The 72,089-nt window shown below is 33.9% G+C and overlaps 3 protein-coding genes across 3 annotated transcripts; 2 read left to right on the forward strand and 1 right to left on the reverse strand.

Annotated features, from left to right (window-relative positions):
- Positions 1-18,860: 18,860 nt before the first annotated feature.
- Positions 18,861-25,014, forward strand: LOC132047379 (sugar transport protein 13-like). Its single transcript, XM_059438432.1, has 5 exons — positions 18,861-19,115; positions 19,797-20,119; positions 22,212-22,336; positions 23,352-23,643; positions 24,312-25,014. Exons 1-5 carry the CDS (start codon positions 18,980-18,982, stop codon positions 25,005-25,007), a joined length of 1,572 nt encoding a protein of 523 aa, XP_059294415.1. The 5' UTR covers positions 18,861-18,979; the 3' UTR covers positions 25,008-25,014.
- An 11,297-nt stretch (positions 25,015-36,311) lies between these two features.
- LOC132047386 (mavicyanin-like) lies at positions 36,312-39,261 on the forward strand. The gene is made up of 2 exons (XM_059438439.1): positions 36,312-36,613; positions 38,697-39,261. The coding sequence occupies exons 1-2, from the start codon at positions 36,430-36,432 to the stop codon at positions 39,059-39,061; spliced, it is 549 nt and encodes a 182-aa protein (XP_059294422.1). The 5' UTR covers positions 36,312-36,429; the 3' UTR covers positions 39,062-39,261.
- A 715-nt stretch (positions 39,262-39,976) lies between these two features.
- Positions 39,977-56,542, reverse strand: LOC132047391 (chloride channel protein CLC-d). Its single transcript, XM_059438443.1, has 23 exons — positions 55,956-56,542; positions 54,682-54,754; positions 52,505-52,726; positions 52,368-52,414; positions 52,190-52,288; positions 51,761-51,835; positions 47,014-47,102; positions 46,479-46,619; positions 46,309-46,379; positions 46,147-46,226; positions 45,880-46,029; positions 45,108-45,167; positions 44,938-45,012; positions 44,203-44,354; positions 43,117-43,252; positions 42,897-43,028; positions 42,417-42,494; positions 42,271-42,326; positions 42,063-42,149; positions 41,819-41,975; positions 41,499-41,600; positions 41,302-41,348; positions 39,977-40,353 (listed from the first exon to the last, which is right to left on the reverse strand). Exons 1-23 carry the CDS (start codon positions 56,133-56,135, stop codon positions 40,278-40,280), a joined length of 2,385 nt encoding a protein of 794 aa, XP_059294426.1. The 5' UTR covers positions 56,136-56,542; the 3' UTR covers positions 39,977-40,277.
- Between the last annotated feature and the right edge of the window lie 15,547 nt (positions 56,543-72,089).

Raw genomic sequence — 72,089 nt, forward strand, 5'->3', positions numbered from 1 at the left:
AATTCTATGGTTGTAGCCTTTTAATTCACCATTAAAGAACCTTAGATGATGTAGGGACTTAAGATGGTCATGGAATGAATGAAGTTAAAGGTAAAGACTTACCTTGATGAAGAGTGGTGCCCTAACCTTAGAAAATCACCTTAGTATTTCTTGGGAACTGTTTTTAGTGTTATATGGGGAATGAGTTCGAGATATGGAATATAAAACAATGAGTTTGAGATATGGAATATAAAACACTGTTTCTTCCTCCCGTCGACCGCTGCAGCGGTCGATGTTCGCTGCAGCTGTTTCGCTATAGTGGGAGTAGTCCCGCTATGGCGGACTCGCTACAGCGGTCCAAATGGACCAGTGAGCCTGGTTTTCTCACCAGATTTTCACCCAAAAACTCAACATCAATCCGAGGCCCTATAGACACAAACCAAACATGCATATTAATGTAAAAACGTGTTATGGACCCACCCGTGTCCTCGAAATTCTCAACGGAGGTCAAATTCACCACGTCACCCCTAAATTGGACATACAAAGTTTCAAACAATGTACAACAACAAACAACACAAGTTTCAGTTTTTTGACTTTTAACTTCTTGAGTTCTCATTAGCTCATTTCAATTCTTGGGAGCGTACTAGCAAGGGTAAAATGGTCAAAGCCCCCATAACGACCTAGCGGGTCGTTACAATCCGCTTCGAACCTGGACCGATCACACAACGTTCATCTTTCATTAATGACCCGAAAAAATTGACTTGGCAAGTTTGCTCCGGGGTTATCCGGGGTCTCTCATTCGGATCAAGTTATGACTAAGCAGCATTTCACCTTCAACTGCCACGGGTTCCTTTCTCGTCATGCCATGTGTCAAGCTATATTTTACCATGTATACACTCCTTCCACCTATTAGACTCAAATTGCCCTTTACAGTTAAAAATATCCCTCATTTTAATGGAATTATAAGATGTCATACGTATGACTTTAATTGAATAAGTGGTACGGATTTATTGGTCTACGTAGATATTAGACCAAGACATAAGTAACTCGATGCATTCGAATTTATTGTGTAGCTTAATTCTGTAATACTATGTTGTTAGTTAATTAGGAGTTCAAAGCCCTAGTTATTGGATAAAATTTTCAAAATTATAATTTTGTTCAAAATTGTTATATTCATTTTACTCGTTGTCTTGAAATAAATACTTTAGTTTAATGACTCTTATTTTATATTTAACATCAAACATAAGAGGGAAAAGGTAAAATAAGAACACCTAAGCTTATTAAAATATGGTCTAATAATTATTACCTACTCATGTGCAAAGGAGTATATATTTTAATTAATAGACATGATTTTCTAACTTAAATAAATAAGTTCATATTTAATGAAGTAGTTAGTTCCTACTTCCTAGTAGTAATAGGATTGTCCCTAGAGTATTACTAACGTGCTTTAAGGTTTATAGTTTCAGGTTTTTTTTTTTGTGTGTGTGTGTGTAAGATGTATGTTCAAAAGAAATAGGATTAGAGCTCATTAAGTGTATAAATGTCGTTAAATATTTAAAAAATATTTTGGTAAACCAACATTTATATTCATGTTTTTAAAATAACAGTCTCTATGTTCGTGCTTTGCACAAATATATCTTGTGTCAAATAATATGAAATGTGTATTTAAATAATAAACTTTCAGCTTATATTTATTCTAAAAAAATAATTATCAAGTATTCCAATTTTATCAAATATGAAATAATTTTCTTATAAAAATAATATAATTTTTAAGGGCATAAAATCGATTAATATCATCAAATCAACATTTCACACATTTTTTACCTATGTGAATGACTTTAAATGTGAAATGAAAATGGTTAAAAACGTCCCTAACGATTGAAAGTGGCTTAAATTTGCCCTCTTTCCATCTATTGGACCCAAAGATGACTTTAATTAAATAGATGGTACTGATTTATCGGTCCACATAAATAACCTGACCCATCCGAATTTACTATGGAGCTTAATTTAGTAATATTTTGATATTAGTTAATCAGTAATTCAAAGTCCTAGATATTGGATTAAATTTTTAAGATTACAAATTTTATTCAGCATTGTTGTATTTGATTTACTCGTTGTCTTAAAATAAATATTTTAGTTTAAACTCTTTTTATTTTTGAGATCAAACAGAAGGGTTAGAAGGTAAAATAAAAACACCTATGCCTAATTACGGTCTATGTTGGATTTAAAATTTTACATGCCTAAGAGTCTTCAATTAATAATTAGATTAGGATTGAAATTGAGAATCAATATATGTTTCAAACTCTATTTTCACCGTGATATCTTTTATTACTAAAATAGCCAATAAAAATATACTAAACTTAGACTAAAATAGAGAATTTAAGTTGATCAATGTTTTAGGGATAATTTTGTTGTTCAATGTTGTTAATCGTGTTTTAATAAATAAAAGATATAAATAGATAGATATTGATCTCTATAAACATGTTTTGCACGTTATTCCTAGTCATTCTCTTTTCGTGGTAATTAGTACAAAGAGTCTTTGACTAATTTTTTTTTTTTTTTTAAAAAAACTGAGCCAAATATGTTTAGTTAGGGGTGTGCATGGACAGGGTTGATTCGGATTTTTTAAACACCAAACCAAACCAATTGTGTCGGATTTTTTAATTTATATACTAAACCAAACCAATAAAATTCGGGTTTTTCAACTTCGGATTTTCTCGGGTTATTTGGTTTTCTCTGTTTTTTTCTTTTCTTTTCGGAATAGTCTTGATACAAAACTTATAACTTTTACTTCAAATATTTCTTTAGTCCTAGTAAGATACAACTATATAATTAAGGTGTTTTATAAGAAAATAACACAAAATGTGAGAAGAGTGATGACATCGTATTAAAATATTTAACAAAAGATAATAAAATCGGTTAAAATAAATATTGCTAATTAATAAGCCATAAAGAAAATGACCATAATCTAAAACTACTAAGTCATGCTAAAATAAGTACGGATAATAAGTATTAATTACATGACAAGAGAAAAACTAAAGTTATGTATTTTCACTCTCTAAACCAATTATGCAAAACTAAATAATAGATATTCAACATTATTGTCATTCCTAGTGGTAAATTGAATTTCTTTTGTTAGTATTAGTGTTGAGTTTGTTTTGGTTTGGACTTTATATGAGTTACTAACATCCATAGGATATAAAACTTATTGACATTCAAAATTCTAAGTTCAAGCTTGAATAATATGATAATAGATAAAAAAAACTACGAAAAAATTTAAGAAATATTTATAAATTTCATGACAAATAAATATTTTTGTGTATAAAATATTTTAAAAATTGAATACATGTAATGTCGGGTTGGTTTGGTTCGGTTTGACTTTTTTTAGCTAAAATCAAATCAAACCAAACCAAACCAAACCAAACCAATTATGGTCGGTTTGTTTTTTTTCAACACCAAACCAAGTCAAACCAAATCACTAGTCGAGTTTTTTCTCGGTTTGACTCGATTTATCTGTTTGATGCGGTTTGTCAGTTTACTTTGTACACCCTTATATTTAGTTTTAGGATTCTTCCACAATTTTAATCACGACGTTAAAATTAATAAATAAATTTGATCCTTTAGCTAATCTTCATTGATGCCGGTGTTTTAGTTTACATGTGTGCCGATAATCATAATCAAAATACGAGGCTTTCGACCAATAGACGATTAAATTTACCGTGATAACCACAAAGGGTTGAAACTGAATTAATAAAATCACTGCCTTACAATCACAGATTTGTCGTTGTGATTGTCCTCAAGATATGACAAACCTTATACTATAGTGTTTGACACATAATATAATCACGTTAATATTTGTTATAGGATGCAAAGGTGGTTAGTGCATGCCTCCGATTCAATGTACCCAAACTTCCCCAATGCTTATGTGTTTTTCCTAAAATTATGGTTAACAGATGGAATAACAATCAAAGTAACATATTAATATCGATAGCAGTCAATGGATGCTCTAATGAAATGTGTTTTCCTAATCTAACCGAGATTATTGTGCCGAACATATCTTATCAAATAAGGTTTGGTCGTCCAAGCATGATTCAAACTTGTCTCAGAAGAAGTTGAAATCCCACGTAAGATTAGCGCACCAAAATTACAATGCAAGATAGCTCCCAACTTTTGACAAATACATACGGGCTTTACAAAGAGATAACGACGAACACATGATTAGGATCAAGAAAAAAGAAGAGAGAAAATTCTGCATCAATAGAAAATTAAACCATAATAGGAAAAAAAAACATTGGATCGACTTACAATCTTCTCGATTTGGTAATGGTGAGAAGAACACATTAAATGCAACTTATAAGATCGAGTGGCATACTGGATTGATCCATGTTATTTCAGACATGAGGTGTAAAGTGGAGAACCAGGAAGACTTGTAATATGGTGATAGCTCTCTTACTTTTTATGTGATTGGACCTTTAATTGAGATCCCTTAGTACATATGCTTCTCCCACAATTACATATTTTGATTGGGATAGGACTCATGCAATTCTCTTGCAACTCAGGATTTCCACTTTAATTATAACTATATTCAATTACCTTAATTATCCAACATGGAATTATATAGGTAAAGTTGTAATTGTTTAGACGTGTGCAACTTATGGCATTGAATGTAGACTCAAACTTGGAGTCTTAACTCTTTGTATTTGTGTAGGTTGCACAACACTGTCCGTATATGTAAATATAGTTTACCACAAACTCTTCATCCCAATGCATATTTCCAATTGTGTCCTTTTTTATTAGTTCTTGTGAAAATTAATGTACATAATTAAGGGCATAAAAGTCGATCAACATTTAGAAGATATTTTCGTCGTTCAACATTTAGCGAAAATTATTCGTGCTTTTAATATATGTAGAAAAAAACTAAAATGTTTTTTTAATCAAAAGTAGGAGATCACATGGAACCTCTTGAGTAACAATCATCCTGCTAATCATAAAATAAAACTCTTTAAAGTAAAGAAATTATACAAAAAGCGACCAAAGGCATGAGACGATAGTCCTCATCATTGATTTGAGATGACAAATAAGAGGAGAAGATGACTGTCATGCCCCGAACCATGGCCTGGGCGAAACACGGCACTCGGTGCCTTACGGCATGTGACCGAGCGAACCACATGGCTTGCTGAATCATCATGAGGCATACATAAGCGGAAATATAGCATGAACGTGATGAGCTTTCATAAACATGAGATGTCATAATAATTTAATGAAAATACTTGTTTAAATCACAAATGAGGAAATAACATGGGTTGAGCCAAAGATGACTAAACACCTTGCATGTCTAACATAACTAAGCTGACTAGTCTATGAAACCTCTAATCGTGAATTCTGACTAGAAAACATACTTATTGGACAAGGCCCCAAAGATACCTTTAGATGCAAAACTAGTTAAAGAATGACAATGTCTAAACCCCGAATGAGATGGGGCTCACCAATAAGGCTGAGTACATACGGATCTGCGAGCGAGGCGTCGTCCGTAAATCCATACCTACGTCGTGAAATGCGAGGCCCCCGGCAATAAAAGGGGACGTCGGACATTGAATGTCTTGGTATGTAAAGCAACCGAAAGAAATAACATGGGACATGGAATAACATGATAAGAACTGAAACTGAAAACCTGGACATGAACATGAGTATGAGCATGAGCATGAATACATATATATATATATATATATATATATATAAAGATACGTAAAACATGATAAGTAGGGAGAGCATTTCATAAATCGACCATGTGATATCACCACGTGGGTACGTGGAGTCACGGTACCTCGCCGACCGGCCAGAGTCCCCATACCTTGCCGGGGTATAAGGTGTAACGTGCCTGATGGATCCATTCAGTGGAAAATTAAGCAATTGTCCTAACTGGGCGGAGCGATACTTGTTCTACTGTGGCTTCGTAGTTTCGAGCTATCTGAGCCTTCTCGGTAATTCGTGCAACTCCCAAAACATGAACATAATATAGTTGGCTAAGAAGCCCATGATTTTCGTGAATTAACTTGTACTTGTCTTGTAATCATGATTTCACGAAATAACTTGTAAACATGGTTTCATGAAATAACTTGTAAATATGGTTTCATGAAATAACTTGTATTTAGCATGTGTGTATCTTGAGTCATGGCATGAACATAGTTATAAAATACAATTGCATGAAAACTTGTAGACATGTAGGATATTCATGAAATAAGCATTTTTATTTAAAAACATGCATGCAAGAACCCATGGAATGCAAGATATGGGTTTTTATGGATTACGGATCGGATTCTCAATAATCATAAAGAAATATTAAGAACTCAATGATGGAATTATAACAATTCATACATAACATAATCATGGACATGGACCTAGGGTTATCATGAGCATGGTATAGAAACCCTAGTTTTAGTAGAGAATCATAATTTATGGATTATGAGGCGTGGGGAAGAAACAATGATGTTCCCACACGTAGATAGTAACTCTACATACCTTAGTCGCTCCAAAACTTGAATTAAAGACTTGAGCTTTGAAGAAGATTTCCAAAATCTTGAATTCTTGAACCTTGAGATGGTTTTCTTAAAAACCCTAGTTTTAGGAATGATGATTTCTCGTTTAGATCATTAGAGCATACGTTAGAATTGAGTTGGAATAATTAGAGTAGGCTTACCTTGGTGTTCTTGATGATGGGAGAGGGTAGGAGGTCGTTCTAGGGCTTAAAGGAATGAAAAATAATGATTTGAACTGATATGGACGAATATATACGTTCGGGAAATTGCGTTTACGTCCAGCACAAGATCTTGGCCATATTTTGAAATATCGGCCATATTTTGAAATACGGTCCGTATTCGAAAGGACCGCACCGCGTCTCTTCATAAAATGGCCATAACTCTTTGCCGATGTCCGTTTGACCCCCATAATATACCGTTCGAAAGGTATTTCAAAGCTCTACAACTTTTATCAAGGAAGTTTTCCCAAATTCCAAATACGTTTTGAAATACGGGCCATATTTTGAAATACGGGCCGTATTTTGAAATACGGTCCGTATTTAACAATGTAACATCCAAGTGTCAAATTCCAGAATGCTCAGAAATCCTTGATACCAGTTTACGTTTTGAAATATGGGTCGTATACTGAAATACGATCCGTATTTAACAACGTAACGTCCAAATGCCAAATTCCAGAATATTCAGAAATCCTTGGTAACGGTTTACGACTTGATTTACAACCCGTAAACTGAAATACGGTCACTGTTCATGGGCGTAAACCCCCATCTTACAACTGAATAGGGAAATTTCAATTCTCACATCCTTTATCTGATTTTCTAAGTCTAGGATCATGGTCAAAGCTTAGGTCAAAGATACGAGGTGTTACAATGACCTATTTAGCTTTGCATCAACACCAACATGTTGATAAAACGAAAATTAATATAGTAGTCATTAGCTCGAGAATGTAAGCATATTAATATAAAAAAAAGGACAGCTCGGTGCAGTAAGCTCCTACTATGCGCGGGATGTAAGAATATTAATATAACCCAACAAATTTAGAGCCACTTCAATGGAAGAACAACAATCACTTACTCATACCCTTACCCCCTTAGGCACCCGTAACTCCAACTGCTCATCCACATAGTTGGTCGCTAGCTCGCGCCGAATGAATAAGTGATAACTAAACCTGAAAATATTAATTTGCCTGAAGATTACCTATAGACAATATCCTTATGGAGAATGAGTGCTTCTTGTATGATTTGAATTTGAATATTCCTAAGCTATTATATTTGAGTTTTATTTATCTCCAAATTATAATTAAGTTCAATTAGATCTTATTAACGTAAGAGAAACAGGTCAGATCAATATTCGGAACCAAATTTTGCACTCAGAAAAAACCTATCATTGTAACTTAAAACTTGGGCACATAGGGGAAAAAGAATACAGTCAACAGCAAAACAAATAGTCACCTATTTGAGAATTATAAGTTCAAATCTTACCAGATGTATTGTAAAATTAGCATGGATCACGTATGAGATTATCATATGGTAATGATAAAGCAGAGTAATGAACTTTATCAATTTGTTTTATTATAGGATTTTAGCTTTCAGTTGAATTCATAGTCCTAAATTTTAGGAAAAACGTAATATTACAATTTTATCCAATATGAAATAATTGTTTAGAGAAATTTCAACTTAAAAGGGTATAAAAATCGTTCAGTATTGGAAGAATATTTTGGTCAACCAACATTTATATTCATGCTCTTAAAATAATATAGATAGATAGATACAGATAAATATAGATAGATATAGATAATCATCAGCTGTAAATCTAGCCTAATACTGGGTAATAATGGACCATAAATGCTACTTTAATTCTAAAGTGTAATGTTTGCTACGAATCTGGATTGGTCATGTAACGTTCATCTTTTTATGAATAACCCGAACCAATTAGTCCGGAAGAGTTGCTCCGGGATTATTCGGGACTTCTTGTTCCGACCAAACAAAATGACTAAGCAACGCTTTAACTCCAATTGCCAGGTGTTCCATTCCCATCATGCCACTTGTTGAGCTTTATTTTATCATGTATACAAAGTGGTTGCGTCAACTCTCCACTAGTTGTAGAATTAGAAATAACTGAAAGTTTCATGATTAAATTCATGTTTTCAAACCATATATAAGTTATGGTGAGTTCTTAACGTGCCTTTGGAGTAATTAAGCAACGTCAACGATTAACACTATGATGTCACGTCATAGTGTTTACTAATTTAACCTCTAGCACCCTTAATTAAGCAAAGGTTTCATGAAAAACACATTAAGATTTTAGTAACATCCTTCAAGGAATAATTAAGACGCATCATAAGTCATAACTAGTGGTGTACAAAGGAAACCGACAAACCGTACCAAACCGACAATCTGAATCAAATCGAAAAAAAAAAACCCGACTAGCTGTGATTTGGTTTTAGAAAGAAAAACCCAACCGCCATTGGTTTGGTTTGGTTTTAACTAAAAAAAAAAAGTCAAACCAAACCAAACCAACCCTACATTACATATATAAAATTTCAAAAATATTTTATACACAAAAATATTTATTTATAATATAATTTATAAATATTTCTTAAACTTTTTCATAGTTTTTTGTCTTTTAATATATTATTTCAAGCTTGGATTTAGAATTCTGAATAGTCCAATAAGATTTATAGCTCATAGATGTTAGTAACTCAACAAAAATCAAATTCATACTAATGTTAAAATAAAAATACTAGGAATGACAAAAAAAAAAAAAAAAAAAAAAAAAAACTAATGCTAACAAAAGAAATCAATTCTAAAATAGTGAAAAAACATAACTTTATGTTATTTTTTTCTTTAATATCTAGTCATGTAATTAATACTTATTAGTCTTACTTAATTATTTTAGCATGATTTAGTACTTTTAGATTATGATCATTTTCTATATGCCTTACAAATTAGCCGTACTTATTATAGCATGACTTAGTACTTTTAGATTATGATCATTTTATTTTATGCTATTTTCTAGTTACTTTTTTGTTGTTGAATATTTTAGCACAATATCATCTCTCATATCACATTTTGTGTTATTTTCTTAAATTATATCTTAATTAGATATTCGTATCTTACTACGACGAAAGAAGTATTTGAAGTACAATTTATATGTTTTGTATAAAGACTTTGCGGAAAAAAACCCGAAAAGCCCGAGCAACCCGAAAAAACCGAGAAAATCCGAGGTCGAAAAACCCGACTTTTGTTGGTTTGGTTTGGTTTATACATTTAAAAACCCGATGCAACTGGTTTGGTTTGATATTTAAAAAATCCGAACTAACCCGATCCATGTACACCCCTAATATTCATAACACTTACGTGCTTAAACTCTTTTGACTTGATCAAACGAAAGAAAAAAAAAAAAAAAAAAAAAGAGAGGCAAAAAAATGAAAAACATCACAGAAAAAGAAGGTAAAGTTATTTTCAAATTTAGTCTACGCACGAGGTTTAAAAATATTGGCTTGCAAAGTCTAGATAGATAATTGGCTCAAAATAAAGATACATTTATGTTAGGTAAAGTATTTGCAAGTTTAGGGATTTTAGTGATGATATTAGCAAATTAATCACCTACGTACTTCCTTTTTTTTTTTTTTTTTTTTGGTAAAACACCTACGTACTACCTATTCACGTTTAAGTTGCTTTGTCTAATTCTTGTTTATTTATGTCCAATTTGATCACATCAATCAATTTAGCTTTGAATTTTTCGTTAAACCTGAACTCGTGGTTTATATATTGGAGTAGTGCTTTGTACCTTTGTTTTCACACGTTTGATTAAACTTGTTGCTTTCTTGCTTTTAGTATTAAAGTTTGGTATAAAAACTCGTACCTTATTTTTTATGATTATATATCCTTTTCGAACGCAAAAACTAAAACATCCATTATCTATATGTTTTAACATTTCCATTTTTACTCGAAAATAAATGAAAAGATGGAAATAAATTAGATTTTATTTTTCCTTTATTTCTTCTTCTCGAGATACAATACAATAGATAAAGGCCAGAAGGGGTAGCACATAGTGGCAATAACAATTAGTTTTTCTTTTTAGACGAATAACTAAAAGCATGAATAGTAAAAGTGAAAGGTTTATATTTTCTCCATACCAAAATTCCGAAACCCAAAGATTATAGTTGTATGATAATAAGGAATATAGTTCGTTGATTTTCTTTTAATCCCTCCAATTAGGACGATTAAATAATACTCTACTACCAACAAAGAAGAAAAAGAATGACTATGTGGGTAATATTTTGATGATCAAGAGTTTTCATCCAATTAACTCTACACAAATAAATATAAAAATAAAAAGACGCTAATATATTTATTTTTCCCAGTTCCTTCATAGAGAGTTTAACTCATATATGTCATTATTGTTGCAATATAAATTGCTTCCATCTCTTGCAACAAGTATCATTTTCTTTCCAAGATTATGTATTTCACTTTATATGAAGGATTACTTATAAATAGTTTTTGGAAAATTCTTTACATTATCTATTTGTATAAGCTAACTCACTAGTAAGAAACCCCAACATGATCCAACAAGGATTCCACATAGGGTTGTTGTATAATTACTTTCCAAATAAAATCTTGATGAAGGATTTAGGATAAGATAAGATCTTCATTACTACTCCAATATATGATTTTCCAAGGTTCATACACATTCTGATGTGTTCTCCAATATGATTCATGGTGCCCAACGTGTTATTTGTAATTGCCCGCCCTTTTGTCAAAGTTTATGAGCAAATCTGAATTATTTAGTATAGTTTAAGCGTGAATTTATCTTTTTTTAATTGTAAAAACAGTCATATGTTGAAAAACTTTCTCCCTAAGTGAATATGTACATATTTGGACCAATCTTATAACAATAAGAGTATATTTATCCTCAATTGTCAAATTAGGCATTGAGCCCGGCTCACACCCCAAAAGCTAGCTCAAAGGGAGGAGGATTGCCCGGACTTTTTTTTTTTTTTTTTTTTTTTTTTTAAATTGTTTTTTTATTACATAGGAGGTAGGAGAAGGGGAAATGGGGGAGGGGATTACAATGTAGGATTCGAACCCTCACAAACAGGGTTCTCGTCCGTCACCTATGTGATATATTCTTTTCACCCCTCACGCCTAGATCGGGGTTCTATTATCCGGTTTGGAGCGTGCACATTCATGGACCGGGGCATTTTCACCCCCATAGGTCGGGATCGATTAATTGATCCAGGGGCATTCTGCACCTCTTTTTTTCGGGGCCCCACATTTGATCGGGCATGAGCCTGGCTCTGATACCATGTTAAATTGGGCATTGAGTCTAACTCACACCCCAAAAACTAGCTCACAGGGAGGAGGATTACCCAAGCCTTATAAGGAGCTCAAGATTCTTGTCCGTCACTGATGTGGTTTATTCTCTTCATCTATCATTATCGGAGGTCAATTTAAATCCTTTCGAAGAATTCAAAAGCAAATTTAGATCATTTCTCGAATATGTTGGGCAGGGTGTGGGAGGTTTTTTAATTTGTGTGTGTGTGTGTTGTGGGGGTGGGGGGTGGGGGGGGGGGAGGGACCTGTAGCTATATATAGATGGTGTCCACTTTATATGTATGGAAGTTTCCATGCGCATACTCTAGGTCTTTTTACACTTTTTTGTTTGTGTTTTTCCTTCTTTGTCAACAGTTAACACTTTGCAAAATAGAAAAAGAAAAAAGAAAGAAAAACTAAAAGACGAACAAGAAAATACAGGTATCTTATTTCAACAGTCAGCCCTCAAACTTTTTTTTTTGGGGGTCAACCTTTAAACTTGATACCGACCTCCAGCACTCTTTTGTTGAAAAATCAAATTTCTTGAGGCTACTTGTTTTCACACTTCTATAATAGTTTGAAGCAATGCATCTGTAATTCACTATTTTTAACATTTTACATAAAATTGACTTACATTACTTACTACTTAATAATCATGCATGTACCTTGTAATAAGGCTTTTGGATAAAACTTCATATATCAGCTATGTTGGGAACTAAAATTCCGGACTTGACATTAAAGAATTCATGGGCCATTATGTTGCTACCCATTGTAGGACGTAATTCATTCAAAATTCACAAAGTCAAAACCGAAATTCAAGTTTAAAAATACTTACATTTTCACAAGAAATATTTTGGAGGTACAAACATTTATTTTTTCCCTATAAACATGTGTTGGAAATCATTGTCATTTTCTTGTGAACATTAGCTCGTAGAATGAGGCATCAATGGGAAAATGGGTATTATTTATTTATCGTAAATTAGATGATCTTAAAATGACCAAAAAAAAAAAAAATATTAGTGACTTCTTATAGGAAACTTCACTCCTATTATTACCATGGGCAGAGCTAGAGTGTATGAAGGGGATTCGAGAAGTCAGTAAATTTGTTTTAGATCTTGGTATTTATCTTTTAAAAAAAAAAAAAAATCTAATATGTACAAATTATTAATTTAGAACTTAATATTCCATCCGGTTCATATTAGCTAGGTGGGGCTTTACCTTTTAATTTTGGTCCAAAATAAGTGGTGTTTCACATAATCAAGAAGAGACATTAATTATTTTCTTCCGAATTTATTCAACCAGGAAACTATATTAAGTAGGCACTTCCTCTGTCTTAAAATAGTTGTTGTGTTTTTCATTTACATGCCCCTTAAGAAAGCATTGATAATGATACATTTTGACTGTTTCACCCTCTTAAAATGTTTCATCATGGTATCTTCTCTCAATAAATATCTACATATATCTATGCCAACTCCATCAATGATGCACTCTCTCTTAAATGTTGTAATTAATACGAAGGTTAAAATGGAAAAAAGCTACTTAATTTTATCTTGATTTTTTAAAATGACAAATATTTTGAGACATATATTTTTAGTAAGAATGACAAGTATTTTGAGACGGAGAGACTAATATTTAATTAAGTGTAAGTTAGTAAAAATACATGAGAAAAAATGGGAATGACAAATGTATTTTCCCAATTTTCAGGAACATGCATTAAATGGTTATAAATTTAAGAAAAGGCACTCATAAATGACTATATATCTTGTTTTCCCCCATAAATGATTATAGGAGTATATCAACATCACTAGTATTTCTGTGAAGCAAGTAGTACATGTTGGAATTAACATATTCCCACACACTTTTTGCGATTTTTTTTTTCTCGTGTGAATATGTAAATATGCCCCAAAAAGCTACTCTCTCTGGATAAAAAAAAGTGTCTACTTAGTCTTCTTTTTTTTTGGATAAAAAAAAGTATTCACTTATTAAATCAAGAAACAATTAACCTTATCTTTCTAGATTTACCCCTATTAAGCGTTATGTGATCAAATCTCAATACCTATTTAATTAGGGGTAGTTTAGTCAATTTATATATTTTTTTCTTGGAGTGAGTAGTTTCTTAAGGGGTGTGTTAATGGCTAAGTGGACTTTTTTTTTTTTTTTTATATCCGGAGGAAGTAACTTATAAATTAACAACTTTTGCACCTCTACTAGCGTATTCCTTCTTATCCAAATTCATTTAATTTCCAGCAATTCCTAATATCCTACTGCTATTTTTGACTTCAAATATTTATCTATATCTCTGCCGTGGTCAATATTGGTGTTCCACGCAAAATATAGACCTACAACTAGTGATATATGACTTTGTTTCTTATTTCTTTTCTCATTGGAAATTTATCGTTATTGTGATGAAGTCACTCTAACATCATCAACGTCTATTCAATCAAATCGTTATAAAAAAAAAAAAATCTTAATGTAGAATTAATGGTTGTTTTCTTAAATTAAAGCCCGTAAATGAATTAAGTATTGATACATACTATAATTTCAATCAGAATTCAGAGTTTCATATATAATACAAGGTGGATGATGCCTGTGTAACACTGGATAGACTTAAATATGGTGAATTAACTGATGATGGTCTTGTGAAGGATAGGGGAGTAATAGAAATCTTAGCAAAATTTTCGCAAAATTTAAGTATGGTAAAAACTTATCCACATTCGGTGTTTACACCAAACTAATGTAATATACTATGGTCAAGTGATTTAATAAAGTGAATATATGCATTAGTTAATCATGATTAAGTGCTAGTTGTGTATATTCAAACACATGTCATACATCTATTGGTTTGGTGTAAACACCCGGTGTGGATAAATTTTTATCAGTTAGGTAAGTATTTAGTTGAATAAAGGAGACAAGTTGAGGTTTTTCTTCTTCTTTTGCTATGTATTTATCCTTTTTAAATCTATATATGCGATATCCAACTTTAAAAATGAAGAATCTATTGAGAAGGAGCAAGTTTTTCAAAATATCAACAACTTTGAATCCTAAAAATAAATATTCTTTACGCAACGAGCGTTTTACTCTATTAATTATACTTTTCAACCACATATAACTTCTGATTCAGGGGATTAAACTGAAAAAAGAAAATTCAAACACCTGCTACAACATAAGCTAGTAGTCAATTTTAGCAGAATTTGAAGTTAACTGCCTAAATAAGTAAGCAGAGGTCGAGGTAATTGACTAACTTGTTCAATTAAAACTGAAAATTTGACTTGTTTTGTAGAATCCTTTATACCAAAAAAAATTCAAAAACAAAAATGAATATGAAGGAGAGACTGAAATCCAAACAATCCCTTTGATTGAGACGTGATTATTGTTTGTTAGGAGAAACCAGAATTGACAAACTTTACCATCCTTTCCTTTTTTTTCATTTTTTAAATTCTTACTATTCAAGGGCATACCTAAATTCATAAATATTAAGGGAGACTGTAAAAACAAGATTTTTTTTTGTTTCTTGGATGGCTGCCCACTCAAAATACACGTGAGGAGGAAATATAGAAAGTAAATGCAAGATCAATATATATATCCTAATCAAGATGTTGTCACTAAAAATCCAGCTGTTAAAGAAAGTTAAACGTGGCCAGAAATTTTGATTTTTATTTTTTTGTTTTTGCTATCTCGTATCCTTATTTTAAGGATCTTGACTAAGGGTGTCCCAACAACGTACATTAGACTAACAATTATACTCTGTCTTCATATTTTTAGAGAATCTTTTTCCTTGTTTGTTTATATAACAGTATTTTGCTTAACTATAAAATTTTATTGATTGATTGATTGATTTCTCTGTGAACTAATTGTTAAGCCCTTATTGGTATGTTACATGTGATCGCTAAACAAATTTGGTTGACACGACGTCTCCATATGAATATGAATTTAAAAGAACAATTTGCAATTTTGATTCTTTAATTATTGCAAATTTTGTTTTAGCACACGTAATATCGTAGTAAACATATTTAACTTTTTAATTGGTAGAGGGTCGTGTGCTTTTACTTCTTCCACTGACAAATTTTCACAAATTTAACCAGTTTTGGTATAAAACAAGAAGAAGAAGTATGAATATTTAAAACCCGAGCATTTACATGGTTTTATATTTGAAAGTTCATTAAATTCACAAAACATTGTTAGTAGAGGATCAAAAACATATTTTTTTCGGAAATTAAATGATCTCATTACCAACTAAAAACATTTACAACTCAAAAAAGAGATAAATCACATATCATTAATCTGGCATATGCCCCAGATTTAGTGCATCACAGACATTATCAAAGCTATTAAACTTCTATTACATTAAAGCCTCAAAATCATGTTAACTAGGATAAGAGTTCAAATCCTGTATGAATACCGCAAGCTTAGAATTCTGAAATAAACTTCCTGTATAATCTTTCTGGCAATGCATTCTCTTGATAAAAGTTCCTTTTGTCATGTCAAAACACTTGTCAATGCCCTGCCAAAAAACTAGATTCATTGAAGGTTAAGCGTGTTTGTGCCTCTGATAAGGCACATCTAACCTTTAATTAATTAATACGTGCGCATTGTTGATTTAATCGTGAATCTTCACTAATTAAACAAATTATTGAGTACTAAACCAAATATGCAAGGACTAAAATTAAAATTTATCAATTACTGAAGAATGGGTGTGCAATTATCCCCAATTACAAAAAGAAAAGGAAAAAGAAAATAAAGAGGTGTCTTTTGACCCTCTAAAGATTCTTTTTCTTAGAATGAGGACAAATGTTACTTCCATTTTCCAGGGACGGTATAGGATCATTTCTTTACGTAATTCTTTGTTTATTTTTTAACAACATCCACTTGAACTTTTCGAACAACATCTAGGTATTTGTGTAAGGAAAAAATCTGAGTTTGTTTTATCCTCTTTTAGTTAATCCTCTCAAAATCCCAGGAGTTTGTTTATTTTATTTGCCATAGTTAGGGGAAAACTTCATCGCTGTTATGGCCTAATTATTGCTTGTTTGGTGTATACTTACGAAATTTTCATGTGAGCATGTGAGGTCTAATAATTCCTAATATTCTAAGAAACCAAGAAAGAACCACTCAAAATTGACATTAATGTTTATTAATAATTAGGCCCGGTGATGCGCTGTATATCATGTGGGGTCTAATAATTCCTACTCCCTCCGGATAAAAAAAAGAGTCCACTTAGTCATTTGCAGACCCCTTAAGAAACTACTCACTCCAAGAAAAAAAAAATATGTAAATTAACTAAACTACCCCTAATTAAATAGGCATTGGGATTTGATCACATAACACTTAATAGGGGCAAATCTGGAAAGATAAGTTTAATTGTTTCTTGATTGAATAAGTGGACACTTTTTTAACTGAAAAAAAAAATGACACTGGGCCATTTTTTATCCGGAGGGAGTACTATTCTAAGAAAGCACGAAATGAACTTTTTAGAATTGACGTTAGTTTGGATTAGGCTAATTACATGGTACATTAATTCTTGTGACAAAAACCGGTTTGTTTATTGAAACAAAATAAAATTCTCAAAACACAAATTTCTCACAACAATTCTTAATTGATTATTCAAAAATCAAATCCAAAAGCACGGAATTAATAGATAATGTAGTCATGTACTTTTCTAACTCATTAACAATCAATTGTTCATCTAAAAAGACTTGCATATGTAATTATGTATAGCCTAGATCTTGACATCAAAGCTCCTTTAAGGCATTTTGAATGTAAAGTTTCATGTACAAAAATACAAGCTCCTACATATAATCCTATTATATAAGTTGTCAATATGAAGTGAAAAATATGGGAACCTAAATATGTAATTTTCAAATATATAACTATATTTTCAAAAGGTGAATTAATTTGGGCATGATATAAGACGGAAAGACAAATAAATTGGCTCTTGAACACTGAAATGGACTACAATTTATGGAACAAAGGAACAATTAATTGTTGGTCAAATGCACATTTTTTTTCTATAAATACACACTTGTTTGGTCTTTCTACCTCGTTTTTTCTTGCAGTGACGTAAGATATATTCTTTAAGTTCAATTTTTTTTAGGGTCAATTGATTTCTTTAGTTTTATATCAAATTTTCCAAATGATTTTTATTTTACACTAAAACATCTAAAGATAAAAACAAAAACATCTAAAGATAAAACACAAGATTTTTTTTTTGAAAGAAATATAAAACATGCAGCTGCTTTGGTGTACAGTACAGACCGCTACCCCCTTTTTTCGTTTTTGGGGGTATTATTAAGACCATTAGCAATTTGATGAGAAAAGTCTAAAACAATCGGATATTCTATAAAACTGTATAAAAATAGCACACAATTCGTGCCACCCAACAGGGTAACCTAATTATCCACTTGTATAATTTCTTTCCTTTTTTATTCTCCACATATCAGTGTTCTACGAAAAGTGTATTTTTCCTTTTAGACTTTTAGTATTCTTTAAATCTAAGGTAAGTACTTTTCTTAAACACTAATACAAAGCTCTAAAAAAACCAATTTACTGTCGACCGACTAATCCAAATTTATTGTCCACCGACTAATTATCCAAATTTATTTGCATAATAAGATTAAATAAAAAAGAAAAAACGCTCTCTACCAGAATTGAAAACTTAATCTACGGAACTGACATATACTTATTCCAAACGCATGCGTCACCAGAAATAACTCACAAAATACTTATTTATATTTATATCACTTAGAAAATAACCCGAGATATCCGATTAAATGAAGATAAATTTCATCAATGAGATCATTTCAATAGTCCAAAAGCCAAAAGTCACCAACCATGTGTACATTATTTCTGAAAACTAAGAACGTTTGAGTTGACTAGTACATAGCCGTCGAGCAAGAAACTATAGAATATACAACTAAGATAGTCAACTCAAATATAATCCACGTGTAAAGATACTGGTGGCGTGGGGCTCCATCCATATTAATCCTCCTCATTATTTCCCCATTGCTCTATATATAGCCCCCTATGCTTCTCCCATTATTTCGATCACACAAAATATCAACCATCTCTCATTACAATTTTCTCATATAAACCATCTTCTTCTTGAGTTACTTACAACTGCATTATTTTGAAGTCGAAAAACTTAGATACACGATGGCTGGTGGAGGATTTTCAACCTCCGGTGGTGGAGGAACACATTTTGAGGCTAAAATTACACCTATTGTTATCATCTCTTGTATTATGGCTGCTACTGGAGGTCTTATGTTTGGTTATGATGTTGGAGTTTCTGGTAAATCATAATACTCCATATTTTCATTTTTATCTTTTTCTAAACTTATTTTTAGTTACCTTTTTATTATGATGATCATGACGTTGCAAAATCTTGAAAACTTTTGAGCATTTCTTTGTTTATTTGTTTTCTTATGATTCTTAAAATTTGTTATCCTTTCTTTGTTTCTGAATTATGCTAAAGAGTGATGAAATCAAGATTTTACTAAATGGATTTAAAATGTTAAGAAATTAATACGAATAAATGAAGAGGATTAACATCTATTACTCCATATATATATAAAATTAACCTGATAGTGTAATTTCCAGCAAAAGGATTCAGATGAAAACAAATATAGTTCGAATATATTTAAAAGCCAAATTTTTTGGCTTTGTTTTTTTTTTTTTAACCCTAATATAATAAGTAATGGGTTAAATTAAACATGCAATTTTATATTGTTATATTTAAAAAAAAAAAAAAAATTTAAAAACAAAGTTACCTTTTCGTACAAAAAGAAAAGAGAAGAAAGTTCAACTTTTCCAGCCAAGTGGGATTTTCCCAACTCTCTGGAAAGCCTAAAAATTATGATGACCAAAAATAGAAAAAAAGAAAGAAAATGAATATCTAAATTAACTTACAACTCTTTTGAAAAATTTGATTAATACTATAGTAATGGTTTCTAATATTTGTGAAAAATTACAGGCGGCGTTACATCAATGGATCCATTTTTGAAAAAATTCTTTCCAGTAGTTTACAAGAGAACAAAGGATCCAGGGATTAACAGTAATTACTGCAAGTACGATAATCAAGGGCTGCAATTATTTACTTCATCTTTGTATCTGGCTGGTTTAACGTCAACGTTTTTTGCGTCTTACACGACAAGAAAGCTTGGTCGGAGATTAACTATGTTGATCGCCGGTTGTTTTTTCATTGTTGGAGTTGTACTAAATGCTGCAGCTCAAGATTTGGCTATGCTTATTATTGGAAGGATTCTTCTTGGTTGTGGGGTTGGTTTTGCTAATCAGGTACGGTTCTTAATCTCACTTAAAAAAAAAATATATATATATATATATACACTGATATTATATAGTATATTTTTTATTAGTACAATTTACCCAGTTTTTTGTTATTACATTATTTTCTAGCTGAATTGTGATGAAAACTTAATTGTTATCGGTTAATTTTATCTGATGGTGTAAAAATAATAACTCCACGCGTACGTAAATGTTTTGAACTACTTAAAGTTAAGTACTGATCACAAGGTAAGTGTTAAATTCAATTTAAAGTGGATTCACCAGAAATGGATGAGCTTATCTTTGTAAAGAACTAGATAAACTTTTTGATGATGAAATGATGAAACAGTAGTAATAAGTGTAGAGGAAATTTTTCACTTATCGTCTAGATAAGTGGAGTGCTGGATAAAGTTTCGTGATAATCCAAAATTATTAATACTGGTCAAAGAGTAGATAATAGTACGATTTTTGAGAAGTTTTGTCATTGATGTGAGACTTTTAGAAATGTAAAGAGTATTAATTTCTTTTGTAAATGAGTATGGAGTATGGACTACGCTAGTTATAACTTTAATCCACCTAGCCCTCAATGCTAATGGTTCAAAATAAAAAAAAAATAAAAAATAAAAAAAAAAGAGAAAAGGGGACGATAGTTTAGATGGTTATACTTACTGGTTTCAAATATAATTTACGTGGCATAAAGACTCATTATACTCAATCTGCATTGCATGTGCACAGGGATCACGTAAGTATTTTGAAATTTTTATATGTTTTCCTCTTAGTTTGGTTGGATTAGACTACTCCCAGCTCCCATTATGTTGAGGGCCACGATAAACTGAAAACTGTCCCTATTTCTTTAGTGACATGTTATGGCCTTTATCGGCATTAAAGTATTACATAATTATTACACAATTATTAAAGATTATGATGGCGTAGTATATATGGTCCTAAAATTAAATTTTTCGGCATGACTTCGAATTAATCATATTAAGAACAACACTAAATATCGGGAAAAAAATAAAAAAAATATAATTATCACACATGAATCTTCTATATGATTGTCGATCTTAAGAATATTTTTATTTTACTAATTTGTTGTCAAATTGGAAAATATGGTCGGCCATGGACCACGGTGCCACATTTGGTCGAAAATGGGATCCACAAACTGAGGAGGGGTGGGTGGCGTGGGGTTGTGGGGGATGAGAAAAAGATGTTTGTTATCTTTTGTTATAATAGTAAGTTCAAATCTCACTAAGCTTTTCCTAATTTTTTGTTTTCTTGCTTTACAAAATTTGGGTCATGGACTTTGTTTACACATGTGAGGAAGACCCCTTCAGTATTAAAAAAGCATAAATAAAGTTTAAATGGAGACTCAAAGGTTTGTCTTTGTCCAGAAAAGACCTCCATAGAAAGCTTCCTTGTATCTTTCCCACTTTGAAAAGCTAATTCCTTTGAATTACTACTTTATTGTTGGCTATGATTACACCTTTTCTTTGAATTTTGATTCTTTGTTTTTGGTAGAGGACTAACTTTAAGTTCTTTTTATCCTTATCCTTTCACCTTTTGGTTGGTGAGAGACATAAGTGGTTTACTGTTTTGAAACGCTTGAGGGTATTTCAGTAATTAAAAGATTTACAGTTTGAACTTTAGTGTCACGGCTTTGAATATCAAATATCATGTGGTCACAACTGTTTAACTGGAACTTTTTAGTCTTCCGTAAATCATGAAAGAAGCAAGTAGAATTGCAACTTCGGTACATTCATTCTTATCTTATCCATTCTATTAATCTAAAAAGTTAAAAGGAAACAAAAAAGAAGATACAATAACTGCAGTTTCGATAAGAATCTAAAGATTAACATGTTCCACGGGAGTGTCCTCTTAATTATCTGTTAAAAATTACGCAGAACTTTACGAAGAAAAGTTTGCAAGTCACTCGTGAATAAATATCCTTTTATAATACGGAGAATGTACGAGAAAGCTCTTTCAATATTTTTTTAAAATAATATTTGGAGTTTATTTATTTAATTTAGGAAAAAGTTTGTACTTTCCAATTCTTCTATATTCTGTATTTCTCAAAATTAAAATATTATGTGCATGTACTTTTCAGGCGGTTCCACTATTCTTATCAGAGATAGCACCTACCAGAATACGTGGAGGACTTAACATTTTGTTTCAACTTAATGTAACTATTGGCATTCTTTTCGCCGAACTCGTCAACTACGGAACAGAAAAGTAAGTTTCTCTCACCATTTAGAAAAAAATTTACTCGATATTTATTTTATTCTAAATTTGTTTTTCTTTATAAGGAGATTTTTATGATATAGTGTATGATTGAGTAATTAGGATGTTTATTTTACTAACAATCGAATACCAAGATTACACGTGCACCATGTTTCCATGTAGCTTTTACTGTGGAAGACTCAAAAAAGTCCAAAAGTCAAAGTTTTTGGCCCTAGTTTATAATATTGGTCACTCCCAATGTCCTACCAAACATAAGTGCAAGCGTCATGAATTTGATTTTAACGTAGAAGAAAATGCATGACTGGTCCACATATTTGAAAACTTGAGTCCTTGCTTGAAAGACTTTTGTGTAATTTTCCTCATTTTTTAAAGTGACTCTTCTTCGTAATAAATAAATAGGAAAGAAATTAAAAAGTTGGAGTCTGATATCGACCACTCATTTTTTGACACTTCCTTTACTCTCCTTTGATATTTTGTGTACTTGTCTTTATTACTACTTGTTTCATCCACTTGCCTGGAAATAGCTGGAGTTATTTTCAACGACCACACTACTGTACTTAAACGTGCTTGAGGAAGAATAAGAGTATATCTACACTTACTTTTTAAAAATTTCTCCTGTAATTAATTCAAGTTTCTCGATTTGAATCCTTTTTTGACTCGTCGGTCAAACAAGAACGTACCACTAAAAGATTAAAACATTGAAAAAATAGTATTACTCCCTATGTTTCAATAATATTACTTTTTATATTTAATAGTTTCTTAATTTCAATATTAACATTATTAAGATAATACGATTTTGATACATTACGCATATTTTTAATTTAAGACTGCAAGATTTAAAAGTATTCGTTACTCTAATAAACTCTATGCCTACTCCTAAATGAAAAAAGGGCGTAAAACATGAACTTTCTTTTATTAGAGTAGATCCTTTTATTAACTTTCTTCTTTATCCATTGAAATTGTACCTAACCATAACTTCCTCTTCTTAAAAAAATGGTAATTGCAGAATAAAAGGAGGATGGGGATGGAGATTATCATTGGGATTAGCAGGTTTCCCAGCATTGCTATTGACCTTGGGTGCACTATTTGTGGTAGAAACACCAAACAGTTTGATAGAAAGAGGTTATTTAGAAGAAGGCAAAAAAGTACTTAGAAAAATCCGAGGAACTGACAACATTGAACCTGAATTCTTGGAGCTTGTCGAGGCTAGCCGTATTGCTAAAGAAGTCAAACACCCTTTCAGAAATCTACTCAAAAGTAAAAATAGACCTCAATTGATCATCTCAGTTGCACTCCAGGTCAGTTTATTAATTATTTTTCAAGTTATTAGTTTGACTTAGTATGGACAATTAATTCTTTTACACGGGTATCGAAATTACACTTCTTCACATAATGCTTGGTTATGAAGTACTCAATTTTGTGCCTAGTAGCTTGGGTCACACAAATAAAATAAAAGAAAATATGTTAGAGAGTCATATGCCAAAGAAGTTTTGAGGGTCTATCTTAACAAACTGATAGCTTAATATTAGGTGTCTGTTTGATCTCAAAAAAGAAAGACTAGGAAAAATGATACTAAATAGTCATTCGTAGGGTTGTTAATTGGAATATATGGCCTATAGGCATGGTCCATAAAAGTAATTCAATAAAAAGTCATAACTTAAAAATGCGATAAAATAGTTAAAATTCACATGAACTTCAAAAAAATCTTTTCAGAACTCGAAGAACTACCACTGAAACTCCAGAACCATGTCCTAATGTTCAAAATTTATGTACATTCAAATTGCTGCAAGTGAAATTCTAGGATCGTCTCGTGGAGTTAGTTCGAACTCAATTATACATATGAAGCTATATCGCTTTATTCAAATCCATCTCAATCTAATATTAATTAAAAGAAAATTTCTCTAGTAGTATTAGAAGTTTTTCACATTCTTACTAATTTGGTTCATTTTCTTTGTTCATGCAACAGATATTCCAGCAATTCACAGGAATCAACGCCATTATGTTCTACGCACCCGTCTTATTTTCAACACTAGGGTTCGGAAGCAGTGCAGCCCTATACTCAGCCGTGATCACCGGAGCGGTCAACGTTCTCTCCACCGTAGTCTCTGTCTACTCTGTAGACAAGCTCGGACGACGATTCCTCCTCCTAGAAGCCGGGGTCCAAATGTTAATATCTCAAATAGTAATTGCGATAATCCTAGGTATCAAAGTAACGGACCATTCAGACAACCTTAGCCACGGTTGGGGTATCTTCGTAGTGATCATGATCTGCACGTACGTGTCTGCATTCGCGTGGTCATGGGGCCCGCTAGGATGGTTAATTCCTAGTGAAACATTCCCATTGGAAACACGTTCGGCTGGACAAAGTATTACTGTATGTGTCAACTTGTTATTTACGTTTGTTATGGCACAAGCATTTTTATCTATGCTTTGTCATTTCAAGTACGGGATATTCTTGTTCTTTTCGGGGTGGATTTTCGTGATGTCGTTGTTTGTTTTCTTCTTGTTGCCCGAGACGAAGAATGTTCCCATTGAGGAGATGACGGAGAAGGTATGGAAGCAGCATTGGCTGTGGAAGAGATTTATGGTGGATGATGATGATGATGTTGACGTTGTTAAGAAGAATGGACATGCTAATGGATTTGATAATGTTGCCTTGTAAAAAAATATATGTTATTGAGTTTTTTCTGTTAATCAATTACTACAAGAAATGCATAGAAATAAGTCAAAATAGCTATTTTAGTAGCTGGTAAAAGTTTTGAGCCAGCATGCACTTTAATGTTTACTGTAATGTATGTAAGATGGCTAGAAATTTGGCATAGCAATTCCTAAAAAAAAAAAAAAAAAAAAAAAAAAAAAAGGAGTTACACTGTTACTTTCTTGATGTCCATGGAAAAGGAAAAAGAATTGGGACTTTCTGAAGAAAGAAAGTGTTTGGCTGAGAACTGAATAGTGATGCTCTGACTGATCAAGTTAGTTTTGTAACTATTTTATTCAGATTATTGGTTGTGTAATTTTTATTTTTAAAGAAACAATGAGATTTGTCTAGTCCCTCGAATGATGTCTTTATGAATGTTAAATTCATGTGTTATGATATAATCCAACGTATAAATTAAATTGTGCGAGCACAATTCAAAATAGACATGGCCAAAGTTGTCCCCCACTCCCTAAAGTTAAGTATTTTAAATGTATGTTTTTCACTTCAAAAGATTGTGCTATTTATTCAACTAATTCGCTTTCTGTATAAAAAATGACTTGAACCTCTAGTTTAGTCTCAGTTCATATGATCATTACTTTGTTGATTAGATCTTTTAGATAAAATTACTACAGGCAAAAACCGGGCATCTGGTTATTTTTGTTAGGCCCACTAGAGGTTTGCAACTTTCCATTTTGGGCAGGTAGACAAATAGTCGCTTGGAGCCCCACCATTTAAAGAATAACGAAACTTACAAAGCATTTAATTTTTAGCCGCCTCATAATCAACTTCAGATTAGTGAGACTGAAGTTGAAAATCTCAGGTTGATATTTGAGTCTGAAGTTAAGCTTGTTAGTCCTCTACTGCAGACCCATATGTTTGAGTTTGAAAACTTTCGGACCGAAAGTTCTGATGTTGGGGACTGCAAAGCCCAAAATGTTGGGGACTGCAAAGCCCAACTTTATACCCAAGTCAAAGAATCTCATAAATCAAATGATCTGTCCCGGTTTAAAAGTTGAGCTCTGACTGTTAGTAGAGTAAATCAAATTTACATAATTTTAAAGTTCCTATACTTTGAAAGAAGCGCAGGAAGAGTAGCATCACATGTTTGAAGTTTTTCAATACTGGCTAAAAGTTAAATATTTTGAAAAAAGTGAACATAACTTAATAACACATGTAAAATAGACTACCTATTGCAAATCCTACTGCATTTTGAGAGTTGAGACTTGAGACCAAAAAGTTGGGATTTTATAGCCGAGAAAACCAGTTAATTTAAGGAGATTATCCACGTTTAATGAAGTTTTGCAAAGAGAACCTTGCGTTGTACAACTTAAAGAAATTAAAAAAGTACTCTTTTTCAATGTTTACAAGTTTTTACGGACGATCAAAATTGGTTCTATTAAATTGGTCACTGGATCTGTCAAATGGGATAACTTCTATGTGTTAGTTCAATTATTCACTAGTTTTTCCGGCGGCCACAACTTGTTACTATCATCAGTCTGCTTATCTTGTTAAGTTAATTACAAATTTTGCCGGATAGACAAATCTTTTCCTATGCTATTTAATCTTTTCTTTTTTGCGCGGATTGCCCTTCATTTGCGCCGGTCTTTAATTTTTGCCCTTCAAATTAGTGGTTTTTAAGTTTTACCCCTCGTCTAACACCCCGAGGTTGTGGGTTTGAACCCCAGCTCAATTAAAAAAAAATCACCAGGCAGAATTTCGCAAGGCAGACTTTGCAAAATTCTGCCTTTTGGGCCGTACAAGCAGAATTTCTGCCCGAAGGGCAAAATTTAAAGACCAACATTTTGAGGGGTAAAAATTAAAGACCACCCTTAGCGAAGGGCAATCCTGCAAATTGCCCTTATTTAATTGTTCAAAAGTTTTGCCAGGCAGCCACAATTTGGTGCTTTCTTCATTATAATTTATCTATCTTGTTAAATTGTACAAAAGTTTTGCTGGATGGGCAAATCTTGCTGGTGTTTTTCAATTGTTCATCAGTTTTGCAAGACGGAGTAAACTTGATATAATCTTTATTCTACTTGTCTTGTTAAATTGTTCACAAGTTATGTTATTAGATGAGCAAATTTGCTTATGTTGTTCAATTTTTCATTGTACACTTCTTTCAATATTTAGTTTCTTGTAAAGCTCTTGTTTATGATTTATGATAGTATTCAATTCAAGCCATAACAATAGTATGTTTTTAGTAACCAAATTACTATGGGCAATTTGCAGGAATGTCCCTTATTCGGGGTGGTCTTTAATTTTTGTCCCTCAAATTGGTGGTCTTTTAAGTTTTGGCCTTCGCTTGAAAAGGTGGCCGAAAATACCGAGGTTCTGGGTTCAAATCCCGGCTCAAGCATAAAAATAAATAAAAAATTTGCAAGGCAAGGCTAGGCTTTTGGAAAAGTATGCCTTATGCGGCATAGGTTGCCTTAAGGCCAGGGGCGGACCCATTTTGAAGGGTGGGGGGGACACGTGCCCCGTAACTTCGGAAAAAATCCTATATACATATATTTATATACCTTGAAAAACTATCATATATTTTAAAATGACCCCTCAAACATAATTGCTAAAGTAGTTCAGTTGTAGAGTGCGCCTGCGTTGATGCTCACACGTCGTAACTCGAGTTTGAATCTCAGCTCCTACAATTTTTTTTAAAAAAAATTTGTCCAATAAACTGCTGTACAAATCTGCGTTTAATGCAGATTTTTTTTTTTAAATCTTTTTATTATTTAGTCCTCTCCCATTTTACTTTTTCATTAAATCTCTCCCCCCAAAAGCCCCAAATTCCAAAAGATCTTTTCCCACTTCCCACTCATCTTTTCCCAACGTAATAAGCAAAAAGAAACTCCTTTGGCTCTTTCCATTCTCAAACCCTTCTTCTATTATCAAGTTTTCTCACAAATCACTAAGTTAGGAATGTCACCCATAGTCGAATCTATTATCGATATTCATTAATTTCTCCGGCAATCGAATTCAAGCCAACGATCGTACTTCTCTTACGGTAAAGCTTTCTCTTCTTTTTTAGTGATTAATATAGATTACTTATTATATATGTATATAATAGTATTTAATTACTAGACGTTGAGGAATACATAGCTTTATTGATTTAATTTAATTAAAAATTGTATTATCTTATACTAAGTCCTAAAATCTCATCATATTCTTAAATTTGGGATTTTGTACAATCAACTTAAGGTCTTGAAAAGTCAGGTTTGTTTTTATTTTTCAACGTGTTGAGTTCAAGTATGAGTTGATGATGTACTTTTGTTATATTAGTACCAAATTAATTATATTTGATAATATTGAAGTTTGTACTTTGCTATTGTAATCGGTAAATTTTTTAAGAGTCGCACGCCTAACTTTGTCGCTAGTAATTGACGTACTAGAGATAATGGTGCTCCCGTTGCGCTCAAATCCTAGGTCCGCCTCTGCTTAAGGCATAACTAAAGTGTTGCCTTATAAGGTAGACTTTTAGTTATGTCTTAAGGCAACCTATGCCATATAAGGCATATTTTTCCCAAAGCATCTCCTTGCGAAATTATTTTTATTTTTATGCCTAAGAGGGGATTCGAACCCAGAACCTCGCATATTTTCGGCCACCTTTTCAAGCGAAGGGCAAAACTTAAAGATGACCAATTTGAGGGGCAAAATTTAAAGACCACCCTAAAAGAAGGGCAATCTGCGCAAAAAAAAAAAAAAAAAAAAGAATTACTATCTAATTACCAGAGTCAAAATAATATGTTTTTTCTCATTGAAAAGGCCCATCACCAAAGACAAGGAAACATACTTTTAAGTGGTTGAGGTGTAATTAAAGGAAGATTAGAAGATAGTTCAATTTGTGTTATTTGGGCTAATAAATTCAAGAAGAGGGTGTTTGAGAGTAATGAGCTTACAAATACAATTATCAAAGGATCATAATCATATTTTAGATGAAGCAGCAACGAAATAATTGCAGTCATTTTTGTCTACTTCAGGATCATATGTTATTTTTACTTGATTTTAGCCATTTTTTGCTTGAACTTCAATCATATGTGCATGAATTTCGGACAAAAATAACTAAAGTCAGGAAAAAAATTATTGAACTTCTGGCATATATGCCTGAACTTCAGCCATATGAAATTGCAGATATTGCGTCTGAAGTTAGACTTTGTCAAGATTAACTTCATATACCGTACGTCTAAAGTTGTCTGTACACTTTACCCTGTGGTAGCTACTCTGGCCCCTCTTCTGGCCCATTAATAAGTTCTTACTTCTGTGTTGTGTGGTTGACTCGTTATTATTTTATGTCACTATATGTTTACTATAATGCTATGAAGCACCATGCTAAAACTACAAGCAACAAGTTGTATACACTACCATCTACAAAATGATGAATTTTATGTTAGGACATTTCTAAGCTGTTGATTTAGTGAAAAATAACAACAATAGCATGTGTGAGATTGATGCCAGCGGGTCCAGTTTTTTTTTTTCACTAAGAACTTATTCATTGTCTTTATATAAGCAAAGTCTTATATTATACTATGCCTTTCAATGATATTGTTCGCTAAAAATATTAAGATTGTTGTGTTCCTTTTTAGAATTTTCCCTTAATTTCTCGAGCCAAGACTTGAGGTACGTAGGGGCCAATTTATTGCAAAGTTTGGTGAGAACGAAACTTTGAATTGTTGTGTTAGCTTGTGATAGCCTTTATTTCTTCAGTCTTTGGCACAAGTTTATGTTCATTTAGCCCTTGCAAACAGACATGGTCAAGTGGAAATAAATGTGGACAACTAGCCAACAAGCTGATAGCTCAATGACAGTGATGGAAGCAATTCCACAAGAAGTGTTATTTTGACTAATTGTGATGCAGCCGCGATTTTCATTAAATGAATTCAAAATATAAAGATATAAATACACGAAGAAGTTAAGAGATTCAACATCTTTATCAATAGAATTTCAATGAGCCCCTAGCGCTCCTTAGCTCCGCCCCTATTTAGTAAGTATTTTTAATGATTTCATTAAATGGTACTACTATTTTTCACGGACATTGGCACCGGGTATAAGTCTACTAATTCCCTATAATAGCTTTGTATCTCGTACTTACCAAACTTTAAGGCTTACTCTTCATCTAGACATCATGACTTCCATAAGCAAATCTGTTGATCACACCAAACAAACAAACGCACAAACTTGACCTCTAAACTAAAAGCAACATACTTTAATTTGCGTGGTATGATCCAAGCTACCCACCAATACTCAAACATCCTTTCCTTTCAAGTCTTCCAACCGTAGTTCTAAATTAAGTCAGGTGCTTTCTTTTGATACTTCTCCCAAGTCTTCCAACTACGTATAATGTTTAGGGTATCCACGTTGCTTTCAAGAAGTAATCCAAACTTTATTATAACAACTATAACAAAAGTCTACTTTTTGAAAAGAAGCACTGAAATAACATTGAAATTATCTCCCGCGATCCGTAGGCCACAGCTTTAAATTGCTGAATATTTGTATCAGATAGCATCGCTTTAGATCATATTTCCTTAAGCGTGGCCTTTCCCAAAATCTACGTGAACTTTGAGATGCTTCATGCACCGGACACCCTTTTATAAAAGTCTACTTTTATATACGTAATTAAACTCTACCTTAATAAATTTAATTATTTGATTCTGACCTTAGTTCCATAAAAAAAGATAATTTTCATACGAGGAAAAACTTGCCTTTTAGTCTTTTACTAGGCATGATCAGGACCACCTCCCTTTTTTGGGGGCTAGGGTGTTGTCTTGACAAGGCATGAGGACTGCCTCCTACCCCTAGTAGTGGTCATTTTTTAAAGAGACATCATTATTATAAGCAGCACAAATGTAATTTTTGTTATAAAATGAAGCTAAAAGAGTCACAATATTAATGGACGAAACCATGTAAATAACGACAAAAGAGAGATTTTTTACTATTCTTCCAAAATGCTATGTCTTTCATATGAAAATTTATGTCTCTATTTATAGTGATACATATGTATTTAATATATGAAATGGTGAAGAAAATGGAAAGCCATTAACATGGTGGAAGAAAAAGGAAGAACCATTAACATGGTGGAAGGAGCATTATATTTGTGAAATGGACATCCATAATTTCATAACACTCTGATGTCCATAGATGATTTACGCATCGTTAAAAACCTTATTTTAAAAAACCCTCATGAAAAGCCTCAATGAAGGAGAAAGAAAGACACATATCTAGTAAGCTTTCGAGTTGCTCATTAAAAACCTTTACAAAAACCCAATGTGGACAAAACTTGGTTAAGGAAAAAAGAGTACAACGCGTATTTCACTCCCCGACGAAGACTAAGATTCGTACGTGTCGAGTTCTCGCATTCCAATCTTTGAATATCATCTTCTCAAGAGTTGAAGTTGCAAAAGATTTGGTGAACAAATCGTTGTGATTGTCACTTGAACGGATTTGTTGCACATCAATATCACCATTCTTTCCGGAGATCATGAAAAAAAATAACTTTCAAGTAAATGTGTGTTTCGCTTCATCTCCTTTTATAAATCCTCCTTTAATCGAGCTACGTACGCAAAGATTATCTTCATATAATACCCGGGTATTTTTGTATCACACTTCAAGCCACATCTTCTCTCGATGAAACGTATCACCGATCTCACACACACATTCTCTACTTGCTTCATGAATAGCTATTATCTCAAAGATGATTCGAAGAAGAGCAACAATGGATCGTCTGTGGATCACTCGTGATATAGCAAGATTTTCCGCATGTAAACGTATAGTCCGTTCGAGATCGAGCTGGCGTGGATCGATAAATAACCCGCATCCGCATAACTAACAAGATCCGTACTACCTTTCGTTAGGTATAAAAATGTACCCATATCGCTAGTTCCCTTCGTATATCGCAATATATGCTTAACTCCGTTCCAATGTCTTCGTGTAGTGAGAAGAGTTATATCTTGCGTTAATTAACAGAGAATGCTATGTCGTGTCCGTAGCATTAGCAAGATACATAAGTGCACCAATTGTACTAAGATATGGTACTTCAGTGACCAAGCTCTTCATTTTCTTTCGAGGTTGAACGGATCTTTACTCACTTCAAGTGAGCGAACAATCATCGTGAGTACTTAAAGGATGCGCATTGTCCATGTAAAACCGTTTAAAACTTTCTCTATATAGGCAAGTATCACGGATAAAGATCCCTTTGTGGAAATGTTCAATTTGCGTACTGGATGTAGTTTTGTCTTTCCTAGATCTTTCATCTCAAATTCTTCCTTCAAATATTCAATCGCCTTTTGGAGCTCTTCTGGAGTTCCAATGAGATTTATGTCATCAACATAACCAGCAAGTATAATGAACCCTGATTTTGTTTTCTTAATAAAAACATGGACAAATGGCATCATTTGTATATCCTTCATTTATCAAGTACTCACTTAAGCGATTATACCACATGCACCCGATTGTTTAAACCATATAATGATCTTTGTAACCGATTGAATACATTTCCCGAGACTTTAAACCAAATGCTTCAGGCATTTTATATCCTTCAGGAATTTTCATCTAAATTTCATCAAGTAAGCCACATAGGTTGTGACAGCATCCATCAGTATAAATAATGTGACATTTTCTGATGTTTGGACTGCTGGTCCAATAAACATTACGTTTACCAAGATGCATCATTTTACTTGGTAATTATTTCTACGTCAACATGCTTTAAGAGACGTAGTACTCAGATCCTCACAATCTTATACAATATTGCGCCATATTGTATCAAAGATATCGTCGACAAGATATCATTTTATACCTGTCGCAATTCGACATAACTCGAGATCTCATCACTTCATTATTTTCGTGCACTCGAACCTCTCATAAGGTTTATGAAATGTTATGTCGTAGCTCTTCAAGAAAGACTTTTGCCTCCTTATTATGATCATTTGCTCCTTCCTTTTCAAGGATTATTATATTTGGAACCGATTGGCTCACCATGCTCCACGCATGTTATAGACTCGTCCTTCCGTGACATTAGAAGCATTTGCGATGAAATATGAAATACAAAGAATGCTCCAAAGATTTGACTTGAATTATCTCGAGGATCATACCGATGATAATTCACAACATATTTCTTAGCCGCTATTATCTCCCTATTTTAGTGACATATGTCCCCATTTTCTTTCGGGAAAATCCATCTCGTGTGCATCATGGTATATCCATTAATCATGTACCGCACATCAAATGCTAAAAGATGTAAATATCTAGTTCCCGACCCGAACCAAATACGAGGGGAGAATTTATCAAAATTTATTGATCCGAAGCATACAAGTGGTTGTATGCAATATATCATATCTCGTACCAACATCCGAAACTCGTTCTCATAAGCAATGGTTTAGTCAGACATGGAGGCATCTAGTGCCAAACCAACTTAGATATAAAAACCAAGATTATCAAGATGATTGTCTTGATTACATATTCGAAATTGTGCTTCCAACTCAATCATTTTGAGCGAGCAACTTCTCAGAAATGTCAACCGGCCAATGACAATAAACATACATGTGACCGTCTTCATGTATCTATTTAAGACATCACATTACAAAAAAAGGGGCCCACATTCACCTTTTATATTTTTCGAATTTTGGGGATTCAAATCTAACATTAGCCCTGTAATCAACTTATCATGAGAACAAGCAACACAAACAAATTCTTGAAGAATCTTCTAGTTCTTCAATATGTTTTTAATACTCAATTAGCACAATCGATTTAAATCGTGACGTCAAAATGGTCTTGTCAATCGATAAAATTATCCGTACTCGTAAACTTCAAGTTTACTATGACGAAAAGTTATTTCTTTTAATAAACTTCTCCGGTTTACTATTGCATGAAATTATATATCAATAAACTTCTAGTTTATCGTGGTATGTGATCTCATCATGCTCGGGTAAAATTTCATATGTGTATTTCTTACCCGTAGTAACTTGAAGATATTTAATATTCCGATCATTTGTAGTCTCAATATGATAACCATTTTTATTGTTAGTAACTTCAAATCTACTACGTTGTTCCGATCGACAATTACGATCTACGATGAATGGTATTATCATATATAACATCTTTCAAGAGACTTCAATTTATTTATCATGATCGATATTATTTGGACAATCGCTAGTGTCATGATACTTGCAAATAAATAATTAGCTCTTCCGGAGCCTTTGATCATTAATTTCTATTACCAAATATTTCTTAAATACTTTTGGTACTATGAAAAAATTTCGACACTACTGGTGTCACGAAATAAATATTGAATTCTAAACTTCAATATTTTAAACATCTCCTTCAAAACGGAGATTCATCATTAACATTTGATCATTTGTATCAAAGAGGCAACCATATAGTTATTAATTCCTTCGTGGGAAAATACATTAATTGTTATTTCCTTCGAGGAAATCAATAACAACTAACCATAATGTATTAACGTGGTTATAGCAGTAACCATTCTACTCGCTCCCTTTTCTTAGAATGATATTTTGATAAAATTATTTAAGATGTGTCTGCGTTGCTGTACGTGTTGCCATGTCTTAATTTCATATACCACCAAAATAACATGTATATTCCTTGTATTTTATCTCTCCAGGAGACAAAAAGTTATGTATTAGTTCATTCACTTTTTGGGAATGAAACCTCGATTATTTAAATGTGCTTGAAATACGACGCTCATCAATAGCTCGTTATTTTGCTCAAACACAAGAATACATTGATTCGAGTATTTCGATATTTTGGTAATTCTTTCGCTTCAGGAGTAAAGTTTCGCAGTTTTACCGTCTTCGAGTAAGTTTCAAGTTTTACCACTTCGTGAGTAAAGCATATAATATTCGTAATATTTCTTCTCAATTATTCTACCTCTTCTAGATGGACTACGATATTTTCACAATCAAATGCACGTTTATATTTATGTTTTACTACATATTATCACATTCACTTCAGGGAATGGATCTATATTTATAGCTTTATCAAAAGTTCTCATTCTTCAAAATGGAACACAATCATCCGAACGCGTGTGCCTTAAGCATATCAAATTGTGATAATGAATTTCTTTTAAGATATCGTTTACTCAGAAAGAAATCGATAAGATACATATAATTTAATATTTTTCTTAGCACGTCGTCAATTGTAGCCACACAATACATAAAAATATTGTCACTTCCGTGACTAAATATTTCTTGCCAATTATCATTTAGCCATTAAGGGATACGAAATTAATATTATAATCCCCGTTAACATTATTATTCTTCAGAACAAATTTGAGATAATGATCCAGAACCAATTAGGTTCTCATAAATCAAACAAACCCAACGAGTTGACCATTAGAGCAAACCCGTGATAGCCATATATACCTTGTGGGCTATCCTTATCATGTGAAAGCATGAATTAAATAATTTAAAATATTGCATACCTGAATTAAAAATTAACCTTCAACGGTAAATCCATATATGGATCCAAAAACATGGAGAACTATTTCTCCAGAAGCCATCGATAAACTATCAAAAGTCAAGATAAAACTCTAATACCTTTTCAAAGGCAGATAATGAATACTACTTACCGTCAGATAAAAGCATGATACTTACTTTGTCACTATTGAAAGAAAATTGTAACGCCAACTTCTTGGCTAAGTAATACATCTTGTAGAAGGAAACTCTTATTTTCCTTTCTTCAAATATTCTTAATAAGTGCTTGCCGTGGAAATTAAAGAAGGCTATAGCCATTTGAAAGAAATCCTTACTGATTCAATTTTCTTTCTTCCATAAGATTTGAGAGACAAATACCACTGTCAATGCTTTAAAGAAAACATACCGTCATCAAAGTAGTAGTACGGAGTCAACGTGAAACAAAAAAACTAACTTATTAATTGTAGCTAAGTCTAAATAATTCACGCAGGTCGTGATATTATTCATAGTTATCCTTTTAGCCTCGTCGATAACGTTGTTATAAAATGAATAAAAGAAATACAATATTAATGGATGACGAAACCATAAAAATAATGACAAAAGAGGAGAGATTTTACTATTCTTCCAAAATGTGTTACAAGTGTCTTTCATATGAAAATTTACGTCTCTATTTATAGTGATACATATGTATTTAATATATGAAATGGTGGAAGAAATGTGAGGCCATTAACATGGTGGAAGAAAAAGGAAGAACCATTAACATGGTGGAAGGAGCATTATATTTGTGAAATGGACATCCATAATTTCATAACAATTTTCAATAAATTCTAGTCCTAATACCTAAAGATATATATAACTGCTAAACCAAACTGACTCTTCAGTTCTCATCTCTTCTAAAACCCAAAAGTAGACAACAACAAAAAAAAGAACTCCTCCAAGAACCAAATAAGCTTAATTCTCAGTACAATTCCATGGCTTTTATTCTTGAAAACAGACCAAAAATGACTTTGGTTATCTTGATTTTAGCTTCTTTTATGCAACTCTCCTTTGGAGCTATGTATAAGGTTGGAGACTCAGCTGGTTGGACAACAATTGGTAATGTTGATTACAAACAATGGGCTGCTAACAAAACCTTTCAAGTTGGTGATGTAATTGGTATATCTTTTCCTCTTCCCTTTACCTCTTTCATGTTCATACACGAAATATTTTCCTTGGTTTCAAAATTCTTGATGATTCATGTACTCTAGTTGTTAGTAGGAGGAGAAAATTTCAAAGTTTTGCTTAATCTTTTCCCAAATTTTGTGATCGTACTTAACATTCTTTGATGTTTATTTTCTTGTTTTAACTTGTGTAGTTGAGTTTGAGATATTTTAGTTCAACACCTGGAAGGAAGATATAAAATTCTTGGAAGAAAATTGAAACAGTTGTTTGTTTAGACTTTAGGGAACTCCACTAACAGGAATCAGTCCCCTCTGTTTGCCACTATACACCCTAAATTATATAAAAATATGAATTCTTTTTAGCTTTTAGGCACACATGTTCTGCACAAGAATAGTCTTTCTCTGTATTTTGGCCTAAATTTTAGGCACACATGTTCTGCACAAAATTAACCTTTTTCTCTATAGTTGCAGCAAATTTTTTAGTTTATTCTTTTCCACACTATGGCCTGAGGGTTGTTATGAGGACGTCTCGCTTTAACATCTTCTGTCTGTCCATAATTCACAAAACAACAACTATGTTAACTGTCCAACGACTAAGATTAGTAGTGGCCACATTTAATTATTTTTCCAATAATGCTACTACCAGAACTTGTTTGCTATTGAATTGATTTGAGTGATGCACTTGCACGCTGTCATTATTGACATTTGAATGTCCCCACTAGTGACCAAGAGTGACCTCTAACACCTCTGCACCACAATAATGCTTATTTGGTTATCCATGGCTGGCTATTAATGTTGCTCTCCTCCACTAACCTAACAGTCAATTTTGCTTAACACTTTCATACACTGATAGTTTAAACAAATTTGTACTGTCAAGTCACTTAGAGCTAATTGTGTATAGTAGGTCTGGATTAGTATATGAGAAATTGAGTAAGTAATTACCTGATTATACAATTTATCAAACTACGTTGATAGTGCAAAACATCTTGATATGCGGTATAGCATAGTAATCAGTCAAGAAATAGTAGTTCGATCGGTTTTTCCCTAAGCAAGGACGGATGAATGACAATTGGCCGAGGAGCCCTTGGGCCTAAGGGAATAGATTGTAGTAGGGTACAAATAGGCTGGGACGAGTAGGGTGGGTACGATGAAGCCCGTGAGGTGACACATGATTGTACTAGTCAGCTTTGGACCGGAGATTGACCATTGATGGAACATGCTTTGACAGCTCGTGGTAGATTAGTTGATATGAAGACTTTACCATGAAATAACTAGATAAAATAATGCTAGTAATTTGTATGATCTGTATAATGTAGATGAACTTCCTTGATCCAAGAGATATGTGCAATTGCTCAGAAAGAAGGCAAAAAAAACTAGAATATGAAAGGTTACTCATATATTAATCCCCCATGCATTTAAGGGTGTAGGTGAAAAGTCTATTGTTGTTGTAGCTAGTGGGATAACTATAAGGTCATTATTTTGAATCCTTCACATTATGGACTATGTTAAAAATGGCCAAAATCCAATTATGATAAACATCCTTCGAAAGGTTATTGATCCATTAGATTGTCAAAAGTTTCTTCAGCCTTATTATTTAAGACATGTAGTTAAGTGATGTGATTGAACTCCAACTTCACCTTTCACTAGTCTCTTTCTGTTTTGGTAGATATTAAATTATTTTAGGTGACCTTGTAATATAAAAATTCTTTTAATACTTTAAAGAGGCGGAGCAAGGATTTTTTAAACTTTATAGATTTTATGCTACATCATTTGTTAGTAACTGGGTTCTGAAAATATTTGTTCATATTCAGTGAATTTCTTATAATATATTTATAGCATTTGAACTAAAGCTACTGGGTTCGGCAGTACCCATACGTAGCCTTCCCCTGAAACTCTTAATATATGTATATATATTCTAGCATTTTCTATGAACGATTACTTGTAGTTGTCGTTCAGATAACCTGGTTGTATAAAAGTTGTTTTAAATTGATGGTGTATAGAAGTTAAAGATTCTTCTTTTCTTATATTTATATATATATATATATATAAAAAAATAACATTGAAGAGTTTTGTGACAGTATTCAAGTACAGTCCACAATTCCACAATGTGATGCAAGTGACACATGTTGAGTACCAGTCCTGCAATGCATCTGCTCCTATTGCAACACACACAACTGGGAATGACTCCATCACTATAGCAACTCATGGCCACCATTTTTTCCTCTGTGGTGTACCTGGCCATTGCCAATCTGGCCAGAAAGTCGACATCAACGTTCTTCGTGTCTCATCATCCGCGTCTCCATCTCAATCTCCTTCGTCGTCGAGTCCCATCCCTGCTGCAGCAGTGCCTGCACCTTCTCCTAGTCATGCCCCTTATTGGCTTCCTAGCAAAATTTGTATTGTCATAGCTGTTTCTTTAGTCGTTCTTTTTAATTTTGCTTGAGAAGAGGAAAAACAGCTGGATTTTGCAAGGTTTAGTTTTTCTACTTTGTTATGTTATATGTCAATGAACCAAAGTTGATGTGGCTGAGAACACCAATATCTCTTGTTTTTACAGAAATGTAATAATTGCATCACGCTTTTATCAGTTTTGTTATGCGGCAATATGAGAATTTGTATTTCATATCATATATTTTGGGTAAAGCTTATGCTTCATGTGCTTCTTATGGTGCCAGTGTAAGCTGTGAGGTATTGATTTTACACAACTCAGAAAAATAAGCTTTGAAGGCAACAACTATTTGACACGTTAGAAACTTCTTGGAGTTAAAAGGATCAAATCTCCATTGGTTCGTGCTCAAATCAAATATTCAAGTATTTAACAATCGGATGCTGGTGCTTTACACATAGGGAAAATAGTCGGCTACATTAATTCTTAACAAGCTTAACATGACATACTTGCAATCTTAAGTCATCGATAATTCGATATGCAAATGGACAAGGGTGAAATGAGCAAATAACCACATTGTGGACTGCCTAATATTTAGCCAGTGTTTCAAAACTTCTTAACATATAGGTTTCCTAATAACGAAAATAAAATTTGAACAAAAACATCCCTAATAAAAACACAAAAAAAGCTCCAAAAAATTTATTGAAGTTAGAACATTTATCAATTCAAAACTCCAGGAATTTTTCCTAGAGTTTGAACTGCATATTTAGAACTTAAAAATTTTCAACCGAGACATTGTGCACGCGCATACTTGTATGTACACATATATGTTATATGTTAGTAGTCTCACTCTTAAAACTCATAGCTTTAGTAAAAAAATAACAGCTTAATTCCTTCAATGGACATCACATGTAACACACAGAGAGTGAGGGTCAACTGCAAGAGGTCCTAGAGACCACTGAAATCCAAGAATATGTGGAACTGTATCAGCTTTCTTCCAAATTCCAACTATTGCTACAAATATATTCAATGAAAAGGAGCACAGCTTTTCAATTAATTTCTCATACACAACTTGCAAGACATACAAAAAAATTGATCTGTTGCTATAACCCCATCACTCTTAAGGGGAAATGAATACACTATACATTTCCTAGAATCTAATAACAGATTATGAAGTGAGATAGAATCAGATCTACTGCAACCAAATCTTGAGAGAGGAGGCTGGAAACTACTCTTCGCGGCAAAAACAGCGGCAAATCACTGGGATTCTATTTTAAAGAAGACCATCAAGAAGCGGCTGCTGAGCAGTTCCATTCCTCTTGGAACCCCTATGGTTAGCTTGTGTACCTCTGAATAACAAACAAAAATTCCGTGTAAGCTATTCCAATTTAGAGGAGTAACTCTAGAAACAACCATTAATCCATTATCGACAGAATAACAACTCCCATTTTTGCCATTTATTCAGTAATGAGTTTTGCATAAAAGAATCACGAGTAATAGCATGTTGGATGCAGTAAGAATAGCACAAGAAATACACAAGCTATACAGACAGGCGTGTGGTTACAAGAACAAACTTCTTACAACTTTACAAGTATGAGAGTGTAATAGAAATTTGATACCAATTTGAACCCCACCAAGGAGATAAACAGAAGAAACATGACTTGCATATGCTGCATGATGGCTGTACATGACTACATACTCATATAAAACGGACCAGAATAATGAATGTACAAGATTGATTTTTTTTTTTTTTTTTTTTGGGTAAGGTAAAATATTCCGACTCCCTTCTGGTGCAACGTGCCTGCCTAACTTACCAATAATTTGGCAATTTGGACAAGTGAAATAGATTAATATGGGTCAGAAAGCCGAGTCCTTAATGGCTGTCCACAACATAAGTTGGCAAGGAAAGATCAGAGAAGAAAAAGAACGAGGCCTGAATCACTCCAACTTAGTTAATCTGCAAATATAATGGATCATTTTCATTCGGGTTGGTGGCCCTTCCTTCAGTTCTAAGCTTTGTGAAATGTGGCCTATAGACCAAGCCTTTCCATTTCATTTTACTTTTTTTTTTTTTCTTTTTTTTTTTTGGGGGTAACTATGGTGTCCAGACCAGTTGCCAGCCTTTTCTTTCATTTCTGAGAAATATTAGCATGCTTAGACATTTTAGGTAATTGTGTAGTAGCTGTCACAGGATGACTGGGGAAAATCAGGTGCACATCATAATAATCAAAACAGAATATCTATTTAAACAAATCAAAACAGAATAGATGTCCATCAGTATGAGCAAAGAAAGAGACCTTACACTAGTTGATTGGAGCTCTACGGCCGCTGAATCATCATTATCCTGCATTATCAACATCTTGACTATTAACATTACTTAAGAATAACCACTTTTTTCAAATAGCCGAGAATCCTTAGGCTTCATGTAGATGCATGGTTTGAGCTGAAAAATAGCCACTTTAAATATTCATGAAGATAGGACTGGCAAAGGTACCTCGAGTATCAGATCTTTTCGAGTGATCATGCCAATAACACGAGCAGGACGGGGAACAACAAGTGCATGCCTCAGTCCTAGTTGACGAAAAAGATTATATACCTGTACCATCAACAGAATGTTAAACATTATGATCATTTGAAGTTCACCATGGCGAAACTTATTCTCGGGCATAAGTAGGAATAGATTTTTGTATTCCACTCTTAAGACAAAAAAAAATTAAGTTTACTTTTGTCATGTCGTCTCCAATTCCATGCAACCGTTAGCAAAATAATGCATTGAAATTAGTAAAGGAAAAACAATTAGATATATAACGTTACCTTGGTTAATGACATGTCTTCTGGGACAACGTACGGAGATGGGTTTAAAAATGGGGCAAGATCAATGTACATCTCCAGATCATCTGGAGTGAAATGGATATCATGGAGAGATATCCCTTTACTAGAAACAGGTTTCACAAATTCACTAAGGTTGTGCCTGTGAAATACAGAATCTGTAAAATTTTCATGTAGAGGATAAAGAAGCACCAACAAGCAATCCTCAGTAATAGTTCAACCGAGTTACCTGATTGGCAGAAGATCACCTCTTGAATCAGAGGGTAAAGGGCTATGCTGAAAATCAACTTTTGATTGTAGAAGCACCAATAAATGACTGCATAAACAGCAAGATAGGATAAATATTTTGTTCAAGTCTACTGATTAAGATCTTGGCATAGAAATCTGTCTCCAAATAAAGCATCAAAATATCAGCAAAAATTATCACTATCTATCACCTTCTTAGTATAAGTCCAATAACAAGTGTCTCCCCATTTCTTGTGTGTTCAATAACCTAAAAATCAATGAGTAAGAAGAATGATTCAACATGCAGAATTGCAGAGAGCTTCCATTGAACACAGCAGAGGGACAAAGCTTAACTTACAGGGAAACCATTGTGATCATTGCTCCTCAAAATAGAAACTACATCTGCAACCTTCACAACCCGAGGGAAGTATACAACCTAAAAGATGCAGGAATTAGGGGAGTCTGTAAAATGTAGCCATCTTCTAATCTTAGAGGGACTCTAGGAATTCTAGTAACGTTTCTGCCTTGTTTGCCTCTTCCTTTTACCATTAAGGTTACTAGTCATGGTTAAATCAGGAGCATGAACGTAGAGGTCATTCTTGAAATCTCATGGAAACAGTGCAATACAGAGCTGCTTCTACACTTGCTTATAGCAGAAATAAAATAAACAAGAAAGGAAGTAAGATTTCGACTGTCTGAATCATGCAAGAGTGCTAGTTGAATTACTCCAAATAGAAAAAGGTAAAGAAAACACCTGTCGTCTTTAGCTCGATTCTGACAAAATATGACCTTCCAAACAAACAAGGAAAGAAGCATAGGGCTCTGATGAAACTCTTACATTTTGATTCCCACATGCCTCCTTTGCCGTCATATAGCGCATTTGGTACTTTGGTCTAGATTCAAGTAATGGGATTGCCCTTAATCTAGCCTGTTCTTCATATAATCCTTCATTAAAAGCATCACCAACAGCCTACACATGGGTAACCCTTAGTCCTATGTGAATGAAAAGACAGCTGCTGAAGAGAAGTGAATGTAAGTCATACAGCATCAAACCACACCTTTGAGATGAGAAGAACCAACATTATTAGAGGTAAAAGCTTTAAATTATTTGTAATCTCGACCATGATGACACAGAGAGATACAGTCATACGCATAGAGCCTCCAAGAAAAGATGCAGCACCTAGAAGAGCATACCTATAATTTCAACACAAGATGCTTAGAAGACTTTAGAGGTGAGTGAAAAAATCAGAATATCAAACCTAAAACCTCAAAGTAATGAGTAAAATAGCTCAAAAAAATTTAATCATCTTTTCATGTTTTGATAAGGTTAGATAAAATCTTTTAAACACACATGTGCCTTCCTTTTTGTGGTAAGGTAAATAGTTTATTCAATTAATTCTGTAAAATGCAATCAATCATTTCAAGACTGGCGGATCTAGCGACATCAAGTTGGTGGAAAGATCACTTTCATCTGGTAATTTAGCCGAAATGCCATCTATGATAAAGCCAGTCTGAACTGACTACTGTTGCAGAATCAGCATAACCATGTGTTTGCTTATTGATTAGAGATCCCAATGGACAACATCAGAGACTACAGAATCCCAGACGGCTCTGCAGAGGGGAGGTATACTGCAAGAAAGATTCTCACAACGACCTCTGAAACTAGGTCGAATTTTGTTAAAACTAAGAGGCGAGTCCTTGAAATTGACTCCCTTATCGCAAACCCCCACCCACACCCCCCCCCCCCCCCAAAACACACACACACACACACACAACATACCAAAGGAAAAAAAAGAAACAAAATGACTATGACTTCCAAACATGTTTTCTACTCGATCAAGTACTGTTCCAATTGTTTTCTCCATTAAATAATCAAGAAGTATACTATGCTCCATTCCTTGAACACCAGGAAATCTGCTTCTGCCAATTGTGACAGCTCAGATCCTTAAAAAGTAACAGACAAGAAGCCAATAGTGATCATGTACCAAGGAACTAAGAATTAGGCAGATCATGCTTTTCGAACCAAAGGGGAAGAAAAAAGAAGAATTTAGTTCCAGTACAATCCTATGTCAAAGATTTCGCCAGATGATAAATCTACAATGTATACGGCTAAAATGAAGGAGTAATAAGAAAGAAATACTTACGTCCCCTCTTCAATGTTCAGCTTCCTATAAAAGCTAACCACAAACATGCCAACAAGACGTCCGTAAGTAGATCCTATCATGATACCGGGCACAAACTGACCTGCTGGAACTGCAGTTCCAAAGGTCACCACTGCCAAGGAATAAAACATAACCTGAGAGACAAAATCACCAACCATTAGTTTCACCCATAATTGTAACCATCACGACATGAAAGAGGTTTTACTATTAACTGTCTTCTCTGAACTGCATAAATATCAGAAAAGAATGCGCTTAAGCACAAGAACTCAAGCAGTGTTGGCAGAGAAGCATAAAATTTGAAGAGTTGAAAAGACAAGTGGTGTAGAAATGCATGCTACCTAAAGTGTTTCATCCTCAAATAAGGTTCACTCAACACACAGTGTGGCTATGAATATTAATTTGATTATAGCCCCCCCAAAAAAAAGTCCAGTGCAGAGAGAGAATCCTATTCCACCCCACAAGAAACTCACATCTCGGTAAAAGGAAGAAGATTTGAATTAAGCTTAAGACAACATTACGAGAACTTTTTACAATGTTAAATTCCAGAAAAAACTTCAACACTGATACCATAATTTACTATGTTTTTCAGCACATGATTTTTCCTGAAAAAATAGCAATTACAGTTCGCCAAACGTAAAAGTCGGGACGAACGCAGAAAGTACATGAAGCTATCATCTTATACAAATGGGAAGGCAGAAGCTAACAAGTATGCAATACCAAAAATGTCAGTAGGCTTTGGGCACTGAATTCATGAGCTGTCTTTGCACTGAATAAATTTCTTATAGCGTCATCCTGCAGATACGTATGACACATAAAGCTCCATCACTGAAAAGGAAACTTGACAGCTTTATTTAAAATAATTACAGGTTCAGAAATTGATTAAAGACCTGAGTGTTGAAGAATATGGTTGCGAGGTCATTGTACTCCTTGTCGTTCCGACAGTAAAACTGCAAATTCACAAAATCTAAACATCACCAACAAAAGAAGAAAAGTGAAATCGGATATCAAGAAAAATACAGAAGCAAATATCACCGGGACCCAACGCCACAAACGAAAATGAAACATTTCAAGATATTTCAGTGAAGCCTGGAATCGGACTTGAACTTTCAGCACATAATTTTATTTTAGAGAAAACAACTGTATAGTACTTATTTGAATGTTAACTTTCAGCATAATTAATCAAACCAGAGTCGTAAATCAACTGCTATTCCTGGATGGAGTATACACAACAGATTTGAATGCACTTTTAATATCTTATGGCAAATGCTTAATTATCATAAACAGATTCAAGAACCATCTTCTTGGAGCTAAAGGAATAAATGCTTCACCTATCTAACAAAACTAAGACTTGATCAATGATGACCATTGAGAAGACAGATTAGTTAAGAATTAAGATACTCAGTAATCCACAAGCACTACGAAACAAGCCCATTAACTCCAGAAAATGCTAAGCCTCAACTTTTTCATGTAAGAAACTAAGGTGCCTGTGATGCCAAGCATAAACAGATCTGTTGACTGTACTCTTCCAAAACGCAGCATAGACAGTTTACAAGCTTATACATGTGATAAAAACAGAATCCATGAGAAGCAAAGTAACAGAAACTAAGCGGTTAATAAAGATAAAATAAAACAGAGGACATAAGTCATAGAGGATCTTACATTAACATAATTGCCAAACATTCCCGGTGCTTGCGGACATTCAATGCCGGAGTTAGCATCGGCTTCAGGGCACGGAGTACATCTTCTAAAAAGTGGCAATCCGAATGAAATAGCCGAGGTTATCACAGAGATGATACAAGCTTCAATAATCTGAGAGTCGCAGACCACAAAATTAGTAAATCTAGATTAGCAAGGTAATGCATACCCATCTTCAAAGATGAGAATGTACAACTGCAAGAAATTCTTGTTCTTAATAAGTAAACTTACTTTCACACGAATCCCTTTCTTGTGCAAATAATTTCTACGCCAGTGTGTTACATAGAGAGTAAGCTGATTGAATAACGCTCCTGCAGAAGTCAATGCATGACCAATTAATTTACCAAACATTTTCTTCCGGTATCTCAACATCTTAATGTCAACCATACATACCAAGAAGACCTCCTATAACTCCAATAACTGCCATGGGCAACAGCTCCTCAAATGAGTAGTCCTCTTGACCACTGAGGGAATTGTAAGATGTCAAAAGAGTAACGAGGACATAGTGCAGAAGACCTAAAAGAAGTTAGTTACAGAAGACCTAAATGAGTTCAGAATCTAACCCAGAGACGTCCCATATAATGAAGCCTCCAGCTCCAAAATGACCACACTTTTCATCTTTACACCATCCCATTGCTGTACGGACGACGACAGCTACAATTGCAGAGGTAAAGAAGACCCGCCACATTAGTTGACTCCTCCACCTTTAATCAACGATGAAACCACATACGCTCAGAGGACATTTAATTTTTCACAATGAGGAACATGCTAACAACTATTCAAGTGGAAGTAAATTCACTGTGTTGTTTGTGATTGAAAGAATAAAATAATTCAAACAAATTATAGTTCCTAGTGAAGTGCACCACATTCAGAAAGGTACAAAGTGAAAAGCTAACTGCACTTATTCCACAACCAGTCTACCAGCTAATATGACAATTAACGACTAAAGCTATGGCTTAACATTGATAGTTTAGATACTGCTCCTTAGCAGAGTCAGAAATAGAAGTGAGCAGAAGTAGAAATTGTTCAGCAAGGAAAACATCTTATAAATTGCACTAGATGTACATGAAAGAAGCTCAAAGGAGAGATGAGAATTACCAAGACGTGACCTCTTCAAGAGCAAATAATACACCACCTACTGGAGCTCTAAAAGCAGCAGCAACTCCAGCTGCACATCCACAAGTCACCTGAGTCAACAGATAAAAGGAGTAAGAATTTGGATTTAGAATGTTCAGCTAGAGAAAAACCCTCTCAACATAAGAATTTTAAAGAGCAGATCTTAGCTTTCAGCTCCAAAATTTTAAGCAATTCCTAAGATTCATAAAGAAGCTGAAACCTTATGTAGAAAAAGAAGAAAATAAGAGATTAAGAATGTTCAGATAGATATTGTCTCAAGCTTTACACGGTCTAACCTAGATTGGAGAGAGTAATATCATTTGTACAGATCCTTATCACAATTATATGGATTGATTTATTTACAGGTACAGAGATCCCTAACAAGATTCTTGTAGATTCTTAACAACTTTAAATAATTAAGAAGAGCATGTTGTATACAAGAGGGAACCACTAGATAACATTAGTTTAGTTTTTCACACTATCAGGTTATTAAAAATTGATTTCAGTCGTGTAGATTGATAACCTGCAAAATACAGTAAGTAACATGATACAACCAGTTAAACCAGATTTTGATGTGTAAAAGATCTTTTACACTGTCAATACATATAATCAGGGTCCAAAATTAAATTGCATGATTATTATTGCAACGACCAAGAAAAACGTAAAAAGAGCTGACATACTTGCAACAAACATGGATGCTACATTTTCATAAATAAAAAAATCTGGATGCTTAAAACAAAGGATAATTGGGCAGCATCAACCTTATTTACATACAAGAAGGTGATAATGCACCACTGAATTGATTTAGCAGCAACAAACTTGTCTTTGGGAATTGTTTAACTCCAACATCATTTTTCTGATTGTTTTCCAGTTAATACTACACTGCATACTATTTTGCTTCTAGATACAAGTCCCACAATTTAAGAAGTACCACATGTACTACTTTATTGACTCCCTTTACTCAGGTTGTGTTATATCCCGTATTTTTGTACGTTGGATTATTCGTAAGCTAATCGACATAAGTTCAAGGACAAGATTATTTTTGAGATATGAGACAAGGACTTTTTAATCCCGATTTTAATAATGCACGGTTTGTTAGTTAATTACTATTAGTGTGGAGATATTAGTGAAGATTAGGGATTAATTAACCATGATTAGATTATTAAGTGGGCCCCACCAGACATGATAATTAAAAAAAATGAAGCATGAATGATGACATGCCAAGTGGGGCACGTGTCAACAAAGCTGGCTGCATATATATATTGGTGATGACTCATTAATCACACAACTTCATCTTCACAATTTCATTGAAAGAAAATTAGCAACAGCCATGGCTGCCAAGCTCACGGCCAACTTCAAAAATTTAAAAGGAAGGAAATTTTAATTCCCTAAGGTGTTCTAAACGTCCCAAAGGAGGCAGCAACATTAGAATTTGATTTGAGGAAGAAGAAGTGGTGCGATTGGTGCAAGTGGTTGTAGGATCTGTTCTAGCTAAGTTAAGGTAAGATTTCTTCTTCTTATAGTGTAATTGGAGTTAAATGATGTTGTAATTGAGAGATTAACTCTTATTAAGTGGAATTGGAAGTAAGAAAATGCATGATTTCGTTGGTGTTGTAATTGGGCTGAATTGGAGTTGTTTCAATTAAATTGGGTTTGATTGTTGTTGTCATTGTTGTCATTGATTATGTGTTAAAAAGTGAAGGAATCTGATATTTAAAGCTGTAGTTGTTTATATGAATTGGATTAGATGTTCATGAAGTGTTGGACATTGTTGTATTGTATTTAGGGGCTGTTCTTGTTGAGTTGAAGGATTAAAGGTGTAGTTATGATTAAGTATTTGTGTTGTTGTAGTTGATGGGCTGTTTGGGGCATGTTATTGTTAGGTCGCTGATGGGATTTACTTGTATATGGATAATAGTTACTGATTATTGTTGTTGCTCGATTCGAAAGAAAAGATAAGTTTAAAACGTACCTCTAGTTATCCGAATGATTTATTTTGGGTGGTTGTAATCGTTGAACTATTATAAGGTCATTTTTGATGATGTGTTGTGGCTATAGATCATTAGGAATGACTTGAATATGTTGTGGTCGTTATGTTGATTATTGTTGAATGTTGCAACGTGTGGACTGATTTGGAGTGTTGTGCGTGCGGTGCGGGCTGTTTCGAGGTGTTCTTGGACCTTGTTTTGGCTAGTTCTTGATATGGTAACTTGGACGTGTTGTTGTTGATGTTAATCTGGTTGTTTTTATAGTTGGCTTGGATATAAGTGAAGTGAACAATATAGGGGAAATGCCGCCCAATTTTCTAGAAATGAGCTACTAACCTCGAAATACGTTTTAAGCCTTTCCGTAGCTTAACCATAGTTCTTAACGTCTTAATATAGGTTGAGGTACTTCGGGCAGCGTATACATATCAAGTCACGGATTAAGCGTCAAAGGTATGTAAAGCTATCCCTTCTTTCTTTTTGGCATGGTCTATATGAGACAAACAGACGACGAATGTATAAACTCCAAAGAAGCTCCTATTCTTAGAGACACTAGAATGGCTAATGTTCTTGATTTCCAGAAGCTATTTCATTATGTCCTGATACGTGTCTATGATTCCAGAAGTCCTATTTTGATATAATCCATAGTGACATTCTCAAGTGTTAGTTCATTCTCATTATTCTATTGAGTCTCAGATGATGATTTAGTTTGCATATGGTTGCTCATGATATCGTGCGTACATGCCGTTAATATATCATTCACCGAGTCCCGGGCCGGGTATGTATTCGTGCACAGTTTCATTGCATTGTTCACCGAGTCCCTCACTAGAGGGCCGGGTACGGTATATATATATATATATATGATGATATGATTATGACACCGAGACCTTCATTAGAGGGCCGGGTATGGTATACATGTATACGACTTCACTCACCGAGTCCCATAATGGGCCGGGTATGGTATATGATATAGATATGCATGGTTCTCATCTCGTATGGCACAGGTGCATTGGTATGCTTGATTATCATACTTGCCTCCCCCGTAATCTTTTATCCGGTATGATTTTCTTTATTGTATTTCATGCTTTATAGATACTCGCACATCCCTCGTACCCCCCCCTTTCTTCGGGCCGCGTTTAATGCCGCAGTACATACACTCGGTTTGGTGATCCTCCACCCAGACTTCGTCAAAGCTCCATTGTTCGGAGCCTAGATTATTTTGGTACAGATCTTTTGATGTAGACTTATACATATCCAGGGGTACGGCGGGGCGCTATCCCGTCATATTTCACTTTTATACTCTTAGAGGTCTGTAGACATATGTGGGTTGTATATAGGTTTTGGTCAGCTGTGTCGATATGGTTCGTTTTGGGTATTTCCGTATATAGTGGCGGACTTGTCGACTTGCATATTATGTTATGTGTTGATTAGTAAGACAAATTTATGATGATATATGGCGTTATGAATCTTTAGTTGCTTTTACAAGTTTCCTTCTTGTCCTTAGTTTCGGTCCGACTATAAAATTCGTATACGAGTGTCCAGCTCGGGCCCTAGTCATGGCTCATGGGGTTGGGTCGTGACAGGTTGAATGACCAATGGACCATAATACGCACATCAAATTGCACGAGATGCATCTCATGTCACATGTAAATTCTCTAACCTTTATATCCACTGCACTCTACATGAACCACTAGGAATAAACATGAAGGAGGAAAAAAAACCTTACTTGCAACTAATGTAACTAAATGCACGACACATGTTATCCTTTTACATTCATTTCTTCCTGGTTAAGTTAAGCAAATATTAAAGAATCATGATCAAAGAAAAAATGAATAAAGAAAAATGAGATGATTGTTAAACCATAACCCATAAAGGTATGTTAAATCATAACCCGAAAAATAACTTTTTAAATTATTTAACATCAAATAGAAATAACTTTTTAAATTATAAAATTTTGGCTCTGAGAGTTAAATTAATAAAACCTTGTGCATACACCGGATGCAGATAAGTTGTCTACGAACAGGAATCACTCTCTATACTCTTCTTAATTATAAAAACACAATTTTTGAGAACTAAATGGTTAAAAAATAGCATAAGAAAAAGTAGATGATGTGCTAATGAAAAAACTATTGATCCAGCGGTTGTACTTCAGATATCTCGGTTCCGCTTATTGAACTGTCAAGACAAGCAATAGTGCTCGAGTGCCTCAACATTTAAGCAAGAGAAAAATTACAAGGAGAGAAGAGTAAACCAATGCTCAAATCCTCAAACAGTCAAACCACAAAAATAAGCAAGTATAGGAGACCCCTCAATTGGCACTTGGCACTTCTTAGACAACCAGATCAAGCGGAACTAAAACAGTACAGGACCTCAGAGGTTCCAAAATATCCTAAGAGCTCCTCGGGGAAAATTGGTAGACAATGTTCCTCCAATAGAAATGGAAAAAGTGATTCTATCTCATTTAACATAAATGACATCAGTTCTTTTTTTTTTTTTTTTTTTTTTTTGAGAGAGAAGAAAAAAAGGGCAGCCCTGTGCACATGCATCCCGCAGCAGCAGGGCCCCGGAAAGGGCCGCACCCTGCTAATGGGGGATGCTTGTGCACCAGGCTGTAGTAATTACAAGTGAGCGAAATATCAACAGAACCCTTTCCAAGTTTTTTTTTGATAGGTCTAAGAGGCTAACTATTGATTCTGCTTCATTTACAAATTCCTCTTTACACCAAAAAGACAACAGTCACTCACCAAATCACGACGATCCCGTTCACTGCTAAAAACTTGGAGCCACCTTGACCGCAGGTGATATTTTGTGGATCCACCCTGTAGTTACATAAAAATACATGAACATTCAGCATAACATTTGGAAGTAAATACTGAACATATTTTAGATGATAACCGAAACAGAGCAAGTATCGCATCTTTGATTCAAATGACAGGTAAAACAAACAGAACACAGAATCAGCAATAAATATTTCATAGCCAAAACTAAGGATATAAATAAAATTTGGATTCATGAAAAATCAAAAAGTGAAATGAAGTAACAGGAGATAGAATAGAATTCAGCAACAAATATTGCGTTGCCAAAACTAAGAAGAATATAAGATAAAATTCGGATTCATAAAATTCAAAAGGGGAAATGCAGTCATAGAAGAAAAACGTACGAGTAATACTCACTTGTCCAAGCAATGAAGCAATACAAGCACCAATATGTACAAGCGGCCCTTCTTTGCCAAGAGCAAGACCACCTCCCACTGAACCTATGCTTCCAAAAATCTAAAAGATCGAGTAAGAATAACAAATTATCTGACTTAGAGTGACAGAGAATCATCAAAGCTTAGCTGTGCTATCATACCTTTCCAATCAAAGTTCTGAAAAGAAGGATACCATGTGTGTCAATTCCTACACATACAGACCAAAATAAGCAACCCAGTAGCAAGATATTATCCTCACCAGAGATTTAACAACTGATACCAGAAAGAACAAGCGTACCATTTAGATAACCCTTTATTTCAGGAATTCCTGATCCTGATGCTGCTGGTGCGAAGTGTGTGATAATATATACAGAAGATAATACTAGAACCAGGTTGATCAAAATATACACCAGAAATCCAGCAAAGTATGACTTCTGAATAATTTGAAATGTCAATGAGAACTTCCATCCCGCAAAATTTTCAACAGAAAGATTAATGAAAACAGCAGCAAGTCCTGTGCCTGAGAGCAAATAAACAGGAACTCAGTTCATGAGAAAGCAACTATTAGATCTAATGCTGATTGAAATACATAAATAAAAGAGAATAAGATTGCTGGAACGAAATGGAAGTAAAGTTTTTGCTCACTGAGGCATGTTATTAGTTCTCATAACTCCACCCTTTCAATTTGTTATGATATAAACTGGAGTACAACAAGAAGGTAATTTCTGTAAAAATTGACCAAAACAAATTAAGCAAATTAATCAATGACACAAGAAGGAGAGCGGAATATGAGCAATTCACATCCATTTCCTACTGATTTCCATTGACTATGTGTGCAACCCTCTATAATATTAATCACCAGATTTCCCATGATTATTTGACATAAACTCATGGTTCACCACCCATATACTCCTATAACAAGATTGAACCTAACATCCCGTTTAAGGACAGGATTAAGATGTTCAATTCAGCTACTCCAAAACTTCCGGTCCGTGAAAAGAGAACCATTCCTTCTGGTAAAGGGGTTTTCCCACTCACAAAAAAAAAAAAAAAAAAAAAAAAAAGGCCGGGGGGGGGGGGGGGGGGGTGGAAGAGAGAACCATTACTTCTGAGGTGCTAAGCTGTGATAAAGCTCCAAGTTGAGCCAGAAATGTAATCATTTGGCAAGGTCAAAAGGGGCACTGACAAGTTCATTTTCTAAAAGCTCTTCTACGCACAAAAATGATACTCATGTGGTTGGAGTCTTACAACTAAATTTCGAAGCCAAGGATAATGCACACTGCATATAGAATTCTACAATTTTCTGAGAAAACAGTAACAAAATTTTGCTGATCACAAGTACTGTGTTTTTTTTTTAATGACATGGGAAACCGCAGCCGCTACCCTTCGGGTGCGCACAGGGTAAACCCAGCTCCTGTGCAATAGCTCACAAACTACACAGGAGAGGTAACCCGCACTAGGCAAGCCCGGTGCGACGAGCTCGACCCAGAAGGCAAATCCCTTGTTGTCGTAGGCAGGGAGTTTCGAACCTGAGACCTCCATTATGAAAGCCCCATGCTCAACCAACTGAGCCAACCTTGCGGGTTGATCAAGAGTACTATGTAATAGTTAGGAAACTCAGATATAAGCTACTAATTAAAATATGAAGCATTACTCACCACGTGAAACCGCCTAAAGGGGCTTTAGCACTATTATTTCATTTGCTTAGATCAAGTTTTTCTTCTTTGAGAACGGTAAGTTTAAAACCAAGTTATTACCTTATTGGCTTGTATACAATCATTTATTCTGAAATATGTCTTACCATCACAATAACCATCCACACAATTTAATAAGTTGCAAACCTCAGAATTATTGCAATGTTCTTCTTTAAACGTGAGACTTCCATTCATGAAGAATAAGCTAACCCCAGCACGGTAATTAAATGAATTTTAAGATATTCCTTAACAAGGAAATAAAATACTATGATTTTAGGGATTCATTTACGACTGAGTAGTGCAAATCAGAGCAAAAGAAGAAAATTTACTTTCTCATTTTTTGAATATTACACTGTTACCTTCTCCAAAAAAAGTTTTTCAACATCAGAAGCTCTTATCTACTTAATAAATCAAATACCATAGAAGGGAAGAGTGGGGCTCCAAAAAAAGAAACAGAAAACAAGAGAAAATTTTGTGTTAGCTTTTTTCTTGCAATGGGTATCAGATGTTGTTGATATTCTCTTTCCAAATAGAGGGGAAGATCAGCAGAAAGGTGCTCTAGCTAGTACAATTCCTATTAAAACTACTCAGAGGCAGAAAATTGGTATCACAAAAATCCATTTCTTCCAGCATTTCCATGTGAAGCAAAACACTAACCTAACTCCAAGCAATTTCAATTTGAGACAAATGGGGCACCATGGACAAGAACATACCATAGATAGTACTTTGCTATAGTGCATAAAGAGAAATAACCATAGATTAAGTTGATACCAAATCTCACCAATTCCAATTAGTAACGCCAAGAACCACTTCACCACAACAGCATATCCCATATAAAGCTTTCCTCTTTTAGCCTGTCATATAAAACACACATCAAACACAACTTCAAATATCATACTTTTCCTAGTATAAAGCAAATTAGCCATTTTTTTTCTCTCTTTTGATATTTAATAAAGTAGTAGTATAAAAGCAAGTATATTTAGAACAAGAACTGAGCTTTTTATGCAACTTCCCATTCAGATACTATCAGATTTTCCTAATATAGAGCTAGCACTCTTCCCTACAAGCATAATTTTCAACAACTTCATAATATAAAGCTACTACTTTTTAATAAGCAACATAAAGCTGTTATCATTATTTAGAAACAGAAGAGAACATGAATTGAGCTTTAAAAAAAAGACCCACCACTTGAGATTAGCTAACTAGCCATTTTACAATTTCTGATATGCAATACTAGTATAAGGCAAGTTAATTTAGAACAAGAACTGAGCTTTTATGTAATTCTCCATTCAGATAGTATCAGATATTCCTAATATAGACCTAGTATAATCTTTAAATAAGCAACATAAAGTTGTAATCTTTTTTTTTGAGCTTTAGACAAAAGAGCTACGTGCTCTTCCCTATAAGCATAATTTCCAACAACTTCATGATCAAGGTCCAAAGGGGCACTGACAAGTTCCACAGATATCTTATTTTCCAAATGTATGGCAATTAGCCATTTTTTCTCTTTTTTGTTATATATACTAATAAGTATAATGCAAGTATATTTAGAACAAGAACTGAGCTTTTATATCAGATTTTCCTAATATAGAGCTAATACTCTTTGAATAAGCTGTTATCTTTTTTTGAGCTTTTGAAAAGACCCTGGCATAATTTTGAACAATTTCCTAATCAAGATTTTCCTTTCTTCTCTTTTTTGATATATAATACTAGTATAAAGCAGGTATATTCAGAACAAGAACTGAGCTTTTATGTAAGTTCCCATTCAGATAGTATCAGATTTTCCTAATATAGAGCTAATCCTTTTTAAATACAAGTAATCTTTAAACATTAAAAAAAACCAATAGTTGAGTTTTAGACAAGACCCTTAACCTGTTGTCCCTATAAGCATAATTTTCAACAACTTCATAATCAAGGAGTGAACTTTTATGTAAATTTCCATTCAGATAGTACCATCAGATTTCTCTACTATAGAACTCCAGTACTCTTTGAATAAGCAATATAAAGTTGTTATCTTTTTTTGAAACATAAATAGAACATACTAATAGCCTTCACCTGTTCTTCTCTATAAGCATAATTTTCAACAACTTCATAATCAAGACTTTCCACAACACTAGTGCTCCCATTTCCCCCCTTTCTTGATGATGGTCCCTCTTCTTCCTCCTCACTTGCTGGAATCCTTGACCACATCAGCTTTGCCGTTTCCACCCCATTTTGAATATGATCTGATAACATCTCTATTTAAGTATCAAAATTTGGAACCCCTTTTGATGAATTAGCCCAAATTAGAGAAAATTGGGATCAAGATTGGATTTTTTTTGTTTAGTAGGAATTTTGGGTGTCAATGTCACCTTTGGGTATATGTATATGTAGGTTTTATGAACCCCTAAAACCTCAAATTTGGAACCCCTTTTGTTGAATTAGTCCAATTTTGAGAAAATTGGGATCAAGATTGGGGTTTTTTCTCTTATGATGTTGGAATAGTGGGTGTCAATGTATCAATTTCTCTTTTCTTGTTTTGAGAATAAGGGAGGAAAGTGCGGGATGCGTATTAGATTCGTCAATTGATGTGTGGATTCTGCTAGTCCGGTGAGTCCACAACAAGTTTACTTTTCTTCTTTGGGTAACAAGTATATTTTGGGGGAGATGGGAGTCGTTCCAAGAAAATTTTAATATTATGCTAAATGTATTAGAAATAAATTTTTTTAAAATAAAAGAAATTACTCCCTCCATCCCAATTCTAGATTCAACTAAGTTTTTCATTAATGGATTATTGTATTTTAAGTTGTTAATTATTGTGATTTATGGTATCTTTTAAGTAGTTTTTAAACATATGAATTTTATTTCAAAATAAAACTTCTATATCCAAATTCACCGTTAAAATTTAGAAGCTTGAATCACAAAATCTCAATTGTGCCACATAAATTGGGACAGAGGAAGTAGTTGAATTCGTGTCCTAGCGCTAACAGTTTCAATATTCTATTTTTTTGAATTATAATATATATTGCGGATTACTCGTAAAGATGGTTCAGTTAATTGAGTAATGGAGCTTTTATAATAGAGGTCTCGGGTTCAAAATGCTGCATACTCCTGGTAGTGCGGTTCCTTTGTCAAAAAAAAAAAAAAAAGAGAGAGAGAGAGAGTACATTGCAAATTGCACTGATAGTGAAGTTTGTACTCTCAGAGATCGTTTGGTTACAAGTAGAAGCAAAATCGATCTTGGTATTCCCTATTAAAATTCGTGTTAATACGACATTTGTATAAAGTACAAAATTTTGCATTACCAATTAATTTTTGTGTATAACTTTATATGATGTTTGGTTTCTTGTATTAAAATTGGATATAATCTATATGAATTTTAATATTGAAAATTTGATGTTGCATCACTAATACGAGTATAAGTTATACAAAAATTTATATATAATAAAACTAAGTAATATGTGTATTGATAAATAAGAGTCTCTAAAGACAAAAATACTGTTACAATTTATAATCCCTAAAAGACAATCTCTAAATTATTTATTCATCTTATAACAATTCATAACCTATTTATTTTCAGTATAATAATTCTCTTACAATTTATTCTCCATAAAATAATTCTCATATTATTAATTTTCGTTCAACAAATTTCTTGCATTAGAAATTAGAATCCCTTTATAACTATTCATCAACTGAAAGACTCATGAGTGGACATAACACATAGGAGCCACGTAATTATTGTTGCAAAAGATATCGTCGTAGGAGTGAAATCTATTAAAAAGAAGACCAAAAGTCATGAATGATAAAAATAGTGCTTTATATTGGGGTGGATTCAAAATGTTCCTTTGAATATATTTCTAAATAGTTTTTATTTTTTAAATTTGTTAAAATTGAGCACTTGTGATCATATCAAATATGTAATAAAATTTAATTGTCGCACTTAATGGAAACTGTGGAAAAATAGGATTTAATATGAATCTCATATTTGGATGTGTAATTTTTACAGTTTCGGCTATTTTGATCTATTTTTGGAAATTGACAACTTTTTCAGCTGCAATTTTGCTATTTAAAAAATTTATTTTTGATGTCTGGTGCAGCTTTTGTTGTTGTAGATTCAGAGATTTAACAAGACGTTCCTAGTGCTTGAAGTTACATCTTTTTTTTTTTTTGCACAGTTCTTATTAAATCTAACATTTGAAGTTTGTTAAATATTTGGTAGAGACTAAAAGTATTCACTTTGATAAATATAGAGGATTGAACTGCTAAGGAGTATATTTGAATGACCATTTTAAACATAGCCCAAACATAATGGACCATTTCTATCACTTTCTCGAGCACATCAATGTGTTATCCTTTTATTTTTCAGTAAGGTTAACAAAAGTGGAAATGGACCACGTAACTACTTTTAGGACCGATGGTTAAGTCTTAACATTACAAATTATTTAATGCTTAGCCACAACTTAGAAAGATGGCAGATATTGCTTATTCTTCTTTTAAGTTGTGGCTATTTTTTACTACTTTGCCGCATCTTTCAGTTGTGATTATTACATAACTACTTTGCAAACGCTGACTAAAATTCCAATAACAACTATAAAAGTGGCTATCTGATTTTATTTTACCTTACTACCACTAAAAGTATCGTATAACTTTTGTTCATCAAAACTTATGCAGATAAGAAATTACCTAACATATTTTGTGTCTGTAAGATATGATCTGTAATTTTCTCTGACTTTCAATCACTTCATTATCTACCAGATGACACCCCTAGATGTTTGGTTTGACAAATATCAATGGGTACAAGGAAAATTTAAGATTTAAAGTGATAAGTTCAATTTGAAATCTAACAAAGTTCTCTTTACTCTAGACTAACACAAATTACATACCCATACTCAATTAAGGACGAAGTTAATGGCGTACACAAAATTATGGCAAGCAGTACTGACGTTTTAAAAGGTGTACAAATGAACAAATTGGTGTATCAAGAACATAATAACAAAAGACAATTCAAATGTATATTTCTTTTAAAAAACAAGCTTAAAGGATATACGATCACATCGATTAACGAAGGATTCTTAGTTGAAAGAGTATTTGAAAATTGAAATTGTGTTTGAACATGCATTCTAACTTGAAAAATAGTAAAAGTTGGAAAAAAAATTCCACTTGGAAAATTAGTCAAAATCACAACCAAACACTGTTTAAAAAAAAATATATGTCCAAAATGGGTCCCTATTTCCTTGTAATTTAAAATATTGCATTCATCTCTCTTATTTTGATTTTCCCCCGTAACCAAACTAATTTGCACTTTTGTCTCTATTTTGTGTTGGTCTTAATTTTTACCCCTCAATGCAAAAAAAAAAAAAAAAAATCACAAGGCATAAGTTATTATTTTCACACCATAATATCACGCAAGTTATGCCTATGCCCCCGCGCCCCAAAGAACTTATGCCTCACTAGGCATAAGTTCGAGTTTGAAGGACAAAAAATTAAAGACCAGTTCATTTGAAGGCCAAACCGTGCAATTAAATGTTTTGTTTTGGGTAGTAGATCTATCTGATCCACCCATGTCATGGGCAATTCGCAGAATTGCCCTTCGTTTGGGGTGGTCTTTAAATTTCTTTTCATATTTGAAATCTTTAAATTTTGCTTTCATTAAAAACCCGTAGGTTCCAGGTTCGAACCCACGCCGCGATCAAAATTTTAAAAAAAAATTCGCAAGGCAAGTTTAAATTTCGCTATGCCCCAACGCATACACTCGAATGTCGGACCGTTATGTGACTAATGGATACTTATGCCTTATACTTGCGTAAGTATGCCTCCGATAACTTTGATAATTCATTCAAAAGTTTATGGGATCCGCGTAAAAGTTTGCCCATTAAAAGTATGCCACCGTAACTTTGTGAAGGAATTACGAAGTTATACGGGACCGGACCGCATACTTATGCCTTATGGGCGTTGGCATAAGTATCGGGTCGGCATAACTTTGATAATTCCTTCACAAAGTTATCAAAGTTTGCCCATTAAAGTATGCCAGTTCATTTGAAGGCCAAACCGTGCAAATTTATGCTTGAATGTTTTGTTTTGGAAGTTAAAGTAGATCTATCTGATCCAGCCATGTCATTGGTCCAAACAGCCCACCAAGCCTTCGATGCCTTAAAACGTGTGTTATTTAGAAAACGTTCAAAGAGTCTCTGTTTTTCTTTGTAATGTAATGCAATGCCTACTATTTTATTTTATTTCCTTCTAGCAACAAAACAGTTCAAATTGGTCTAATTCCGTCGTTTAGAAGAATTTCCTGTATTCAAAACTGACATTTGGCCTGTTTAACTCTTGTGCACCGCATATGAATTGTCTAGTAGATACTTCATAGCACATAAGAACTAGACAACTCTTTCTAATCCATTTAAGCTAGGGAAAATACGTGTTCAATAGGCATATTTCAACATATATACATCAGTCTAAATTAAAAAAAATTAACAAGCTAAAGGGCTATGTATTCTGCCAATCTTTTTTATTTACTTAATATCATCAAAGTCTCGCATACTTGCCATATCTAAATCATTTAAGGGAAACTGAAAGCCCAATGTGGATATCTTTTTGTCATATGTTTCATTTAGCTTTTAGTCGTTCACGCTAAAACCAAACCAGTTAGAAATATCATCAAGTATATGAATGATGGTTGAATTTAGGTGCGTATAATAAAGTTATTGATGCTGATGGATGAAAACACCATAAATTGTTAGTACTAATTGAGAGTATTGATTTGGTGTCTTATGTAACACCTCAGACCTTTAACTTAAGCTTTGATCATGATTCTAGACTTAGAAAAAATTCAGACAGAAGTGTTGGAGCTGGATATTGGGATTTGCAGGTAAAGTGTAACACCTCGTATCTTTAACCTAAGGATGATCCTAGACTTAGAAAATCGGATAAAGGATGTGAGAATTGGAATTTCCGATTCACTTGTAAGATGGGGGTTTACGCCCATGAACGATGACCGTATTTCAAAGTATACGAGCCGTATTTCAAAAAACGTAAACGGTACCAAGGATTTTTGAACGTCTGGAATTTGGCATTTGGATATTACATTGTTAAATACGGATCGTATTTCAAAATATGGCCCGTATTTCAAAACGTATTTAGAATTTGGGAAAACTTCCTTGATGAAAGTTGTAGAGCTTTGAAATACCTTTCCAACGGTATATTATGGGGGTCAAATGGACATACCGTGCAAAGAGTTATAGCCATTTTGCGAAGAGATGCCGTGCGATCCATACGGAATACGGACCGTATTTCAAAATATGGCCCGTCTTTCAAAATACGGCCAGTACCTTGCTGGACGTAAATGCAATTTTCGAACACTATATATTCGTCCATATCGGTTCAAATCATTATTTTTCATTCCTTCAAGCCCACAAACGACCTCCTACCCTCTTCCATCATCAAGAAAACCAAGGTAAGCCTACTTAATTATTCCAAGTCAATTCTAACATATACTCTAATAATCTAAGCAAGAAATCATTGTTCCTAATCTAGGATTTTCAAGAAAACCCATCCCAAGGTTCAAGAATCAAGATTTAGGAAATCTTCTCCAAAATTCAAGTCTTTAATTCAAGATTTTGGAGCAATTAAGGTATGTAGAACTTCCATCCATGTAGGAATGTCTACGTTCTTCCCCATGCTCCGTTTCTTGATATCCATGAAGTTCAAATCCTAGGGCATTAAACCCAAATATTGGTGCCGTATTTATGTATTTGTGTACATGAATTTTGTATCTATATTTGTTATTGTATTCTAATCTTATTACGGTTATTAGGAACCCTAACAATCCATGAATCATGAATTCTTCCTCATGTGTTCTCATTATGTTTATATAACTTTTATGATTTTATGTAGCAAATTACAAGCATGTTTTCAAGTCAATTATATATATAATTATGAACTATTGTTATTACTCATGAATCAAACATGTTTATAAGACTAAAAGTTATCTCATGAAACCATGTTACAAGTTATTTCGTGAAATCATGATTACAAGTTATTTACAAGTTATTTCACGAAAAACATGGGCTTCTTAGCCAACTATTTCATGTTCATGTTTTTGGGAGTTGCTTAGTTAACCGAGTTGTACGAAACTACGTAGCCACGTAGGATAAAGGTTGTCGACGAGGCAACACCTTCATTATGCGGTTGGATCCTTACATGCTTATATATACTTAAATCTCATATCCCAAAAGGTGTGAGTGTTACTAAAATGGATCATGTTGTCGGTTATACTATAGCATTCCCCGCGTTACAAGCGATTTTATATACATGTATTTCCATTGATTTACTTGTTTTCGGACTTTACTCACGTTTCGTACTCGTGTTCAAGTTACATTCGATTTCGGTTCATGTCCTATACCTATGTTGTGCCATGTTCTTCATTTCGGCGGGTTTTACATACTAGTACTATTCACTATGTACTAACGTCCCTTTTGCCGGGGCATAATGGTGCGGTACCGATAAGCATACACACAAGTAATGTATCACCTCGAATGATTATTGGTGAGCCCCACTTCTCTCGGGGTTCAACATGGAGTACGTAAGTATTCGGTATGGTAGTCCAGGGCCGTATCCTGGTAGTTAGTATTCGGACATGTTCTAGAGGTTTCATAGACGTTATATTAGTTCACGAGTCGATTATGCTTTCGTATTTGTAGACTATTATGTTTTCATGAATTTTCATCTATATACAAGACTTTATCCCGCAAATTATATTTTTCATGATTCATTTAAATTGCTTATAATTATATTATTTGATGCCCGTGTTGACAAGCAAGCCATGAGGTTCGCTCGGACACGTACGACAAGCTCGGTGCCGTGTTATGCCCGAGCCATGGTTCGGGCGTGACATAAAGTGCGGGCGTACTTCAAAGTATGGGCTGTCCACACACCCTAACCTTATTAAGGTGTGATGGGCACCCGACCCTTACACAGGGCGAGCGAACCCTCGGACTCTTCTCGTGAAAATCACTCCGGACTTTTAAAACAAATAGGATAAAATACATAGCATAATTTTTCATAAGTACATTCAATCGAACAAATTTATAATCATACAAAATTCAATGCATAACACGGACCTTTCTCGAACAAATAAAATGCGTAAAGTCTCTAACATCCGTACTTAAAGCATATCATACAAACTCTAACTAATAATGGTACGTACGGTACATCTTCTATAACGACGCTAATCATGCGGGAGTACTGCGCGGCATGAAACGCGACCCCCGAAACGGGGGGTCGGTACGGAAAATGTGCGAACGTAAGGCATAATACGGAACCCGAAACCATAAACATCGGGACTAAAAGATAAGTACATTAGTCAAAATCGGACGCCTATTTCTCGGACACAAACCGGACATACGTCCCATATACCAGAAGGAGTACAGAAGGTAAATAAGTCAGCCAGAGTACTAAAATGCTTATTTTACAGTTACAGATCGCATGTCGAGAGGTGCGAGAAAATATAGAATGCACCGAGATGTCACGTGTCGGACGGCATGAAACGTCACAGATTGTTCGGATAAGATTATGTATCGGACGGAATACCGAACGCACGGTAATCTCGGATGACCTCTTATACCGGACGTAAAGTACGGAATATTCGGATGAGGTCATATAGCGGATGGAATACCGAGCGTACGGAATTCCCGGATTACTTTTCGGACCGATTAGATTATGAATATCGAAATCATATAGAATTGACACGGATATAGAACCGGCCCGCTTTACGAAGGGACGCGGCGAATGTAATCACCATATGCCAAAGTATCATATCTTATATGCGTGTAACGTGTCCCGACCCTAATGAGGGACTCGGTGAATAGGATCATGTATAACGAATCATATGTCATATATGCAAATAACGTGTCCCGCCCTTTGTTAAGGGACTCGGTAATATGGAATCATGCGTATCGGCTCATGTACCAAATATACATAACGTGTCCCGCCCCTGTCTCCGCGGGTCTCGTGAATAATCATGTGCCATCAACCATCCCCGTCCATCAAATCATAAATACATACGGATAACGTGTCCCGACCCGCAGAGTGAGGGACTCGGTGAATAATGCGAGAAGAGCACGATAACATGTCACGGCCGGGACTCGGTGAATCGAATCATGCGTAGTACGCACGAGAACATAACATGCCCCGGCCGGGACTCGGTGAAAGATACATTGAGCCGTGCACGAGCGAGTCGTGAGAAACCATATACCCAAATCCGGACTCGATGAATACGTACACTTACCGACATTCGAAGGCTCAGAAACAAGTTTCGGGTTCTTTCGAGCTGGTATCAGAAAGTTATAAACGTTTGAAATACGAAACCTCTTCGGACTTTTCAAGCGATCCGAAATCGTACATGAAGAACATTAAGGCTTACAGAGAATGCTCATATCAAAATACTCAGATCAGAAGACTCACGTCCGAATACTTATAATAGGATACTTATATCGGAACACTCGTGTCAAAATACTTATACCAAATGTTCATAACGTATTGATTATGTCGAAATTCTCATATCGGAAGGCTTATACCAGAATACTTATATCAGAATATTTATATCAGAATAATTTATATCAGAATGCTTATATCAAAATATTTAGATCAGAATACTTATGTCAGAACATATATATCAGAACATTTATTCTCAAATACTTATAACAAACTCGGAACATTAACCAAAGGTTTTCATTATTTATCGTACGGAAATAAGGCAAATAGAACAATATACATAGGTCTCGGGGATTGTGGGCCCACCTCGGGTCAAATGAGGTGGCGTACCCAATTTACGTATTTTACACTTCATAATATCATTCGTGATAGTTTTAAGATAGTCGGGTCCCATTTGTTCAAGTTCTAGGTGTTTAGACAACTTTTCCAACCATTAGCATATAATTGATTCAATTCTCGGTACCGAAAGAAAAAGGGCAATTTCGGACGTGGATTCCGAAGAGTAGAGTTGTCCCCAAGGTCCAAATTCAAGCCTAGTATATCTAGGACATGCCAAGAAAAGAAAGGGTAAGCGCTTACATACCTTTTCCGCTTCTTAAGCTTCTCCAATTTGAATCCCGTTTTCTCCAAAATCTACAAATGGTCATGTTTACCAATTGTGAGTTGTAGCTTCCAAGATTTCAATTTAAATTCATGTTTGTCTACCGAAATTTCGGCAACATTTCCCCTATACATATAGCATCCCGCCAAGTTCAACTTGGCCAATTTCAATTAACAACAATCCCGTTCAACCCCAAACTATCAACAACAATGCCATAAGCCGGGATACATTCTAATAAAGACAACCTTTGTCATACAATTCAACAACATTTCACTAATACTTGATTCGATTCAATTCAATTCATACTCTACTTCATCTCTAACCATATTAAATCCTCATTTTCCATCATGAAATTCACAATACAACCACTAGAGTATCAATTAGAATCAATTCACTACAACTTGCCAAATTATCCTTCATTCGGCCACAACAACTACTAACATATTTTCATGAATTTTCATCCATTCCTACACTCTACAACACATACAACAATCAAATTACACTAAATAGAACTTGTTCATCATACTTACTCCAACAACATAGGCTCACGGCCACAACTTGCCACACACATATTTTTCATGACTTCCATTCAATTCTATATACTCCCACATGTACAAATCATCCATAAAACATGAAAAATAGGATTAAACCATACCTTTTTCCCTTCAACTTTTCCTCTCGCTAAGCTTCCTAATTACGCAAACGGATGTTTTCTTGCTCCAACCATCACTTCACGTTGACGAGGACCTTTCAATTAGTAGAAAAGCTAGAAGGAAGGAATTTTTCATAATCAATATCTCTTGGCTCACTCTCCCTCTCTCTCGGTTTTTCAATATGGCCGAATGGCCTCATTTGCTTTCTCCATATTTCTTGATTTCTCTAGAGTTGTAAATTATTGTCTTGTGTCTTGTATGCCACACTTGTATATGTATATATTTATTGGGGCACATGGCTGGTCATGTGCCCTCTTAGCCGTTTTCTCCTTCCTTTCTTTGTTCAATTTTTCTCAAACTTTCTAGAAATTCCTTGAATCACAAAAGTTGAACAAGTCTTGCATGGTAGTGATTACACACATATATATATCCATATACTAAACATCCATGTGGCCATACACCTCATGTGGCCGGCCACATGGCTATATTATTCATGAATTTTTAGTTTCCAAAACTCACATTTTTACCCCAAATTTTTCTTTAATGCTCCCTTCCAACAAAATCATAAGCCACTTGTCGTAAAACAAAGTCGAAAATAGTCTCGAGTCGCAACTAACTTAAAATATTCCGACGCACGAAATACAGGATATAACAGGGCCGTACTTCAAAGTACGGTATCCAAGTGCGGGACGTACTTCTGTCCCGTACTTCGCCAGGAAAATTAGTTACTCACTGAAATTTGACATTCCAGGTAGATGCCACAAGGTACGGCCCGTACTTGGCGCCCGTACTTCGTCCGCTTCAGTGAACAGTATAAATACTAGACTCAACTTTATTTTCTTATTTTCAAGTTCCTGAATCCTAGAACGACCTGCTCTCCTCCTCCATCACCAAGAACACTAAGGTAAGCAATCTTAACCTATTCCAAATGGATTCTAACATATATTTATGAACATTAAGCAAGCATACATTGTTCTTAACTGTCACGACCCAAAACGATGAGTCATGACGAGTGCCCGAGCTCTACTTGTCAGACACTCCCATACTTATACCTGGATCTCAATAAATAGAAAAAAAAATGGCCTGCATGTGACTCGTAGCTGTACAATATTGACTTATGTATGAAAAACACGATGAATCATGCGTCAAGGGCTCATAAGCATATATATAAACATACTTGGAACAATTCCCAAAGCTTTCGCCGTACAACAAAATCAATATCAAGGCTATATGACATCCCAACTACATACCATCCGAACCTCTATAAGAGTACAAAGTCATTAGAAAACGGACAGGCCCCATCATACCCGTATATATACATAAAAAATGGCATACCAAAATTTCTAAATGGGAGCTCACCAACTATCACTGACAAAGATCTATCGAGTTGGACCGTCCGTCTATATTCAAATAAACTATATACGATAATGTACCAAGTATATAAGGCAACAAATTAATGTAAAATAATAGTAAGCAAGACATAAGTCTATGAAGAACCAACCTGAGCATCTGAATGTATCTGTATAACGTTATATAACTGAGGGCGCCTCTATGGGCATACCATATGCATGTATCTTTGAAAATCATATACATATATGAGTAATATCGTATCCGTCCTTATAATATAGGCTCATTCATCCGTACACCATGACAAGCTCTTTATCCGTACCCAACTACACCGGTGTGCATGTCGTACCCGCCAACTATAGCAAGGCTCATGGTAAAATAGCTATACATATATATAAATCCACTCGTAAGATATCATTTTGAAACTATAACATAAGGTTTCCAAGTGACATTATGAAGCTAATACATCACTATGAGGAATCTGGGAAGCCATAGACATGAACTATATCAAAGTATACATATGAAGTCAAAGATGCAAGTATCTCTGGAGTATCTAAGAATGGAGTCTTTGGAGTTCGTTCATTTATTTATTTCATTCGTATCATAAAGATCACACCAAAATGAAAGAAGGGGATAGCCTTAACATACCTTGGAGTCTACCTAAATGTCCAACATATACTTCCTGAGCTCGCAACTCTACAACCAAGACAACATAGGCTACAATTAGACCATATACATCTTTTACCATCCATCTTATGTAAGTAGGAAACTTAACAAAATTCGAGCAGCATTTCCCTTATAATTCTTACTCCAATCCAACTCCAAAATAGCCCACAACATTCACAACATCATCAACAACAACAAAAACAAGATATAACAGCACAAGCAAGTGGAAATTCCTCTAAAACTTCAATCATAAACAGCCCTCAAGGCAGCCACATCAACAAACTAGTTTATGTCTTTCCTAACATATTTTCCTCCACTTTAAACTAAGAAATTTCTCCACAAACACTTAATCAACAAGTATAGGATGTAGTACATACCTTAATGTCCAAAAACTCCAACTTAATCCTTAGCTTCAAGTCAAAAAACAGCCACGCACCTAAACACCAATACTACTACGTCCTCCTTGCTAGTTTTAAGCTTCTAAGGTGAAAACTTTATTTGATTTGATGAAAATTGACTTGGAGGGTTTGGAGAGCATCTGGAGAGCTTATGGGTTTTATTGGTGTGAAAAATGAAGATTAATTCATGACTTACATATATATAATAAGTGTACAGGGTTTCCACCACCTCAAGGTTGACGGTGGCGTCAGCACTGTTGACGGCCCGTCAACTTGCGGGCGTCAACCTTGAGCAGTCCCTGAATCTCAGGTTGCTTGGCATCAATTTGCACTGAGTGGCGTCAACATTGTTAACAGTGGCATCAACACTGTTGACGGCCCATTAATTTGCAACGTCAATTTGCACAATGAACACTTTCGTCTGTCGTCGATTCGTTTAACCTCTAATCCTTTTAAATACTTGCAATACTTAAACTTTATCATCTGTATACAAGGGTTAAACATGTCCAACATCCCGTAACCTTAAAGACGAATTTCAATATTCGAGGCCAAGACAATTAGCGTGCCACAAACCAAAGACGTATCGAAATGGGAGATGTAACATTAACCTATGGTTTTCAAGAAACCCCATCTAAAGGGTTCAAAACTTAGGCTTTTGGGATTCTTCTCAAAATTCAGACCTTTCTTGCAAATTTTAGAGCATATACAGGTATGTGAGGCTAACTATCAATTAGGGAATGTTTATGATTCTCCCTACTCCTCATTTTACATGCTTATTAGTAATTTGACTCAGAATATAGTTTAGACCTAGTTTCTTGAATAGTTGTAGAACTACTATCTTCTAGGGTTATAGTTTCATAATTCGTTCATGGTGATCATTTTGAATATCATTAACTCAGTGCGTAACCATTATAGACTTGTGTATTGACATCGCATGAGTCTCAGTCAGTGTGTAAACAGTTAGTGGCTTAAGTTCCATAATCGGAAATAGTTATCCTGCTATCAGTTATAGCTCAGTCTCAGTATCATAAATTGCTTAATGCGATCACATGTATACGTATTTTTGGGCCACTGAGCCACGGTTATGCATACGTATTGCTTGGGCCTGAGACCACAGTTTTTGTGCACATTATTTGGGCCCTAGGCCACAGTTTATATTTACAGTTGTACAGGTAATTCTTCATTTAGAACAGGGAGCACTTCAGATCCTTACCTCCCTGTTTAGTTCAGTTTACAGTTATCACTTTCAGTTTCAGTACTTATATTTCCTTCTTTCAGTTGCTTTACATACCAGTACAATTCAAATGTGCTGATGTCCTTTTTTATTGCTTGGGGGCCTGCATCGCGTTAACGATCCAGCTAGCTAGGACTTGCTCGTATCAGTTTCTTGGTGAGTCCCACCCTCTCGTGTTATCCTATTTCGGTCTTTCCGACATTTTAGACAGTTATCTTTTCAGTATTCTTTAGAGGCTTCATAGACATAGTCCAGTCAGTCAGATATTAGCATACTTGGAAGTGTTAGCCTTGTTGGCATTTATTTCAGATGTTTTAGACTAATATAGTATTTTCGCAATTAATATTATTTCAGTCAGACATTTTAGTAGATCAGCATGTGTTAGTCCTATTTTCTTATTATTGCATGTTTTGATACCACATGTTGATTCAGCCAGCCTATGAGTTTGCTCGGTCACATGCAATTAGGCACCGAGTGGCGTGTTACGCCCAGACCATGATTCGGGACGTGACATCTTATTTATAAGCTGACGATGGAAGCAGAGTCCACCACAACACGCATAGTTGAGTATGGCACAGCACATGAACACAAGCAAATAGAACAATTAATCATAGTCTTCACAAGTCACAACTAAGTTATTTGTAGATGTTTTGCTATCTTTACTTTGCGTGGCCACAAGCATAGCTACCCAAAATGGTAGCTTTATCAATCACCACTTAAGGATTTCTTTGGATTTTTGCATGTCAAAGATAGCCTTCCTCTAACATTTCTGGCCCAATCCCTATTTGGTTTTGAAGAAGCTTAATGGAACAGGGCCTAACACTTATTTGTACATTTCAAGTAATAACCGGAACAGGGCCTACTTTTGTATTGATGATGGTATCACGTGATTACTGTGGCTTAATGCCAATAGTTGCATATTACTATATGTAATAAGGGCCAATGTAACTTTTTTATAGTCCTTAGTTACAATTCTTGGTTACATTACAACTAATGGTTGCCAACTAAAAGTTGCCTCTTCCAAATGTGCCCCTGTAGTTGTATTTAATTGCTTCATCTACTATAGAGTGTAATAAAAAAATATCAAGGCACTTTCAAGTCTTTTTTGGTAATATAAAACTCTTTAGACCAACTTTTTTGAAGGTGATGTGACATGTACTACTTCTTCATATGCCTCATTTTTACTCCTACTTTATTTCTTTATTTTTAAGGTGTCATACCCAATTTTGGTAAATTTAGAAAATTTTAAGGTCCTCTTAAAGCTCTTAAGAAATTGTGAATTGTGATGATGCCAACTGAAAGAAACGCGTCACTATGCATAATTTGAATAAGAGAATACACCACATTTGTAGTTACCTTAATTAAAACATGTAAATATGTAATGCACACAAAAATTGGAATTTCTCTAATTAATAACTCTTTGATGGTTTAATTTAACAGATAAAATTGGTCTTCGTTTGGATTAAATATTTTTACCTAAATTATTTATTTTTATCTAAATCATTTATTAACAATATTGAAATTTGAATCTTTTCATTGTCATATTGTATTGTTTTGTATATTGATTAACTATATCGTTCATGTTTAACAAAATTAACCTTTTTCGGATATTATTTGGTTTATTATTTTTTTAATATAAAGCACGCGTACTTAATAATATTTTCTATACATAGCAAACAATGTAAGTTTTGGAGCTTATACTCCATTTGTCTAAAAAAAAAAAAAAATAGTGCAAGGCGTACTACGCGGTCAGTCAGTTCAATTTTTGGTATTCATAAATATGTTTCTTAATATATATTTACATTTAAAAGTTACATAAAAAGAAATTATAATCTGAACTTGATGAAGTAGTTTGAATATTGAGAACATTTTTGAAAATGTGTAGTTAATGAAACATAGTTTTCTACAGTAGTATTGTCAAACCACTTGTGACAAAAAAGTGTAAACTTTTTATGTCTTTTGAGTTTTTTTCGGGCGGCTAAAAAAAAGTGGTAGACAATGTTTGTTAGCATAGGAAAAAATGATTAAATGAATCATGAATAATTGAATCTTCATTTGTGTTTGAGAAAATAATTAAAATATATATTTTATAAAAATAACGTTCCACTTAGGCTAACAAAAGGAAAAAAATTGTCATTTTCTCATCACATAAATTTTTAGAATGTAAAAAGAAAGTCTAATTATATTAAGAAAGTAATTAATTTTCTTCATCTTTACCATATACTTTGTAAAATTTAATTGAAATTAACATCTACAAACATTAGTAAAGTATACAAAAAAAATTATTATTTATTTAAAAGTTATATTTGTTTATAAATAACCTCATTAAAATCTCAGCAAAAGAATAAATATAGCATATATAATTGATGTCTTTTGAAACAAATTGTTTTTCTTCTTTTCGGAAGAAAACGTTATAATTCATATTGGATGTTATCAAAAAATAAGAGACATCATGTCATGTATTTGTTTGAAGGTAAACAAAAAAGTCTAAAGAAAGGACAAGAAAAAAAAATTGTTCAATTTCTAAATATTTCTGTGCAATTTAAATATGTAGGAAGTCTTTAATTTTTAAGAGTTTGTAGAATTTATCAAACAAATTTTTCAATAACTTAATGTCACAAAGAGCGGGAAAAAAAAGTAATTACAAATTTAAATTTTAATCATAATAAATATTTGTTCAATTTCTAAATATTTTTGTGCAATTTAAATATTTGGGAAGTCTTTAATTTTTAAGAGTTTGTAGAATTTATCAAACTAATTTTTTAATAACTTAATGTCACAAAGAGCGGAACTTTTAATCATAATTTTGGGCCCGGGCTT

The sequence above is a fragment of the Lycium ferocissimum genome, chromosome 1, assembly GCF_029784015.1.
Source record: "Lycium ferocissimum isolate CSIRO_LF1 chromosome 1, AGI_CSIRO_Lferr_CH_V1, whole genome shotgun sequence".
Classification (NCBI taxonomy): domain Eukaryota; kingdom Viridiplantae; phylum Streptophyta; class Magnoliopsida; order Solanales; family Solanaceae; genus Lycium; species Lycium ferocissimum.

What these genes read in the sequence shown, in the direction of transcription:
- LOC132047379 (XM_059438432.1), top strand. Translation starts at nt 18,980, where the DNA reads ATGGCTGGTGGAGGATTTTCAACCTCCGGTGGTGGAGGAACACATTTT. An exon ending in GTCAACTACGGAACAGAAAA is followed by an intron (nt 22,337 to 23,351) that starts GTAAGTTTCTCT and finishes TGGTAATTGCAG; the next exon opens with AATAAAAGGAGGATGGGGAT. An exon ending in TCATCTCAGTTGCACTCCAG is followed by an intron (nt 23,644 to 24,311) that starts GTCAGTTTATTA and finishes TTCATGCAACAG; the next exon opens with ATATTCCAGCAATTCACAGG.
- LOC132047386 (XM_059438439.1), top strand. Translation starts at nt 36,430, where the DNA reads ATGGCTTTTATTCTTGAAAACAGACCAAAAATGACTTTGGTTATCTTG. An exon ending in TCAAGTTGGTGATGTAATTG is followed by an intron (nt 36,614 to 38,696) that starts GTATATCTTTTC and finishes GTTTTGTGACAG; the next exon opens with TATTCAAGTACAGTCCACAA.
- LOC132047391 (XM_059438443.1), bottom strand. Translation starts at nt 56,135, where the DNA reads ATGTTATCAGATCATATTCAAAATGGGGTGGAAACGGCAAAGCTGATG. An exon ending in CCATATTCTTCAACACTCAG is followed by an intron (nt 45,013 to 45,107) that starts GTCTTTAATCAA and finishes ACGTATCTGCAG; the next exon opens with GATGACGCTATAAGAAATTT. An exon ending in AAAGCCTACTGACATTTTTG is followed by an intron (nt 44,355 to 44,937) that starts GTATTGCATACT and finishes TTTGTCTCTCAG; the next exon opens with GTTATGTTTTATTCCTTGGC.